The 71,897-nt window shown below is 45.8% G+C and overlaps 1 protein-coding gene across 6 annotated transcripts; it reads left to right on the forward strand.

Annotated features, from left to right (window-relative positions):
* Positions 1 to 28,500: 28,500 nt before the first annotated feature.
* LOC106146659 lies at positions 28,501 to 44,458 on the forward strand. Of its 6 annotated transcripts, none has more exons than XM_013504501.1 (3): positions 28,501 to 30,842; positions 32,173 to 32,262; positions 39,160 to 44,458. In XM_013504501.1, exons 1-3 carry the CDS (start codon positions 30,578 to 30,580, stop codon positions 39,264 to 39,266), a joined length of 462 nt encoding a protein of 153 aa, XP_013359955.1. In that variant the 5' UTR covers positions 28,501 to 30,577; the 3' UTR covers positions 39,267 to 44,458. The 6 variants fall into 6 exon arrangements, with proteins under 6 accessions (XP_013359955.1, XP_013359956.1, XP_013359951.1 ...); XM_013504502.1 differs by having other exon boundaries at positions 41,195 to 44,458; XM_013504497.1 differs by having other exon boundaries at positions 32,201 to 32,262.
* The last annotated feature ends 27,439 nt before the right edge of the window (positions 44,459 to 71,897 follow it).

Below are 71,897 nucleotides of genomic sequence, written 5' to 3' on the forward strand. Positions count from 1 at the left end.
TTTCCTGCACTATAACAAAACATGGGAGACATCAACTTCCAAGAAGAAAGGTTTACTTCCCTCCCCCTTTCACAGGTTCTGATCCACAATGGATCCATCACTTTTAGGCCAACGGGGAAGCACACATCATGGCAGGAGTGTGGCCCAGTAAAGCTGAGGGTCGTCTGGCAGCCAGGAAACAAAAGCAGCAAAGACAGAGCAGGAGGAGACTGCATAGCCTGGTGACCCAAGGACCTGCCCCCAGACCCCTTCTCTTAGAGCAAGGCCACCCCCCAGTGGCGCCACCCTGAGGACCAGATGTGATACAGCAGCCAAACTCCAGCATTGCCCGGACCTTCAAGCCTGGGGAAGCCGGGCAAAGGGTGCACTGACGACGCGAACTGTGCAACCTTCCTGAAAATGTAGAATCACCTCAGTGTAAGTAAGGTGATTCCTGAAAATGTTCTTTCAGAAAAGGGGCTCACCTTCCTGCGCTTCTTCACTGAAAGAACTCCGCATCCCAACATCTCTAAGTAAGTTGCTTTATTTCAGCAGTGCCGGAAGTTCTTGCCGTTCCCCCCTCCCCCCTTCTGGGCTCCCCGCGGTCCCTAGGACATCAGTCATGCCAGCCCTCTGTCTGCCTGTGGGCCCCCCAGCCCAGGACTCTCCGCAGAGGTCCTCGCGCCATCCACACTTTCTCCATGGGCATTGGTCGTCCCCATCACTCATTTGGATCTTTGCAGCCAGAGGTGCTCCGTGAGATCAACACCAACTTGGAAACGTCCACTGCACCCCTTCTCTGCGGCTCCCCACCAGCCCTTTGCGGGCTGTGGCTCTCCCCGCCTTCAGCTGAGACGGGGCAACAGCGCCTCCTAGTGCCTCGCCCTGGGAACTGCTGACTCAGGGTCTCTGTTCCACATTCCCTTCTCGCCCCTCAGAGCCGGGCACTCTCCTCTTCTGTCTCTGGGTCCTCCTTGGCATTAGCCGGCTTTTTGTCACCGGGACATACGCAGTTTAAAGGAGGAAAGGTTTCAGCTCATGGGTAGCTGGCGTTAAGGCAGAAACAGCATGGCGGAGGAATGGTGCGCTCGCCATACGGCGGCTGGGAAGGAAGAGAGACAGACAGGACAGAGAGAGAGCACACCTTCTAGCGACCCCTCTCATCCCACAGAGCCCACCTTCTACCAGCACATCCCACTGTGAATCCTTAGTGGGTTAATTCATCAGGATGTTTCACCCCTGCGGGCTGTAGCCTTCCAAAATCCCACGCCTTTGGGGAGACATTAGTGAACCCAGCGCTTCACCCCTGCGGTTCAGGGAGGCCCCCAGGTCATCTCACCAACACACTGCACACACTTTTCGGGCTCTACACTGGCTTTCTCCCGCTCTGTTGCCCAAGCACCTACCATTCCTTCACTCTGTTCATGTTCCGTGTGCGACACATCACCCCCTAACTGAGCCTCACAAAACAATCAGGAAGGGGAGTGACCTCAACTCCTGAGCAGAAATGAGATCAAGGACTCAGTCATATCGACTCCTAAAACCTTTGAAAATGAGCAGAAATTCCACCCAGATTTTCCATTAGTCTCTCTCTACCTGCTCATTCTTTTCTAACCATTTTTTCTCAACCTCCAATATTCAAAATGAAATTTCCACCTATTTTCATTCAATACTATCATATTTCTCGTTTAATTACTAGCTTTGCAAGAGTATTGTTTTCCACTATTTTTCATGGCAAATGCACACACTTAATCTATACTATGGGTTAAATAGGTTTTTGGCAGCCAGCCCAGGAGTCTTGCCAATGCTGATATCCTTGTTGTTGTGGGAAAAAGCTTCAGACAACTAACTCAGATGAATTTTTGGAACTCAACCTATTTATAAGTCAGGCACCGCCTGTGCTGTCTTGGGTGGTTATTTGATTGGTTCAGGGATGTAGGTCTTTCTTTTCCCAAATGAATTCATTCAATATGCAACAAATACACATTAAGGCCGATTAAGGGCAGGCCCTCTGCTAGGCCTAGAGGATGCTGCAAGCCACAGGGCCCAGGTCAATTTCCGCTCTCGAGTTCCTCTGGAGGAGATAGGCAAGGAAGCAGAGACCTCCCACACCCAGGTGCTGGGGCTGCAGCAGGGCACTGATCAGACAGGGTCCACCTGAGAAACAGAACAGACAGAGGCAGACAGGCAGGCAGACAGAGTCTAAGAAGCTGGCCCATGCAATTGCAGGCTTGGCAAGTTAATGTCTGCAGCCCAGGCTGGCAAGCAAGACATTCAGGCGTTGTTTCCATACTGCAGTTCTGAGGCAGAATTCCTTCTTCAGGAAGCTTCCGACTTTGCTCTCAGGCCCTCACCCAGGACCCATCCAGGGCCCACCCAAGGCCCACCCACACTAAGGAGGGCAACCTGCTTAGCTAATTGTCATTGTGGGGCCACGGATATAGCTCAGCGGCACAGTGCCTGCCTGCTAGTCGTCATTGTAAATCACATTGAAGATCTTTCCAGCACCATCTAGACTGGGATTTGACCAACAGCGGGGTGTTGGCCAGTGAATAAGAGCAAGGAGAACTGATGCATGTCCGTGCCAGGCTTGGTGAGGAGCAGGAGGTACACACGTGATATCCTCCTCTCCCCGGTGTGGGCATGCCTGCCCCTTCCACAGCCCCAGGACAGGCAACCCACCTTCCTGCCTGCCCTGACAGCCAGCTGCAAGTCCAGCCCTGATGCCCGGAGGATGTGCGGAAGGCCACCAGGCAGGCGTGAGCGTCTCCCCCGGCCTCCAGCTAGCAAGGCTCCGAGCTCTTCCTGCAGCCACTCTGCACTCACACTCAGGACTGTTTATCTCTGCGTCTGCCCGTGACCCTGGCCCGGCCAGACTCTGAGCCCACCGCTCTGCTGGTGGCCACTGCCCACCCTGGCCTCGGGCCCCGGGGCCTGCCTCTGGCCTATGCAAGCATCTGGCACTGTCGCCTGAGCAGTCCATCAGCCTTCACACTGCTGTCACCACAAGACGTGGTGGAACAAAAACAAAAGATGTGACAAATTTGTCCTTTTCTCTTTCATAATTAACCAAAATATCGCAGCATGTAGCAAAGCGCAGCTCCTAATTAACAGACAGGCGAGAGACGATTAAGAAAAAATGCCGCAACCCCTCTCCATACCCCTCCCTCTCATGCTTGTCCCTCCCTACCTTGCAGTCCCCCCTCGCCCCCTCCCCCAGTAATTATATTTGCAGAAAAGAATGATATTCTGGTCAGATACGACAGACAGAAAGAGCCTGGTCCCCAGTGAAGCAATTAATATTTCACACCTGCCAAAGCAAAGTGGCAATAGGGAGGGAAGCAGGGAGGAACTGGGAAGGCGACATGTATTGTCACCAGGCCAGGACTGCAGGAGCCAAGTGGGGACATCCCTTCTGTTGGGCTGCGGGACTGGGCTGGCGGGACTGGGCTGGCGGGACTGGGCTGGCGGGGCTGGCCCTGAAAGCAACTCCTCACCGCATGTGTGGAGTGGGGGGCGGGAAGTCAGCGGGCAGAACAAAGCAGCTACCATTGTACACCCTCATCACTCCCCTCCTGCTTTGTCCCCTAGCTCCCAGCTCACGAGTTCAAAGCAGCATGGGGACCCTCCACGGGGTGCACAGCAGGGGGCAGAGTCTCAGGCACCAAACGGCAGCTGTGCCTGGGCCCCACCTCCTCTCCCACAGATTCACAGGCCTCCTGGGACCCACTGACCATGCACACAGACTCTCACACACCCCAGCATTCCCTAGGCAGCACACTCGTGTGCACAAGAACACACACACATGCTCACACTCACATTTTGTATGTCCACACACAACCATTTCCGAGTCAGTCGGGTAAGAGTTTCCACCTAGTTAACATCTCACAATTCAGATTAAACTTCAACTTGAATTTCGGAGTAGGAAAACTATATTCAACCTGTAGCAAAGAGGGGTTCCTGAAGGCCGAGGAGGGTAGAGGAAAGGGGGTCGAGAGGAGGTTGGGTAACAGGTACCAAAATAAGAGGAATAAGGTGTGTTTTGCGGTACAGTGGGGTGACTCTGATTTACAATAATTTATAATGTATTTAATAAAGAACTAAAAGACAGGAGCCTAAAAGCTCCCCACACAAAGAAATGACAAATGTTTAAAGAGACAGAAATGCTAATTACCCTCATTTGATGGTCACACACTGAATATATGTATCAGATTATCGCATTGGACCCCATAAATATATGCAATTATTACACATTAAAAACACCAAAAATGCACACAGGTAAAAGTAGAGAGTGCATGTGTGACCCTGGTGAGAGAAGAGTGTATGTGACAGCACTGGGGGAGTAGAAAGTGCTTGGGCTTAGGGACATGTACACAGGCTGGGGTCTCAGCCGCCCCTTCGCAGTGAGGTCAGAGGTCCAGGGTGTTAGTGCTAGCTAACGATGCTCAGTAACATCAACTGCTGCTCAGCTGTCATGCCTTTGTCACTCAGGCAGAAGTGAGGGGGAAGATCCCAGCAGGCAGGCATCCCACAGGTCCTGAGCCCCGAGAGCCAGACGTGACTGCAGGATCCACTCTCATGCAGCTGGTACTCTAACGGGGTGGGGCTGGAGAGAGCAGAGAGAAGCTCTGCGGCAGAACAGGCAAGAGACAGAGGTGGCTTGGACCGAGGAGCTGGCCACGGAGAAGGAAAGACAGAAAATAGGTGCGAGTTACAGGCTGCAGGCTTCCTCCAGAGATTCCTGATGCCCTCCTCCAACCCTCGGCTCACGAGTCACGCCCTCCACAAATCTCTCTCCGTGACTCCAGCCCGCCTGCCCGGCTGATAGACTGGATACTGGAGCCTGTTATGGTTTAGATAAAAGATGATCTCCCCTTACATCTCTTGTCTTCAGAGCAGAGCTTTCAGAAGCGATCGGGTCCTGGGGGCGCTATACCCATCCATGACTGATCCACTGCTGAGTTCATAAGTAGAAGTGCTCCGGGCTGGGGATTTAGCTCAGCGGCACAGCGCCTGCCTGGCAAGCGCAAGGTCGTGAGTTCGATCCCTGATACCGGAAAAAAAAAAAAGAACAACAAGAAGTGCTCTTAGGAGGCAGAGCCTGGATGCAGCAGGTGCTTCATGCGGGCCTTTTCGGGGTACATCTCTCTGCCTGGCCCTTTGGTCTCTCTCTGTCTCTGTCTGCTTCTCTTCCTTCTGCCTTGTGTTAAGCAACTTCCTCCACCAGCCCTCCCGCCTTGCCCTTTCTGTCTTGCAGCACACAACCGAGGACTGAAACCGTGAGCCCAAAGTAACCTCGCCTTTAAGCTGCAGGAGTTGGTGATTTGTTCCAGTGATCGAAAAGCTGACTAGCAGAGAGCCAGAGGAGAGAGACAGGAGAAAGAGAGTGACCTCCATCGCACCAGTTACAAGCAGCACTGTGCAAGGTGCCCCAGAGAATCAAGCCCAGGCTGAGGGTTTCGATGGTAACTTGATGCATTTTGAGTCCTGGAGGAATTTGAAGGGAGTCAGGATGAGGTTTGGGGGTGGCTGGGCAGGCAGGCTGGAGTCACAGAGAGAGATTTGTGGAGGGCGTGACCCCTGAGCCAAGTTTAAAGCACACAGAGTTGGAGGAGGGCATCAGGAATCTCTGGAGGAAGCTAAGGGCTAGACCACACACAGGTTTGGGGCTAGGAACTGTGAGTCATCCGACCTAAAAACTACTGCGGTTCTGCACTGTACAGGAGGCTGCTGCTTAGTAAGCCTGGAAATGTGTGTACAGTTTTAAATTAAAATAGAATCCAGTCCAGACCCTCAAAACCAGGTGGTGCCCCTCACTTAGATCTGTGAGCCCAAAGAGGAAGAGACGTCATCCCCTGACAGAATCTGCCTTCCTATGCCCCAAGGCGAAGCTGCACTGAGGGTTCCAAAGCCTCTGAGAAGCTGTGAGTGCCTGGTGGGCAGGCAGACCCCACCCACAGGTGTCGCTCCCTGGAGGATGGGCTAAGGGACTGTCCGAAGGACAGGCGTCCTTTGTGCTTCCCTTTCCAGCAGCTGTTGCTACATATGGTTCCCTCCCTTTCCATCCCACTCTCAGCTGAGGCCGTGTCCTCCAACCGAGACAAGCTTCGAAGCGGAGGCCTGACTCCCACCTCACACAGCCACCACTTCACATGTGGGACACCCCCAGGCAGCAGAGCCCAGCTGCTGAGAAGGGAGGATGGGTGCACGGAAGGGGCTAAAGGCAGCCCCTGCACCAGGGGGCACTCTGCCTTCCCGGCCCCAGGCCATCTATTCCTTCCTCAGCTCCTGTACATCCCACACAGCTAAGGCTCCCTGGGACACTTTCAGGTGTCCATGGGTCAAATATTTTTATGGTAGTTTTAAGACATTGTTGTCATTTCCACTGTGTTGACGTTTGCACTGGGGCACAAAGGGCAAGGGTGGCCAAAACTGTCCACAGCTGGTGAGGCAAGGCGAGGCCCCAGGCTCCAGAAACAGCGCTCTGCCTCTCCCTCAGTGCACACTCGCCGTTTTGTAAGCCATTTTTATTTACAAATTCCCTTGCAAATCGATGGAATAATTAATTTTATTAAATCTCAGTCCTTGAGTACACACTTTTTCAATATGTCATGTTAGCAGTAGCTAAGCAACAGGCATTTCTGCGCAAGCTGAGACCCAGTGCTCAGCTCCGGCAGATAGCAAGCTGGGGAGCCAGCTTGGACAGCAGGAGTTCTCCAGAAACGCTACATTTCTTTAAAGAAACAACTGACAATCCATGGTCATTCAGACTTCTGTTTCTGGCAGAAATTGTCTTGAAACTAAACAAAGTGAGCCCCTTATTTTTTTTTTCTTCTGTCTTTTTGAGACAGGGTCTCACTATGCAGTTCAAGCTGGCCTTGAACTCACTTTGTAGCCGAGGCTGACCTTGAACTCACAGCGAGCCTTCTGCCTCAGCTTTCGGAGTGCTGGGATCACAGGCATGTGCACTACCACGCCCAGCCGAGTCCCTCACTTAAAGAAAACAACTGGCAGATTGTGGCCAGTGATCCAATCTGAACTTTCATGGGAACATCAGAATTTGGGAAAATTTGTGTTCACCATCATGAACTTGGTAGCTTCCCAACCTACTTAGAATCTCTCCTGATGAGGTCAGTGGAGAGAGTAGCCCGGCTGCTTTGTTTTTGTTTTGGCAGAAATCTTGTATAACGAAACATGTTAACATTTGGAAAACTTACAGACTCAGAGAAGTGATGTTTTCTAAACACCCAGTGAGTGGTTCTGCAGAAGCATGCATGAAACAAAAACTATTAGCAGGGTAGGAACCACGTATTATTTTCATGCAGTTTGTACAAAGCACGCACAAGTGTATGGAAGATTCACTGACCTGGTTTCAAATCCCACACTGTACAGAGGCAACGGGAAACTAGCTTTACAGGATTTAAGGCTAGTGTTCAAAATGAGTAACCACAATTCTTTCAAAAACAGCTTTCAAAATTTTTTTTTAAAACCTCTACTTTTTCTCCAACGACATATCTGGATGAGGCCAAATTTTCCTCACATATTTTAACCAAAACAACACATCCCAACAGATTGACTGCAAAAGCAGATGGAGAATCCAGTCAGACATTAAAGGGGTTTGCAACAATGTGAAACAATGCCACCCCTCTTGCTGATTTTTTTAGAAAAATTCTTCATAAAAATGTTATTCATATTTATGTGCACTATGCTTATTATTGTTATTTTTTAATTAATTGAAAGTAAGTCTTTATATTTCTGTTTTAATTTTAATGGGGGAATATTATATTAGAAATTCAACTCATATAAACAAAATTTGGTGGAGTCCTTGACAATTTTTAAGGGTATAAAGTTATCCTGAGCCCTCATTAAGACTAAGTGACTCCAGGTCACTGCTCCCCTCCCCGTGTCCCTTCCTCAGGCATAAACCCTGACTTCTCTCCTCTGTCCCAACCCAGGATCAATTCCTGGCCCATGATCCAGCCAAGAACCTCCTAGACCCCTCCCCAGGGGTCTCACACTCACACTCACACACACACACACATTCACAGAATCACCATTCCTATAAACAGTGAAGACTTGAATCTTTGTGGTAGCATTTTGATCCTACGCAAGTCAATCTTTCTGGCTTTATTTATTTATTTTTTTGACAGTAACATGGATAACACAGGGCTGTTCATAGTGAAAGTCATCCCCCTGGGCTGCTGTGAGATTTAACTGAGGCGGTGGGTGTGCTCCTGCTGTTCTGCACCTGGGCCCTGCCCCCTGGGAGCCTTCCAGTTGAGTTCTGCCAGTGGGAGGCGCTGGTGGGGGACCCAGAGGTCAGGATGCTACCCTCGTGTGCACACCGTGTGTGTACACTTACACACCCCTGCCTTGGCAGTGCCTCCAAGAGAACCAAACTGCGGGTGGGCAGCCTTTTCCTTCACAAAAGAGGACTTCTTCCCTCTCCCTGAGGACCTAGGGATGGCACTTGGTCACCCTAGGGTGCCTCACTGCCGCTTGCTGGTTTTCTGTAACAGCCACACCTTTGTAAATACCCTTAAATTCTCTTCCCTCCCTTGTCTAGGTGTGTCACTGAGCTCCTGTAGGGACCGTAGCTGATGTAAGGTGTGAAGTGCTATAACCCTGGGTGTATCTGTAACCAAAGAAAGGCCCTGTTTTTTCTGACCTAAAGTCATCATCTGACTACTGGGCTCCTCTGGCTCTCAGCCCACCTTCCTAGGGATGTGAGACAAAATAGTTCTGATTCCATTCCTCACAGTTTATGCTCAACACCACTTATATCCGGGGCATTATGCAAACAAAGAAACCCAAAGAACGATTTCCGCCCCCAAAGGAACAAACACCCTGTGCTTTTCAATCTTCATGCCTGTGTTTATGATGTCGCCATTTCCCGAGTGTTCTCTTCCCATCCGTCAGCACCGTCCCATGTCACCTTATTAAGAAACCTTTCCACATTCCTAAACCATAAATAATGTCTTTCTCTCCCAAACATTTCTTTTAAAGCACTTATCTCCTTTTGGCTTGTATTACTCACTGTGATTCAACACACATTTATCTGGTGCTTATTTTATGCTGAGCCCAAGGCCAGACACTGAGTAGTGCAAGAAAAAATACGACACAGAGCTCACCTCAGGGGCTTGTGCGCCTGCTCCAGCAAGGAGACAGAAGCAAACACAGGGTGAGCAGAGAGAGAGGGCATTGGAGGAGTTGGTGGTGAACTCTATAGGTTTTGGTGAATGGGAGAACATGGAGACACCTGGATGTTCGGGTCAGGAACAACAGAATGGCTCACACTCTCAGGATCTCAGGTGGGTTAGGGGAGGTTGGCAGCTCCAGTGAAAGAGAATTCCAGCACTCAGGCTCGGTCCCTGAGGCACAGAACACAGAGGCAGCCACCAGGAAGATGCTGCAGAAGTGAGCATGAGCAGCGTTCTCAGTCACTGATCCTGTCCGACCATGGCCTGCAGGGATGACAGTGACTTCTCCGTGCCCTAGGGAGGAACCCGGAGGTGCCACAGTCTGGACACAGACTCTGACAGTAGGTGCCAACATGACGCCCCAAGCAGCCCCCATGGGCCACCAGGCACCAGCCCACATGAGCTGTTCCAGCAGAAAGCAGCCCGATTTGGGAGGATATGGATAGAAGACAGCCTTCTCCCACTGCTGCACAGGCCCTGTGGGCCCAGTGGAAAGGACTGAGAGGAGGGCGAAGGCATCTCAAAGACTGAGCGTCTCCCCGGAAACAATGAGTCACTGCCATGACAAAAGATGGCAAATGAGCACAGACTGCTGGCTGCCTCCCCTGAAATTAATCTTGGGGAAACGACAGCTGAGAAAATAAGTCATGGAGCTGAGAATCTAAAAATGAAACTTTGAAAAATTCCAGGGAGAGAAAGGGATCCAATAAACTGAGAACGGTGCATTCACAGAAGGGATGGGTGTGTGTATGAATGGGAACAGAGAATGGAGAAGCCCCAGTGGTAGACCACTTGCTCTAAGTTGTGGTCTTGTAGCCCCCACATGCACACATACACACATACACACACACACACATACACATATACACATACATACACGCATACACACATGTACACATACACATGCATACACCCATATACACATTCACACACATACACGCATACACACACATATACACATACACACACACACATACACACATACACATACACATACACATAAACTCACCTCAAGAGGACCAAGCACCAGCATAACCCAGACCTCCAGGATTCCAGCAATATTATGAGAAAAGTCTTGACCTCTGCTGGATAAAAGGTAACAAAATGAGCTGTGGACTTGCAGGTGTCCTTGGGTATCCACACATGAACCCAATGCTCAGAAGGCTGCTGGACCTACCACAGGGATCCAGCTGCCAGATCTGCTTCTTTCAAAGGAGGGTCCCAGACAGAGGGGTGCACAGGAAGGGGTGCACAGGAAGGGAGGGACAGCTCTTGCATTGGGGAGGAGGCAAAAGGTGTCTGGGAAGAATCCAGAGGGTTCCAGCGCAGCTAATGATCTCTACTTTGGAGCTCATCCTCTCCCCCGTCATTTAAATTCACTAGGAAGTAAAACAAGGACTGTCGACCCTCCCACTCGACATCACACACAGAGTAAAGGCAGCTCAAAGGGCACACAAGTTTGCGGGCCAAGGTAATTTGACATTAAGAAATAAAACCACTTTAAAAGACAAGTGTAACAGTATGCATTCTAAGAAATATGATCAGGACAGATAGACCAAGGTATTAAGTGTTTTAAATAAGCATAATAAACATTCCCAACAAAAGAAGTAATATTAAAGTATGAAGCAGTAGAATAAGTCAAAACAAATAACTGATACCTATGGATAATAATTGAGATAAATAGGTGGGATGAGTCGCTGGGCAGATGCCAGTGAAAACAGAGATCTGGACAACCAGAGATCAGAAGACCAATTTGAAGAACTCTGCTGAAAGACAGCAGAAGAGATGCAGAAATAGAAAATGGTGATAAAAAAAACTAAGACTTGTTGTATATAAACAAAGGTACTAATATCCAAATGATGTGATTCCACGAAGGTAAGAAAAAATTGGAAGGACAGGAAATATTTTAAGAAATAACAGTTAAAGACAAAAGACCTCAGATTTCAGGGACTCAAAGAATGCTGAGTGCAATAAAGACAAACCCACATCTTGACATATTTTAGTGAAACTAAGAATATAAAAGACCCAGGACAAATAGTTCTAAAATTTTACAAAAAGAAACAGCCATGTAACAAGGTAAAGGAGTCATAGCTTATCAAATTTCTAAAGAATATACTGCATATAGGAAAACAAAGAAGAAGAATGTTTTCAAAACATTAAGGAAGAAAACCGGTGAACTCAGAATTTCCTACTCAGCCAAGCTGTTATTTACACACAAGAATATGACAGAGATATTGGGCATTTGAGGCCTTGGGTTTGACATGTGCAACTTCGTTTTACAAAGGCTGTGGGAAGACTGGTTAACAAAGAAAGGAATAAATTTGGAAAAGTGATTTGCAAGAAATACAGTGGAAAAATAATTAGGTTACTTAGTAAAGTTTATTATTATCCAAATATGCAAGGATCAGCTGAAAGATGAGCAAAAGAGAAAAGCATAGCTATAACATCAGAAATGAAATTGTAGACATTATCAAAGCAAATGAACATAACGATAGATCTTAAATTAATGGCAATAATTATAGTTACAAAAGTAAAAGCTAAAGATATGGGGAAGCAGTCACTCAGATTCAATGCAATCAGGTATACAAAATGATATAACCCACAGAACAATTGTATTTCAGACCATATATAACATTTGGCAATATTTAACACACCTACAAAGGTGCTTAACCTTTCTGCCAATAATCCAATATATATTCCTTTACTTTGAAAAGTTATCTCCCAAAATATGAAACATGCACAAGGTTATTCATTGTAGTACTGCTTATAATTACAAAATGCTGAGAACAATGTACATGTGTAGAAGCACAGTAGATTGGTAGAATAAATTATAGCATAACCACAGTGGCATAATTTACAGCTATCAAAGTGAGAACTAGCTCTGTAAACTGATGTGATTTCCAGTATCTTTTAAGTAAATAGAATAGAAAGCATGTTACATTTTTTAAAGAAAGATAATAAATTAAAAGTATATAACAATTTTTGCAAAAAAAAAAAAAAAAAAAAAACACCCAGGATGAATAAATCAAAAGCCAGTGCAATTTGTCGCCTACCTGGAGTGAGTTAAAATAATGAATAAATGCCTAAAGAAGAGAAAGAAACTTTTCAAATTGTCACTTTTAATTTTGATTTTGACCCATGCAAATATTTACCATACAAAAATAAAAGACAATTCTTAAAAATGAGGGAAAAAAATTAAAATTGAATATAAAACAAATGAACCTATCAATACCACACTGATAAGGTCTCTTCATGAAAAAGGAACAATCAATTCAAGGAAGCTTGAACATGGTATTTTGACTGTATTTCCTCAGTGAAGCATAACCTAAGTAAAATAACTGCAAAGAAACATTGATTTCTAAATATAGGATTGTCTTGAAAATGGTCTGGGCATAGTAACCCCCAAATTACTTTGCAGGTTGTCTTGATTACTTTTCTCTCATTGCTGAGACAAAATACCCAACACCCAAAATTAAGGAAGGAAAGGTTTATTTAGCTCACAGTTTGTAGAGGTTTCAGTCCATACTCAGCTGGCTCCAAGGCACAGTGGCACATGGCAGAGGGCAACCACTCATGGCAGCAGAAGACAGCAAAAGCAACAAGAACCAAAGGGAGGAGCAGAGGCAAGCAGTCTCTTTCCCTCCCTTACACTGTATGCAAACTATGCGCCCCAGGGCAAGTGTAGCACACCCATAATTCCAGCATTGGACCATGAATCAATCATAAACTCTAGAAGCCTACCCCATGACTGCATGAGGCTTTAGGGGGACATTCAGACACAAACCATAACACATGTGTTACCGAAATGAGCAAATGAGTCTGTATTCTGATGTTGAGAACCTTTTGGACAGAATCACTGAGAAAAAAAATGAGATACAGATAACTAAATGGAAAAGCAGAAAAAATTGGAGTATTGGATTGGAATGAGAAGTATTAGTATGCACTGCTGATCTTTCTTAAAAGGAGGAAAGGTTTATTGTAGCTCACATACTCCTAATTTTTAAGCATTCATTTTTTTTCTCCAAACATTAATATATAACTGAAGTACACTAACCTGTCATTTGTTCTGTTTTGACAAAACATACATATAGATAAAACGAGTGTTAGAATAAAGATTATAAATTTTTTCTATCACTTTGAAAAATGTATTTGTGCTCTTTGACATCCTTCCCTACCTCTACCTACATTTCTAAGTAACCACTGCTCTGCTTTCTGGCATTTTCCAGAATTCTGTACAGACAAATTTACATAGTATGTATTGGGGGCGTGGTTTCTTTCACTCACTATAATGATTTGAGACTCATTCATGTTATGTGGTAAGGTTCATTCATTTTTATTTCGGGGGGGTTGGGGTTTTTTTGTTTGTTTGTTTGTTTGTTTGTTTTGTTTTGGGGACTGGGTATCACTATATAGTTCAGCCTGTAGTTCAGGGTCTCTCTATGTAGCCCAGGCTGGCTTTGAACTCTTGGGGATCCTCCTGCCTCAGCCTCCCAAGGGATTACAGATGTGTTCCACCATGTCCAGCCTCCTTTTTATTGTTTTTATTCTCGGGATTGGAGCAGCTCTTATTAAGTTCATGTTAGTTTATAGTGGTTACGTTTGCATGATGAATTCTCCTTTTCACTTTATGTCCCTCTACTTCTTGGCTCTTGCATCTGCAAACATAGAAAAGAATAAAAATTCAGTAAGATGTAAACTGAAGCTTGAAGTGGATCTGATGAGGGTCCAGAAGAGGAGTCTCCCCTGGAAGTCCCACGAGGGTAAGGGGAGGGGACGCCAGGGACACCCGGACTACCTCGGGCAGGGGAGGCCCTGGTGGGCGGAGGAAACTAGATGGGGCCCAACCCTCAGATAACCCGCTGCTTTCTCTGGTGCTCCTCCACGTTATGTGTTTCATTGTTTGTTGTTCACAATTTGTTTGTTTTAAACTTCTTTTTTTCTTTGTTTAACCAGACGGCTTTGTTTCATGACTCTCTGGCACATTTGCTTGCCCTGCTTTGTTTGTTAAAGACCAGAAAGAACATTTCCCACTTTCCCTGTGTCTTCTGAGAGTGACAAACACCGGGGCTTTCAATTTTAAAACAAAAACAAAAACAAACAAACAAATAAATAACTCAAACAAAAACAAACAGAAACTCTGGCTCTCCCAACAGCATTTGGGAAGCTGCCTCCGGCTCGCGGTGCTGCAGAGACAAAGTGACAGGACTGAAAACTCAGCTTTGTGCACTAAACGAACACAGGCGCTGCCTCCTCGGACGGACACAAGTTAATTGGTTGAAGTGGCTTGAAACATTCAGACAAAAAAACATGGAAAATTTCACTTTATCACCCAGACTTATACCTATTAAAAATAACCCTCCAAACCTCAGATGTTCATCTAACATTAATTACTACATTTAAGGGGCTAAAATTAAGTGCTTTGTTGGTTTCTGTAGATAATTTACATATCATTACTTTACAATTCATGTTGTAATAACTTTTTATTAAAATTAGTCATTGAAAATGGAATGATATTATTTTCAAGCCTGCAGGACCCAGGGGTCAGAGCCGCTAATTTTTCCCTCCTTTAAAATTATAATTGTCAATTTAAATACCTTATATATGTAGAACTAAATCATTTATTTTAAAAAGGAAAGCTTGAAACTGAAATGAGCTAATATTTACAGTTTGACTGGGACTGTGTCAGATCCACAGTCCATGCTTCATAATATAGAGGACAAGAGGGAAACACACAAAGACAAGGAGAAAAAGCAGCCTGCGAAGGGAAGGGGTGGGAGAAAGCACAACACATCCAAGGTGATCCCCGGGGTGCTGTTGAGCTCAGAACGCAGCACCTTCAGGTATGGCAGCGGGAGCCCCAAGAAGAGCTCAGCCGGCAGGGCTCCAGTGGTGGGGCACCCCCTGAGTGTCAGGCAGGACAGCAGGTGTCCTTTGTGCAAGGAACTTGGGATGCCAAGGGGAGGACTGGAAGAATTGTTGGGAGCCTCTGTGCCACGACGCCCACAGTGGCAAGTGGCCTGGGCCCCACAGTGGTCCCTCGCCAGCCAGCACCTCTTCGGAGAAGCTGCCTGGATCCCAGGGCTGGGTGGGGACCCGTGGTTATAAAGCGCAGTGCACCAGCAAGCAGGGCTCGCTGTCAGGAATGGACCCGCTTGTAGGGAGCCCTGCACCTCGACTCTGCTGGGGGCCAACAGCATGCTAGAGACTAAGTTGAATCTCCAGGCCCAAACAGCTGCGCCCGCATCCTGGAAGCAGGAATGGTAAGCTCTTGCCTCAGACCTCTACTTCTCCTCTAAGCCATCTGTCCTCTTCCCTCTCCCTTGGGCCCGAAGCAGGCCTGTCTCTTCTGCCATTTCTTTTCTATTTCCTCTCTCTCTCCTTAGGGTCCTTTCGGCGAGCCAATGGGGACTGCCAGCACTTCCACTGTGTCTTCTCCCCACTCTGGATAAATCCACTCACCTCCCAGGTTCCCTCTGTCTCCACACTGAGCTGCCTCGGCCCCAAGACAGAGGAGCCCGCCCTAAGCCCTCCTGGTGGGCCGGGGCGGTGCAGTGTGACTGTCCCCACCAGGGCCAGCTCTGAGCCGGCAAGGGACAGTTGGGGCTGCAGCAGAGTCTACTCAGCAACCCCTCCACCCATCTCCTCTGCAGCGGGAGGGGGCCACAGGGTGCTTCCCGACAACTCCGACAGGCCTCCTGCTTTCCAGCTGTCTCTCACAGGCAAAGGGGCAGAAAAGGAGAAAGAAGAAACTGTACATTTGCAAAACGTTGGAAAGCAATAGTAGAAAGCAAGCAGGGAACTAACGCAGAATCTTACCAACACATTCTTCTGGACCCCCTCCAGGGGCAGGGAAGGGACACCTAATGCTAACCTGGAGAAACGCCTCAGAGTGCTGTTCACAGACGCGCCCCTTGGCAGAATGCCCAGAGAGAAGAAAGCGGAAAGCTGCAGGCTCTCTGCCCGTGGCCTGGAGTCCTGAGTGTGGCCCTCGGTCCTGCCAGCTCCTGGCTGAGGATAGACAGCTCTCTAAGGAGGCCGGGCCCAGGCTCTAGGACCAGGGAGAGGGAAGGCAGACACTGGGCAAATGGCCTCCTGACAACAAGACAGGCAGACAGACAGACGGACAGATGGACAGATCTCCTTCCTTCCCGGACACCCCCCTGACTGTCTGGGCAGACAGATGGGCCTTTCCTCCAGGCTTTATAGATTAATGTGTCCTTCTTATCAATTATGGAGACAAGAAAGTGTAATTTTCTCCCCATGTTTATACTGTTCAGGATTAATCTGCCTGTAAATGGATAATCTGTCAGCTTTCTGAGACACTGAAGTGGGGAGGGGGTGGGGCAGGAAACAGGGAAGAGATTTACCAGCGGGTAATGCCATCTGCTTTATTAGGTTGTTTTATAAACCTGACATTCAATTTGTTCTGGAGGACTTGGTGACGGATTATTCTGTAAATTCTCAAATAATTACGATAACCAGAGAAAGGGAAAAATGGGGAGAGGGAGGTGGACCGGGGAAGTGGGATGTGCCAGCCTGTTGGTGAGTAATGGCTCCAAGGACATCTGTCCTCAGCTACCCCGCTGCTGGCCAGGGGAGCTCTAGGCCTCTGAAGCAGGGAACAGACAGAAGGTCCTGATTGCCTTTGAACTCTGGGTCTCCTACAATGCACCCCATTTTCAAACCTTTAAATTTTCTGCTCTCTCTAACAAGCTCAAGTGAGCTGAGATTGTGTTGTCAAGTTTTTAGACTTACCTATGAATATGCACAGGGCTGAGCGAATGGCACACTGGTAGAGTGCTTGCCTAGCATGTGTAAGGCTCTGCTTTGTTTATAATTTTTTGTTTTGCAAGTACTAGAAAAACAAGCAAAAGAAATATTTGTTATGGTTTAGAGCTAAAATGTCCTCCAAAAGTCTCATGCATTTTAAAAGTAGTGACCGGATCACGGGGGTGCTATACTCACACTGATAAGCTCATAACTGAATGTGGTGTTAATGCTCTGTTAGTGGAGGTGGACCACTGAAGCATGACCTGGAAGAGTGTATTCTTGTCCCCAGCCCCTCTCTCTCGGTCCCTCCCTCTCCCCTTTCTCCCTCCCTGCATCCTAGCTGCTATGGGTTCAGCAGCTGTCCTCTCCCAGGTCCGTCTGCCACAATGTTTCTGCCTTGGTGCAAGCTGACCATGGACTGAACCTCCTGAAACTGTGAGCCAAGAATAACCTTCCCCTTTGAGATGCAGGTGTCAGGTGTGTGTTCCAGTGACAGGAAAGTGACTAGTCAATGTTATATGCTTTGCTTCTCCTTTCATCTGAGCCTTACTTCTCTTCTTTCTAGCTATGTGAACTTACCCTGTATGAAGTTCATACAAGGGAAAGTGCCTCTGCATAGACTCTGTACAGACCTCTGTAAAGTTGGGGTTATAATAGGTCTCCTCTCCTGAGGTTGGTGGAAGATCTAATTAGTTTCTATAGTAAAGTACTTCAAGTAGTGATTGGCAAGTATTGGGTGCTTGGTAAACTCTTAGCTGTATTATTATTGTTTATTTGTGTTTCCACTATGGAGTGCTGAGTCAGTGCTTACTTGATAGATTTCTGATCACTGAGTCTCAAAAGTCATAATGGTAGAATTAGAATCTTGGGTAAACCCCATGGTAAATCACAGAGTTTACCTAGAGCCTCCATCCTCAGGGTGAATGTGCTTCACTCCATCCTTGGACTCCCCCAGACTTCATACAGTGATAATCTTCATACAGTACAAACCTGCCTTTCCCTGTGGACCTCTCCTGAGGGTTAAAGCTACTGGCCTCCTGGCTTGTAGAGGGAGGCGGGCAGACCCTCCACTACAGCAGAGCCTAGGTATGAATTCTGAGAGCCCGATTCCCAGCAGAACGCTATTCCGTCACCTCCAGCATGTTTTCCATGTATATTTCCAGACGCTACCTTCCTGGCTCCCATAATCTTATTTATGCTTGTGTTGGGGCAGCGATCAATGGGGAAGAAGCTCATGCAATGCCGGTCTCACAGCTAGTTACTGGACACTGACCATGCTTTGGCCCAAGCCTGTGTTCCCGGTATTCCATGTGGGAGAGAGGACTGGGACTGAGGATCTAACTGCCTGCTCTATGTGGTAGTTTCCGTGCCTCAGTGTTTCCAAGATCAGGTTGCCTCCTAGGTTCCGGGAGTGGATCAGCTACTCTATAGCTTCCCACAAAAGGAACTGTCTCTGACACATGCTGCAGTTGCCTAGAATGCCCCCTTCCATCTCCAGGTACAATGACCAGCCCATGTTCCCACTGTGAAAATGCAACATGGATGAAAACTGTTCCTTCCGCTTCATATGGCAAAAGTGATGCATAATTAGGACAGGTCATTGGCCTTGGATAATCACATCAGAGTTGGGGTTTAGATTCTGCATAGGTGTTGCCTGTCCAGGCTCGACCCCTAATTTCTGGTGAAAGATCCCTCTTTTGTGTGGCATGGATAAGACTGGTACTGCCCTTCCTCAGGGGTGTGCATGGGTGCCTGGCCAGTCAGATTCCTCAGGCCTCTTGCCACGGTAACTGAGCCAGCCAATGAGCTCCTTCTGTAGGACTTTTCTGCTAAGGCTAATAGAAGAGGAGCTTTACCCTTCCGAGAGGTGCTACTCTAACAGGTGATGAGCCTTGGATTACTGGTGGCTCCCATGCCAAGAGTATGGACAAAGTCCTAATAACGTTGTAGTCCTGAACTCATCTATGCCTGAAGTCAGCTCTATCCTCTGGACCTTTTAGTTATGACCCAAAATAAGCCTTTCAGGCTTAGCAGGCTGAGTCCTATTTCTGTCACACAAACCTCAGTAATACAGGCTATAATCGGCACTGACTGCCCATCCTCAGACATAGTCTCACAAGCTGACGGAGTGTGCTGGGGAAGGATTGGCAGCTGGAGTGGGTCCTATTCACAGAAGTTGTGTACAATCTTGTGAGGCCCTTCTGGTTCCCTCTTGCCCTTCTTCTGTGACCGCCCACTTTCTGCTGTGGATAACAGAATACCACAGCAGGGGTAAGTTGCAAAGAAAAGAGGTTTATTTTTGCTCGGGTTCTGTCCCCGAGCCAGGGGTCCCATCTGGCCTTCTCTCTGACAGAGTTCTGAGGTGGCTCAGGGCATCATGTGGTGAGAGACAGGAGTGCCCAAAACACCCGGCCAAACCCTTGAGTGCCCGTTCAGCCTCTAATCCACTCCCCACGGGTATAGATCAGTGCATCCATGAGGACAGAGCCCTAATTAACTCATTAGACTCACCCTGGTCCCACCTCATACTATCTCACAGTGAGGACTGAGTTTAACATTCACTTCAGAGAGGGCAAATCACATTCAAACCATGTCACCAAATCTGTGATTTGGGGGTGGGGGCATGGGTGCCTGGCTGTGTAACCCACACTGGGCTCAAATAGCTGAGCTCAAGCGATCCTCCCACTTTGGCCTCCCAGGTAGCTGGGCCCACGGGTCTGGCTTCCTTCTCACTAGTTATCACAACAGGTGCTGACAGGTGTGTTAGGAAAGTTTTTCCCGCCCCCTTCTAAGGAGTTTTATCAGTGATCTTAAACTGTGAGGACAGAGTGCATCATTCCCTCTAGATCTTCTTTGTCCTCATCGATTCTTGGCCCAGGATTTGCTAGTCTCCGGCTGAGGGTACGTCAGCGCTTATGTGCGTGGGGGTTTGTGCTGGGGAAAAGAAAGAAGGCAGAGGGAGGGACGGCCAAAATGTGCAAATGCTCCAAGTTACAGGGAGAGGATGAGGGTGAGGGCCAGGAGAGGGAGCGGGAGAAAGAGAGAGAATCACAACCTGAGTCAACAGGACTCCTCAAACGTCACCATCCAGGAGGCCCTGTTCCAAAAGTTCAGCTGGCCTCGCATTATCATTTACTCAGACTCCACTTCTACGAAGAGAGGGTTGAAGGAACCCACAGTCATGGCCGCAGAGACACGAGCCAGGACGGTGTTTCCTTCCTCGCTTACACTCCTGCCCGAGGAAATGTCCAGACTCACGTTCCAGCTGCAAACCCACACTGCGGCTGCCCAGAGCAGTGCTTCCCTCAACAGCGCAGGCTTGAGCAGCTCAAAGTAGGTGAGGAGGATCAACTGGACTAGCGTTCTGTGAAGGAACAAGGCTGGGAGGGCTGCTTCTGCTTCTAAATTTTATTTAATCTATTACCAAGGTTCTAGCCTCTGCATCAAGGCAAGTAAAAGGATAGGAAAGCATGTTACCATAAAGGAAGAGAAGCTACTGCATATATTCACAGATGTCTGATTATCTACACAGAAAATCCTAAGCAGTCTACAAAATACTAATTACATGAATCTACCCAGCGTACAGGTACAAGATCAATATGCAGAAATCAATTCTACTTGTACCTGCTCACAACAAACAACTGGAAACTGAAATGCTGGTTGGAAACTGAAATAAAACAAACTATTTTAAATATTGGTAAGACAGCGTTTAGACATTGTATTTTATTTAAATAAAAACATTTATAATAGAATCAAAACATAAAATACTTAGGAATAATTTAACAAAAGATATGTAAGACTTCTAACAGAAAATTATAAAACGATACTGAGAGATTTTAAGGATGAACTAAAAGAATAACAAGATATACCATGCTTGTGCATACAAATACTCAATATGTTTAAAATTTTATACATTAAACATAATCTCAGTCAAAATCTCAAGAAGCACTTTGAAAGAAAATTAACAAGCTTACTCTAAGGTTAGTATGGAAATACAGGCAACCTAGAGTAGCCAAAGTAACAAACAAGAACAACATACTGGGTAGCACTGGGAGGTTGAAGCAAGCAAGGTACGTCAGGTCCAAGGTCCTGGTAATCATATAGATATTATTTTTATACAATATTTTACAAGCTCAGACTTTATGCAAAAAAAATCCAAGACAGGGGCTGGGGATTTAGCTCAGCGGCAAAAGCGCCTGCCTGGCAAGCGCAAGGTCATGAGTTCGGTTCCCGGTAACGGAGAAAAACAAAAACAAAAAAAAAAAAAAAAAATCCAAGACAATATCAAAATTTTAAAGACAATAAGATCAAGGCTTATACTATCTGATTTGACTCACTTAAAAACTAACTATAAGGCAGGCATGGTGGCACACGCCTGTAATCCCAGCACTCAGGAGGCTAAGGTAAGAGGATCGTTGTGAGTTTGAGCTCAGCCTGGGCTACAAAGTGAGCTCAAGGCCAACCTGAACTGCATAGTGAGACCCTGTCTCAAAAAGACAAAAAAAAGTAACTATAATCAAAACAGTGTGATATAAGCAAGGTGATAGATTTAAGAAACAGAATAGTGACTCCAGAACAGACCTCTACAGTACTTATATTATCAGGTTATTTTTGACAAGGTACAGTCACTTAATGAGAAAATATTGTCTTTTCATTTGGAAATAACACAATTGGAAACTTTTATTTTAAAAAGGGATAACTAAACCTTTATCTCAAACTCCTAAAACTTGATTCATACTGGCTCTTTGTGAAATAGAAGAAATATTAGTGACATAGCAATAGGCAGAAATATTTAGGATCCTAAAAGCATAAACTACAAAAGAAAGAAAAAAATCAACAAACAGACTTCATCCAAAGTTTAAAACTTTTTATCTTCAAAATGCATCTTTTACAAGAAGAAAGGGCAAGCTACACACTGGGACACCATGTTTACAATTTATATACCTGACACAACATTCATACTCAGAACACAGAAAGAACTCATACAGCTCAATAATAAAAAAACCTCACAGCTGAAAAATTTGCAAAATACTTAAACAATTCACAAAAAGTAAAAAAAAATCTAATAAGCACATTAAAATATATTTAACATCTTTTGTTGTCAAGGAAACACAAATTAAAGCCATAGTGAGATATCATTTCATAATCAATGGAAAGGCAAAACCATTAAAAATTAATAGTACCAAGTAAATACATCTACCATACAGTCTAGCCATCAACTGCTAGGTGTCTACTCAAGAAAAATGAAAGCCCACAAAGAGTCATTTACAAATGTCCAGAGCAACTTCATTTATAAAAATGCAAGACTGTACACAATCTAAATGTCTAACAGGTAAATGGATAGGCAAATTGTGATACATCTATACAATGCAATATTATTCAACAATTAAAAATGAACTATTGCCTATGTGACCACATGTATGAATCTCCAAAACATGCCGAGCTTTAAAATCCAGATACACACAAAATAAACATCATGCATTTGGAATTTGAGAAGTTGCAAAACGAACCAATCTTGCTAGAGACAGGGAAGGACTGCAGTCTGCACAAGGAAACGCGTGTAATGGAAATGTTCATTTTTCGGTTGGGGTAGGGACCGTATGTGTCACATTTCATCACACTGTATGTGCCAAATGTGTGCATTGCAGTGTGTAGAACGATCTTCAATGAACAAAATGCCCCTCAATCCAAGCAAGTAGCTCAGGGGAAGCACTTGGTTCTACACTGCCCACCCGCCCTGTCTTCTTCTTGTCCCCAAACAGCACGCTTTGGATGTCACAGCCAGGAACCGACAAAGCCAATGTCCATTCGGAGCACAGCCCTTAGCGGAACCCTCCTAAAACAAGCACCAGACAGCTTGTTGGAAACTGCAAGCGGACGAAAGCACGAATCCATGACCACCCCAGGGCTTTCTGCCCCTGTTCAGGGGCAGCTTAATGAACCCTGGGCCTCAGTTTCCCAACTGTAAACTGAAACAACTCCTAGGGCTGCTGAAGATGTCCAGTTGTACCAATGTGCAGGTTGAGTCACCACATAGGTCTGGGAAACCCACAAGGAACAGTGTGTGTGTGTGTGTGCGTGTGTGTGTGTGTGTGTGTGTGTGTGTGTGTAGCCACACACTGGATTTCTACCAGAAAGGGCATTTTCTTCAGTCCCCCGCCTCTGTCTCTCTCCTTGTCCTGCTCATAGCCATCGTGCTCACACACAAAAGCAAATGCTTCCAATGATTTTTCATGAGGAAGTGCGTTATTTTCTGGCACATTTCTCCAAGTCTGCATCTCCCTGCCCCACCCTGGCTCTCACAGGAGGGAAGACACAAGGCTCAGGGCTTGGGCTGACTTGGGGCTCGCACGCACGCTCAGACACACACACACAGTGCTCTCACGAGAGGCAGCCGGCTGTGTTCTCACAGCATCCTCCGATGTGAGGATCTTTCTAACTGAGCTAAGCATCTGCACATCCCACACCACCAGGGCTTCTGTTCTAGAACTGCACAGACATTAAGATCTTCAACTATTTTTTCAGATAAAAATCCCCAAACTAATCCCTTCTGAGGCCAATGCTGGTTTGTGGACCAGCAAGCAGAAGCAGGCTGGGGAGAGGATAAATACTGTCCTCCGCCTGCCTCCCCCCGAGTCCCCCGTGGAGCAGGTTCACACGGATGGTTTGCCCACAGAGCCCCAACACTGACAACAGTCCTTTTGCCTGGCCTGGCAGCAACAGGACAGGAAGTCTGAAGGCGACATAGCCCTCCTGCCTCTGTGCAGGGAGAGAGGCTCAGCACAGAGGATGGAAGTGTGAGACTATGTGCGGCGTCCTCCACTGACAGAAGGGGCACTCAGGCCCGGAACCAGTGTCTCCTTCACCCCACTGCCTTGTGGCCCCCACCTTATCTCTGTAGGCTTCAGGGACTCGTGGAGACGGAGCAGAGGGACGACTTCCCCGTCTCCAAGGAAAGGTGAACAGCAGAGAACCACAGGGAGCATCTTGGAGGGAACAGAAATCCTCTCCACAGAGGACTTCTCTGCAGGCCAGCCTTCCCTCCTAGAGGTTCCATGCCCCAGCTGACTGCCCCGCCCCCTCTGCTGATCTGTTTAACCCAGAGACTCTGCGAGTGCTCCTGCGCTTTGATCCGGCAAGCTCCGGCAGCGTCTGTTCCATTATTCACCGCAGGGAGGACACCTCGTCATTACAGACCAGGCGGGCTGCCCTTGCCTCCCCAGGGCCGCGGGTCGTGGCCATCAATAAGTCAGCAGCAGCGGCTGGATCTGAGACGCCTTTTGTGGAAGGGATTTGCACCGTTTCAGAATCGGAGTTTTCTACAAGCCTCCCTTTGGAAGAGATCAGGAGAGGAAACAATGAACACGGAGATTACAGAAGCACCTGTACAGAGACGAAGTCACACGTCCTCCCTCCCCATGCGCTCAGCTTTTGAAGTAAGAGTCTGATACGCAGTCCTGCGTCGCTGGATGACGAGGACACAACGTGAGCAACGCATCACACGCTGATTTCGTCACTGTCCAAATCACAGCGCGTCTTACACACACCCAGGTGGGACAGGGCACCACCCAGCGCAGCCTCTGGATGTGGTCAGGGGACATGGTCACCGGGGTGAGGAGGCGCGCCTCTGGGCACGCCACTTCGTGCTGAACTCTTTTTTCCCCTTTAATAAGCAGGAGGAGTTCTCCACAATAACAACAAAGAATAAGGCTCAGCAGATACATGAGCAGGTAAACTAGTCATTGATGCTCATTATGAAGCCCCCACTCCCCGTTAGGGAGCGTGTGCTGAGCTCATTTCACCAGCGTACTTTCACACCAGCGACCCTGAGCCGTTGCAGGCAGGGGCTGGTTTCGGGGAAAATAGGTTTGAGGTTGACACAGAAGAAGCTGCAGGCTAAGCGCTGGCATACACGGTCCACAGTACGGTTTGAGCTCCTAGAAAATCCAGTGCTGCCTCTGATCTGACCACGGGGCTCAGCGGGGAGCGCCGGAAACTGAGGCAGTGCTGCTTGCTGCCCGCGGCGCTCCGGCTGTGAGGCCCAGTTCCTACCTAGGCCGAGCCTGGACCAGCCTGCGGCCCCGGGCTGGGCCCTCTGCTTTCCAAGCAGCAGGGCGGCGGTGGTGGACACCAGCGCCCCCACAAACAGCCAGGACAGGGCGCTATGACGCTGCAACTTCCCAGCTCTGCTATAACCTCACAGGTGATTTCGCGGGCCTGAGTGTACGCATGTGCCCCTCACGCTCAGTTTTTCTCCCACATAGCGTTCAGGGTGCGCATGTGTGTGACACACGCTCGCTCCCACACACTCCGCAGGACACCAGCTCTGGACAAGCGCTTTGCTCAAGGCCGCACCCCAGCATTTACCCCAGGCCTTGGGAAATGCGTGCGATAGACAAAGAAACGGCTCTCACGGGAGCCTGCGTCACGCCCCAGCTGGGTCACCCTCTCTCTGGGTCTCCATATGCCTTTCGTGTGACCAGGGCGAATCTCTCCAGAGAGTGCGACCGTGCGCCACCCCACTGAGTTCACCCCAGCCTTCCAGACCCGGCCCTGGAAGACTCGGGTGCACGGGAGTGACCTGCGCAGCCCTCGGCCAGGGCAGGAGGCGAGCACGACGCTCAGGACTCGGTCTGACACCCCAAGGACAAGAAACACAGCCCAAAGGACATTGGGCATCCAGAGCGGGGCGGGGCCACGAACCAGGAGACCTCGCCGACTCAGCCTCACCCAGCGAGTGTAGACGAGTCATTCCCAGCCCCTAGGGGGCGCTCTCCTGCCTCGGCCTGCAGAGCGGGTTAGGCCGGGTTAAGAGCGGGTTAGGCTGGGTTGGGGCTGGGTCGGACCGGGTCGGGCCCGGCTGGAGCCGAGTCAGACCAGGTTAGCTCGGGTTAAGGGCGGGTGAGGCCGGGTTATGCCGGGTTGGGCCGGGTCTGGCCGGGTTAGGGTTGCTGAGGCCAGGTCGGGGGAGCTGCTGCGTGCGCCCGCTCAGAGGAGGTGCGGCGCGGCGGGAGGGGCGGGGGTCCCGGCTCCGCGTCCGCCCAACTCTCACTCCACAGCCTGGGCCCTGGCCTCGCGCGGCGGGCCGCCCACAGCCGGCGATCCGCTCGCTCAGAGCCCACGCGCGGCCGGGACGGGCGGTGGAGGCACTTGCCGCGGCGCCGAGTGTCCACCAGAGGGCAGCCGCGGGCCGCGCAGCCAGGAGCTCCCGACCTCGCAGGCTCTCAGCCGCGCCTGCGCAGACCCGAGGCCGCCTGCCCGCGCTTCCGGCTCCCAGCAGCGTTGAGCTACGGCACTCGGCGAGCCAGGGGCGGTTCGGGTCCCGGACCTCCCGGCTTGGCCGCCTTCCTCTCAGGCGACGCGATGTGGGGCCGTGAGAGCCAGGTGTGATGGCGCAAACCTGTGATCGCAGTAGTCAGGAGGCTGAGGCAGGAGCATCGCCAAAGGTGCAGGGTCAGCCGGGGCTGCATAGTGAGACCCTGTCTCAAAAAAACAAAACAGAAATCAGCCTGCATCTCACCACCTCTCCCACCCGATGGCCCAAAGTCCACCCATTGGCCAGCCTCCCTCCTCTGTCCTGCTGTGGTCTGAGCAAAGTGGTCACCACAGTTTTTCCAGTGCTGCGCATTGAACCCAGGGACTTAACACTGAGCTACACTCCCAGCCCCTATCCCCTCTTGAGAGTCAGGCTCTCCCTAAGTTGCTAAGTTGCCCAGGCTGGATTCCAATTTGAGATCCTCCCGCCTCATCCTCCTAGAGTTTAGTGATTACAGGTAAGCACCACCACACCTGGGTCTGTCTTTACTCACAGGAATCGGCCTGATTGATGTGCTGGTCTCCCACCAACTCCGTGACTTTGGGCGATGCCCTTCTCCCTGTGTAACTCATCCCTGACTTGGTGGCCGTTGTGCCAAGGCGGAGCCCCGGAGAACGGGGCTGTGCAGTTTCCAGACAGCCCCGTGGCGGGCTGCAGACGGCAGGCTCTTACAGCTCCGACTGCCAGTCAGGGCGGGAAGGGTCTCAGGGATGCGCCAGGCTGGGAGAGGAGCCGGGAGCACAGTGCCCCAGGCCAGGAGTTGTCGCGCAGACCCTGCCGCAGGGGGTGGGGGCACGCTTGGTTCACAGGAACCCTGGCCTGTGGGTCCCCGGGAGCCTCACCTGCTACAGAAGGCCCGATTCTGTCCCGGCCTCTGCACCGTCAGCCCCACAGCTACCCTGGCCGTTTCGGGGCCCTGTCCTCTTTGGCAGTCGCACACAGGTTGGTGGCCTGGCAGAGCCCTGCTTGGCGGCAGTGGCGGCGAAACCGAGTCTCAGAACCAACGCCCGCTCTTCCCGCGCTCGGCAGAACGTTCTGAGGTCCGTTGCTCCTGCAGCTCAGAGAGTAACTTCCAGTTCGATGCTCTGCCACCTTCTGCAGACCAGGGGGCGCTTTCTAGTTTATTCTTGAAACCAAGTGCTCTGGGGTGGCAGGCCTGTGGCACAATGTTGCTTTTCTCTTAAGACAGAAGGTCTTGATGTAGGAGTTGTTTTGCGCTGAACACACCTCAGCGCTCAGGCGTGGTCGCAGTGCTGCGCTTTGCAAGGAACAAGCGGGTTTGGGCTGTGCCCTGGGCGCAGTTCTCAGCGGTTCTAAACGGTTCCCGTAACCGGGGCTGTGCTGAGATTGCACAGAGGGGCCCGCCTGCCCGCCGCAGCCAGAGTAGCGGCGCTTTTATTTTGTGTCTAGGTTCTGCTTTCGGAAAAGAAGACTGCTTTTACAAACGTTTCAAGTGAGGAGGACACGGTGTGGGGGCGGGGAGTACAGAGACTCTGTACTTTCTGCCTAATTTCCCACTGAACCCAAAGCTGCTCTACAAAATACAGTTTATGATTTAAAAAAAAAAAATGTTTTGAAATCTACAGCGCCAGAAGATTGTAGATCAGGGCCGCTGAAGATCTGTGAACAATTGTTAACAGCTCATCCTTGCCAAGCACTGCAGCCGGCGCTCCCAGCGAAGCGAAGCACAGAGTTTACAGCCTCCCTGCCTGCAGAGCCCGCGCCTGCCCTGGGCTGGGGAACGCGTGTCCTTGTTACCCGGCCTTTCTTCCCCGACAGCAGGGAATCTGATTTTTTAATAAATATAGTGAAGCACTGCAAGGATTTTTTTTTCAGAATTGGTAACATGTACCGAGAAAATTACGATGTGACTTCTCATTTGAAGGAAAGGAAGGGTTGATCATTTTGTATTTCTGTCTTTAAAAATGTTTTGTTTGCAGCTGCACGTTGGTTGACTGATCTTCTGCTTTTTTGTTAATCCTCCCTGCCGTGTCCGAGTCCTGGTCCCTGGCACCTGTGAATAAGTTACTATATTAGGGAAAAGGAGACTTATAATTGTGATTACTTTAAGAATCTCGAAATGAGGAAATCGTTCTGGATCACCCACAGGGGCGGGGTACAATGGTCGGGGAGGGTCGGGGGGAGGCAGGCGGGGACAGCGCAGAGCGCAGGGACAGAGCGTGAGGAAGACTCGTGGCCCTCAGAGGCTTCAGAAATGAAGATGGGGACCAGAGCCAGGGATGGGGTGGCTTCTGAAACCTGGGAAAGGCCCAGAGCCCGCCACACACACACCCGCCTTCAGCATGAACACAGCCTGTACTGGCTGCCCAGGGACACGCATGCGGACACCAGACCTGAACAGTTATCACTTGAGTTGTTCCCTGCCGCTAGGTTTGTGGTCATTCATGACAGCAGCAGGAGGGGACAAATCCCCCCCGCCCCTCCTAGGGAAGTACCCGGAGCAGTGATCAGGTTGGGGCAACTGGTGTAGCTGTCATCGCAAGATTTATGGTGTCTTTGTGGCAGGAAGGTTTAGCAGCCTCTCTGTTAGCTGTTTTGAAATACACTGTGGATTGTTGTCAGCCATGGTTACTCTTGTGCGCTGCAGAAATAAGAGTTCGTGCTTCTGTCCAGCAGCACCGCTGCACTCTACACATGCACACGCACACACACACACTCGCTCATGCACATGCACGCACACGCACGCACACATGCACACGCACACGCACGCCGCTGGTAGCTGCTCTGCTGTTTCCGGAGATCAGCTTGTTCCGCTCCCTCTGTGGGTGAGGTCAAGTCCCACTTGTCTTTCTGTGTCTGGCTCCTACTAAAGCCAGGGGCCTCCGTTTCCATCCAACAGGATTTCATCCTTTTTGTGGCCAAATAATATTCCACTGTGCCTCTACCCGGTGTTTTGCTTTACCAAGTGGTCTTCAGGAACACTTAGGTGAGCACCCCATCTTGACTGTGGTCAGTAGTAACAGTGAACGCAGGGCCGTGGGTGACTGCTTGATGTAAGGGTCTCATTTCCTTTGGATGAATACTGAGTATCATGATCATCGTATCACGCGGTGGCTCTTTTTCTAGCTTTTTGACAGATCTCCATCCTGTTCTCCTAATCACTGTGCTCATTTACATCCCACCTGGGTGGGGAAGAGCAAGGCCCGGTTCCTGTGCAGCCTGCCTATTCTCCTATCAGCGCAAAGGGGCCCAAGGAAGGCTTCATCCTTCTGCCTAGAGAAAGTCGTCTCTGGCTCCGGGGGGCTGGGGGCAGCAGACCTCCTGGGAGCCAGGCAAGACTGATGCTTTTATCACTAACAGGTGTCAATTGGCAAAAGACCAGCACCCCAGTTTCTCCTGACAGTCAGGCTCTCCTCACCCGGATATTCCACCATTGTATCTGGACAGCAAGTGGAGGATAGGGTGAGATGGCCGCGTAGTGCAGTCCTTCCAGGGTGCCAGGACCACGCGGTGGGGCTGGAGGCCCTCTGCGCAACCGGGCTCGCTCCTCTTCCCTTGGGAACAGGAGGCCAGGAAGCGGCCGCTCCTCCTCCTCCTCAGGACCCCTGACCAGCGGAGTTGGGCTCGGGGTGGACGGTCAGCCCTCGGTTCTGGTTCTGGTGTGGGGGGCAGCAAGGCTGGCGCCGGCTCCCGAGTTTGCACCCCGCTTGCATCCAGCCCTCCTAGGCCGGCGGGGCCCTGTGGCTAACCCAGAGTGACTCCGCATGACCAGGTGGAGATGCTTCCTCACTGTTACGATCCCTCTTCCTTTCCAGGGCTTCAGGACCGGGAGGCACAGGTCTGCGTTGCCATCTCATGTGACAGTCTTGTTAGGATACCCGTGGCCCCACTCAGAAACCACCGGTATCTGGAGGCGGAGACGGGTTCAAGTCCCAGGTCCCTGCGTCCCCGTGGGTGAGCGTGGCAGGTCCCCTCCCGAGACGGGTCCCGCTTTTCCTCTTGCAGAATGAGGATAACACCCAGCCTGCGAAACCTGAGGGAAGGTAAAAGTGACGTAGGTAAAGAATACGGGCAATTATAAGCACTCGACCGGTAGCTGTATTTATTTCTGCCCAAGAAAACTGAGAGGGGGCGTAGCAGCCGGTAGACTTGGAACTGAGATGTCTCCACAGCTCCCCCTGGCCGCAGGCCTGAGACGTCTCTCGGGGACTCTCCGATCGCCCCACCCGACCGCCCAGCTGTGCACATCTGGAGACCGCGCCTGGCCGGAGCTCCCCAGCCGCGTCTCCAGCAGGTCCCGTCCTGGCCGGATCTCCCGCGCAGAGGGCCTAGAGACCGCGTCTTCGTGGAGATGCTGCGGGCGCGCGATGCTTGGCAGCTGCGCACCCCGAAAGTGCAGCCTGGCTCTGCCGGCTGGGACCGCGGCGCGGAGGCGTCGGAGAGGGGCTGGCGTGCAGCCCGCGGCGGTTCAGACCCGGCCAAGGCGCCCGGTGCGGGCCCAGGCGACTCCGTCGGGTTGCGGGGCTCCCGGGACACCGCCCAGCACCGCGAGGGCCGGGCAGCTGCGTCCGACACCACCTCCACCCGGACTCAGCTCCTTGGCCGCAGGCTTGCAGGTGGGAACCCGGGAGGCGCTGGCGCGGGGAGGGACGAGGCAGTTTCCGCCTACACCGGAGAGGCTGCAGCAGGACGGGCGGGGTCCCCCAAGTGGGCTGAGTCTATAGCGGGGCCCCGCGCCTCCTCGAGTTAGGCCGCGCCATCCCCGAGGCCGAGGTCCTCCCTTCGGGCAGGAGGCCAAGAGTCCACGCCCTCATTCCGGGACGGGGCCCGTGCCTCTCCCAGAGTCCCGACAGCCGGCCTGCTGGCCACTGCCGGTGACCAAGAAGTGCTTCCCTGCGGCAGACGCTACCTGAATGGCCGCCTTCCGCGCCCTTGCCCTCCAGGGCGCCTCTCCACGTGCAGTCCCGCGCGGGCAGCAGGGGCGTCGGAAGCCGGTGGGCAATGCACATGCCCTGCTCCACCACCAGACAGCAGGAAGGAAGGAAAGACGGGAGGGAAGAGAGAAGGGGAGGAAGGAAGGGGGAGGAAGGAAGGGGAGAAGAAAGGGAGGCAAGAATGCGATGGGGCAGCTAGCGCTGTGTAAATTGGGGCCGCCGCCCTGCTTCAGAACCCGTCTTTGGGACGCTGTCTCTGGAAGACCCGGCTGTGAGCAGCAGTGCGAGGGTCGGGTCCGCGGGGTTCCTGTCACTATCTGTGCACACGCAGACCTTTGGATCCCGTAGAATACTGGAAAATAACTGCGTTTGGGATCTGAATAAGATCACACACTCACTGGACTCTTCTCCTAAGGGTGTCTACTGAAGCCCAGGCCTCGGCTGGGAGTGACGCCCTGGGTGTTCGCTGAGTCTTTTGAGCTAAAGGGAACCAGTGCAACCATCTTGTCTGGAGATGCATGAGGTGCCAGGCCGGCCCGCTCCGCTGCGTGCCTTCTTCCTGCCCCACAGAAGGCGGTGCCAGCTGCTTTGTGCACAGGTGTAGGGCTACCCTATCTCCCGGCTGCACTCCTCCCTGCTGGCGGAGCTGGTGTTTTACCAGCGGGCACCGGTGCAACTGTGGCCAGGGAGACATGGGAGACGCTTGTGAGGACTTAGAGGAGACTTTTCCCCCTTCTTTAAAGGGCACGAGAAGGCACATTTCCTTTATTTGCTTCTGGTTCATTGTCTGGACCTGCAGCAACCTCCCAGACTCTTCCAAGAAATCAGGCTAGAAGGACAAGCAAACTACTGAGGACGACAGGGGAGAGATTACAGAAGCTTGAGATCTTCATGACATTGCCACACCTTAAATTAATCAGCCTAGAGAGGAGGGGAAACCCGTGGGATTGTCTTTTTCAGTTAGACGAATTGTTTTTCTCATTTAAACTGGTTGAGTTGTTTTTCTACTTAGGTCACTTTTCGTGGGGTTTTCTTTGCAGCCACACCGCCCTCATGCACGCCATGCTCGAGCAGCGCTCTCCCTGGAACATGAGGAGGGTAGGTGAGTTATCAACAGAACATTTGTATTGCTGGCAGCACCATGCATGGCATTACTTTGTCCCCGTATGGGTCTCAGACATGCTCAGTATTTCGGTACTAGTGACTCAGCGACCCTCTTCTCATTGCCCAGTTTTGCACCTGTCCATCTGTCTTTCTGCCACCCAGCTGGTGCTCTCTGGACCGTCCAGTTCAGATTTCCAAGAATAAGGACGCTGTTTGGTCCAGCAAACGCAAGGCTTATGACAGTGAGGCGCTTCAGTGCCAGCCGCTCCCTGCTCCTGGCATGTTCTCCTGTCTGCCTAGTAAGCTGTGGTGAGGATGCAGACACAGATACTGCCAGCCACACTCAGCCTGCGGCCCTGCGGGCAGGGCAGTTCTCACTAGAAGGAGCAGTGGTCTTGGCAGGCCCAGAGACTGACCCACCCTCATGGCCTTCGTGGGGAGCCGTGGAATGGAATACTGAGACTGCAGGATGAACGCAAAGGCATTCCTTCCCTCCACAACCCACTCTGCTGTAGATCTGCCCACCCACCCCCAGCAAGGGGTGCTCAGCCCAGCTCTACTTGGGTGCTTCGATCTGCCCCAGCCACTCAGTCCACTACTCAGGAAGCGCCTCAGCCTGGGGCACCCCATGTGCAGCCACGCTGCTGCTGTACAAGCCCTGCATGCCGCAGAGTTCTCCACATTCATCGCGTGGGAGCCGTTTCCAGGGTTATTTGGTGTTCGAGACGCTTGAAGCCTGTGTGGTGCAGCACTGGGTCGGGGCTGGGAGCAGAACGCCTGCAAGGAGCGGGGTGGGCACTTCCTACAGCAAACTGGGAAGACAACCCGCTCGGAGGCGAGGGGCTCCGAGCCCAGCGTGTGCGGCGATGCCTTCAGGGCTCGGGTTGTTCTCACAGCGTGGAGGTCATTCCTGCCCTTTCGAGCACGCGGTCCAGGCAAGGAGGAGGTAAAACTGTCACTTGTGAGTTTCTGTCACTTGCCCCTCCATCATGTAATGAGTTCTGCAGCCTGGGCAGGCTGTTGGAACCTTGTATGCCTCCTTTTCTTCACAAGTGACATGTGTTTGATGATCCTTCTCTCCTGTCCTTGGAAAGTGTTGCCAAGGGCCTTCCATGTCCTAAGGCCCCTACAAACCTTTGGGCCCACATTAGCGCATTTGAAAGCTGTAATTCTAAGCTCTCCGAGAGAAGTGGGCCTTCTGATTATTTCAAGCGGATTATGGTCAGAGGCACCAGCCCCCACATCCAGCAGGTCCTGTGGTGTCACCCAGCCAACAAATGAGCATGGAAGTCCTGGTGGTCACAGAGCAGAAATAAGAAGAGGCCAGGACTGTCGGGGTGGAGCTTCCTTCACTCACTTGGGTATGAGCAGGGCGCGTGCGGAGGCCAGAGTCGCCTTCAGTGCTGAGCCTGGCGTCCTTTATGAGTTCATGCCGTGCAGGGCACAGAACAGGACCCAGGCCGAACACTGGCTGGGAGCTAACGTCAGGCAGGTGCAGAGCCCACTGCTGCTGAAGCCAGAATTCAGAGCACAAACAATGGCTCAGGAGGGAGGACAGAACTGTCAAGACCTGGGAGCCAAAGGTCCTTTGGGGGCGCCGTGAAGGCAGAGGGTAATCCCTGGGGTCAGAGTCAGCGCGGTGGACTAGACCTCAGAGCACCAGGGAGTCCAGTGAGGCTACGTCAAAGCCACTCAGAGAGCAAATGCAGCTCCTTGAGTCGGAGAGGTCCGGGGGCTCTGCAGGCTTTACAATTGGGCACCACAGCTCTCAGTGCTACCTGAGGCGGGGGGAAGAACAGGACCACCTTGCCTCAGAGCTCAGCAGAGGTGGATTTTTTTGCCCCCAGAAAAAAGTATGCAGAGATCATCCACCTGGGCGGGGATACGGCTCAGCGGCACAGCGCCTACCTTGCAAGTGTGGGGTCCTAAGTTCAATTCCTAGTGTGTGGGGACCATCCACTTGCCCGGTGTGCACGTCTTGCACAATACCTAAGGCTGTGAGCTGGTGGGGATTTATTCCATCATTAGGTTAAGTGAGAGTTGGCCTTAAGATAGGAAGTATAGTTCTGGGCAAGCTGGGCCAAATTCTGTGAGCTGTTTTTAAACTCAGGGTCTTTACCCTGAGCTAAATCCCCAACCCATTTTTAAAAACCATTTAATTTTCAGACAGGGTCATGCTAAGTTGCTCAGCCTGGGCTTGAGTTTGCCATCCTCTTGCCTCAGCCTCCTGGATTACTGGGATTACAGCCCTGTGCTGTGATGCCTGACTTCATGTGAAGCAGTGTTCCCTCTGATAGCAGAAGTTGGGTCTGAGAAGGGGCTGAGGCACCATCAGGGGCTGGAAAGTGGAGGCACTTTCTAAGATTTCCCGGTGGCCCTAGGAGCTGAGGGCAACTTGCAGCGGAAGCCAGCAAGGAAACAGGGATCTCAGTCCTGCAGCCACAGGCACTAAGCTCTGCCAGCAAGAGGGAGTTGAATGTGGACTGACTGATTCTCCCAAGATAAAAGCCCACCCTGATCAGCATCCTCCCTTTGGCCTTGATGGCTACCCGCTGCCAGGGAACACAAGCGTACATGCCAGATTCAAAACCTGTAGCCTAAGCAATGGGTGTTCTTTTCAGCTTTTAAGTTTGGGGTGATTTTTTATGCAACAATAGAAAACAAATGCAGATCTATGAAGAAATATGCAGTTCAGACTCAGGACTAGACGTGTGTGTTTTCATCTGATTCATACAAGGTGTGATGGAAATATGGTGAATGTTTAAAGTTTTAAAAAATTATTGCAATATGACAAATTGCCATTAATTCCCCTCAAAGTACTTCCCTTTGCTCCAAGCACACTTATTCCATCGCTCATGCCACTTTGGGGAGCAGTGCTAGGTTCCTCTTTTGTGAGTGTCACATTTCGTATAGACACTTGTATAGACACTCATGAAAGAGAACTTCCAGAACTGCTTCAGAAAGTGACATGGATGATGGGATGAGTATGCTCAAAGCAAGAGGGAGGATTTTGAGGAGGATAAATTACAATGTGCCTTTTACTGTAATAAATTTTTATTTAAATATTTTCCATATCTTTCTGTCACACCTCATATATTAGATTTCCATCACTATAGTGACATGCCTGAGATAATTATCTTATAAGAGGGAGGGCTTGTAGGGGGCAGTTAATGACAATGTACCCTTTCCTGTGTAATTTTTTAACAATGTAAGTGTTCATTGTGTATTTTACTTATCCCTTGTATACACTTTGGTTTTCCCCACATTTTCTCCTTTTTTTTCTATTAATTTCTTTATAAATATTTAAAAATTTTGAAATCTGATTACTAAGAGTCAGAAAGAATGGGACGATTTCCAATTCTAATAAAATACAAGGAGAATATAAGGTCTGCACCCTGCACCTGTCAGTATATATGGCTTTGGGAAAATCACTTCCCTCCTTACTTCTAAGTTCCTCATCTATAAAATAGAGGTTATAATGCTTACACACTGTGTTTAAGTCAAATTCAAATCAGTTAATATATTTCAATGTGCTTTATAAGATATAAACCTATAAGCAAACGTGAGCTACTGCTTTATTAAGCCGGCAGGGACAGCCCCAGCTTGAACATCTGGAAACCTGTGGCGAGGAACAGCGCCCCCTGGAGAGGCCTTTGGGCACTGCAGCCAGGGCCAGTTCTCTAGAGTGTGCTTTTATCAGGCAAGGGAGAAGAGTGGCCTGAGAAGCTGGCTGTCCTCATTCTCAGCATCACCAGCAACAGCAGTGAAAACTCTAAATGGAAAAAAGGACCCTGGCCTCCCCCAGGGGCCAGCTCAATTGTTTAGAGAGGAAAGAGCAGGAAGTGAGAGCACAATGCCTCTCGCAAGGAGGGCAGGCAACACGACAGCGGTGCCGGCAGCACCTGTGGAGCCCAGAGCACGCTCAGAGCGCCGCAGTCTCCTAGGAGGCCGCCCTAGATGTTATCTGGGAGACCTGCCGACTTAAGCCGTGCGTGTGAAAGCCTCGCACAGGAAAGAGATGGGTGCGCCCAGGGCTGCAGGCCGGGGGAGGTCCCACTTGGAATTTCAGTCTGTAACAAGAAAACTGAACAGTAGAGGGATGACAAGCACCCCGAGAGGGACTGACGAGAAGACAGATGTGGAAATCAGAGGCGTTCTCCGCACTCAGCAGCCTCCACACAAGCAGAATGTTTACTAAGGATCACATTGCAGTCGCCAGAAGAGAAATACTTTGGAGAAGATTCAGAAGGGGAAAAACCAGCACAAATGCTATATTTACCCAACATGACAACAAAGCAGCTTGTTTCCTGCCTGTCCTACTATTCACTGACAATGAAGACACATTTTTTAAAGAAGAGTAAACCCAGGAAATTTGAGAAAACATGCACACACAAACGAAAGGGGAAATGCAGATAAACTAAAGAAGTCGTTGAAAGCAGAGCATTATGTTACACTCCTGAGATCCACATGCTCTGGAAGGCTGATGCAGGAGGACCTCAAGTGAGAGCCTATCCTGGGCAACTTAGCAATTCAGTGAGACCCTGTCTCAAAGATTTTTAAAAGGCTGGAGATACAGTTGAGTCCAAAGGCCCTGAGAAACATCCCTAGCACTGCAAAATAATAAAATAGTAATAAAAATATTAAAAATTGAAAGCTTCCACAAGTGCATAGCATTTTGTAACCAGTCCAGAGATGGGCAAAACTAAGAGCCAACTGCAGTAGTTAAATCCAAATGCCCCCACACCAGTGAGGAGATGCATTTTTAGAGTCTTAAGTAAACCCAAGAGTTGATGCAAGCTCACCTCTGCATTTATCATTTTCGAGAGCCCAAGAATGTTATCAAGTTCCTCTGAGCATTAGTTGCTCGGGCTATAGACTCAAGGTGAGACATGCACCACGGGCTTTGAAGAGAATTAAATGGAATATTGTGTCTACAATTGCTGGCATGGTATAGTCAGTGCTCAAAAATGGAGCTGAATGTCTAAATTCCGATTATGTTCCCAGCTATAAAGTAAGGGAATCAAATATTCTCAGGATCCTTTCCCTTTTTAAGTTTTGTGACTCTATCCTTGTACAGTTTGGTAGTTCCTTAGAAAGCTAAACAGAAACATTATACAGCAAGCCTACTCATAGGTAGATACCAAAGGAACGGAAACCAAAGAATCACGGATACTTGCACAGCAGTGTCATCACAGCATTATTTACCATACAAAAAGGCAGAAGAAAATAAGCAACTATATACTGATGAAGGGGTCAACAAAATGTGTATGTGTCATACATACAATGAAATATTACTCAGTCATGAAGAATGAAGTTCAGATACACTCTGCAGCACGGATTAACCTTGTAGACACCGTGCTGGATGAAATATGCCAGAGTGTGGTTCCACTTGTATAAAATATCTAGACTAGGCAAATTCCCAGAGACAGAAGGTAGAGATTACCCAGGGCTAAGAGAAGGGAGAAACGTGGGGTTCTTGTTAAGTGACTAGCAAGTTTCTGTTTGGGCCGATGGTGACGTTTTGGAGACAGATAGCAAGGGTGGTTGCATAGCAGTACAGATGTCATTAATACCATGAAATCACACCCTTAAAATGTTTATGTCCTATTTGTGTTACATATAGATATCTTTTCCATAAGAGAACCTCCCTCGGTCTTTCAGACTTTCCCCCAAAGATATGGAGACATCCAGTCCGAATGCTCCTTGTGTTTTCGTGTTTCTTCCTCTGTGTGGGAGGCCTTGAGGGTCAACTTGCCGGGCCTGGGTCACCCGCTCTCCTCCTGGGGGGACCCGGCGCTAACATGTCTGACCCACCTGTGCCGTGCAGGTGCAGCCCCGCCACGCGGGTGCTGAGGGTCCCCTGTGCGGAGCGCGGCAGGGGACAGGCACGGGCTGCGGCCCCAGGGCTCCCTGCGAGCGGGGAGGGCGGGGGGAAACACCAGGACCTACATCCCGCCGCCCTCTCCAGCCAGGGCAGCGCGGTCTTCAAGTCCTTCAGTCCGAAGCACAGGGCTCCGCTAGAGCCGTCCAACTCCTGGGAGGCTCTCGAGACCAGGCCTCCTGACCCAGCCCGAGGCCCCGGCCTCCCTCCAGCTCCCAGGCCCCGGGGAAGGCTCCCACCTGGCCTCTGTCCTGGTGCCATTCCCCACCCTTCCGGGGGACCTCCCCAGGACTGAGTTTGGGGCGGAGCTCCCGGGGCGGCCTTCCCATCCCGTGCAGCCTGTGCTGGGAGCCGTGTCACCCACAGCCAGCACGGGCCGCGGAGCTTCGCCCAGAAAAGCGCACTGGCTGCATAACTGAATGAGCTTGGACGGATGGGAGAAGAGCGGGGCGGCTGACCGCGGCAGGCCTCAATAGGTCGTATATGATAACGAGACGACAGTGGCAGCTCCCGGGAGTCCTTTGCCTCTTCCGGACCCTGAACACACCGGTAAAGACCCATTGTCAATATCAGTGGGATAGTAATTGCTACTGGCAGCCCAGGTTCCCAACAAGGAATGTAGGGAGACTGCTAGTTTTTGAGAAAGGTTAGCGGCCTCCAGGGGTCTTCTTTCAGGCAGAACTGCAGGCACGTCCTTTCCCTGCTACTACCAGAACCTGCTGGCTCTCTGCCTTCCTACTTCTGCTGGTGGTCGCAGCACCTGAGCTACTGCAACTTAAAATTCCTGTCATCTTTGCCTCCACCGGAGCTCCAGAGTTACCCCAGGACCTGTGCTCGGTGGAGGGATCTGTCCACATGGCTCTCCTGTTGCTGCTCTGGCCATTAGGGAGCGCGCTGATTCGGAGCTCTGTGAAGGACTGTTTTCCTCTACAGTGTGAACCTGTGGGGGCTCCGTGGGCACGCGAGCATCACTGAGGACGTAATACAGAATCAAGGCCTCTGCTTCTCTTGCAGGAACAGGAGCACAGCCCCATTCCGGGGGTTCATTTCCGGGGGAGGATGCAGTACCGGTTTCAAATGGCCTCCAACAAGGCAGTGGCCTAGCACTGCTTCCTTTTTGAACTTTATAGCCCAGAACAATTAAGACCATAGGTCTCTGCCACAGGAAACAGGAAGGCCAGGCTTTCTCCTCTGAGCCGCTGGCATTGTTGTGTTGTCTTTCACTACGTAGGAAAGGCCTTAAGGAGAACTGGATTTACAGCTTGGCTGTGGTCAGAAGGAACCTGAACTGGCATTGGTTATACACAGTCAAATCACAGAACGAAGTAAGTTCAACACAACTTCAAAGAGCTGTTTTATGCCATCTTTTTCAACTGTCCAAACAAAATCGTTCTACCATTTAAGTTGATTTTTTACATTATTACCTATGGATAGCATCCAACAGATACTTTCTTTAGAAAACAAACAACACACAGGACATAGAGGCGCTCTCTTGGAGCAGGTGTGGACAGGTGACAGCATCAAGCTCAGTGGCTGGTCAGGCTCAGGCTTTGGCCTAGAGTTTGTGAGTCTCCTCTGCTATCAGCATTGCATCGGGGGAAGAGCAGGGTTTGCCTCAGTGGTCCCTGGGAGCCTCGGTGTTCTCCTGCGGAGAATGGAAATAATAATCACATGAGCTTCACAGCGCACCATGGAGCCCGCGCAGCAGGTGGCACACGGCCTCCCTGCCTGGTCTTCCAGCCCACCTGCAGTGGGCATCCTTATCACGAGGACAAGCCCAGGTCTGGAAATCCCAACGACACATTTACTTTGTTCTCATTGTCGATCTAAAGTGAATAGTTCTCATTGGAACAAACAGTTCAAACAAATCTGTACAGCTTGGAGGGTTGGCTCATTATTTATAGGTATTTCACACATGCCCTGTGATTGTGGAGGCGTGTGGTATTTGGGAGTCAAAGCGTGGAAATTACTACCGGACTTCTCCAGGTTCCCCTTCTCTAATCCCAGGCCCCGGAGGAACTCAGCACTGTGTCCCCGCAGCCTCGCGTTCAGGATTTTGTAGGGATCAGGTTAGTATGTAAGCGCATCTGCTCTTGCTTAGCAGCAATATGACAAGCAGCTATTGGAATGACTCTTCTGAGATATTTTCCATGTTGTCCTTCGCTTGCTTTTTTAGAGGCTTATGAAATCAATTCCTGCTTGAGTTGCCTGCAGATGAGTTTTATCCTTCTGATTGTCGGGAAACAAAAACTGTGCAGTCCAACACCATCAGCTTTTGCTTTGCCTGCCAGAAGACATATAATCAGTTTATTGCCACGTGTCCCGTTCATTTCATTTCAGTGCCTAGAGGCTCCCCCTGCCTGGGGTCCCTCAACAAGGCCTGCAGGACAGTGGCTGTTAATTGCTCGTCTCACACCCTGTTTTCAGCTGGAGTCTTTGTAGAGTAAGAGTGGGAGGCAGCATGACTTTTAAACCTCAAAGGACAGAAACAAATTCACTTAATTCGATGTTATTATCACCAGCAAAAACTATGGGATCTGCACTGTAAGCGAATGTGAACAGATTATTGTAGGGATAGTTAAAATTTCTGTTCAGGAATGAAAATGTTAAAAACTCACCAATCCCATAGGTGTGTGACAGCAAAGGTGTCACACCGTGGAGTCAGCCTGCCTGGCTGTGAATCTTAGTGTCCCTTTGCACGAGGTGTAGAGCCTTGGGCAAGTTATTTACCTTCTCAAAACTCCAGGTTCATTATCTCCAAAGTACAGATAAAAAGCTTTGAAAATCCATGAGACACTTAAGTGCAGTAAACCTCCATAAATACCAGATTTCTCTCTTTCCACTCCTTTTCTCTCATGTGTGCTAACAGTATTCCTGACAGTTATCAAAAGCCCAATATTCGAATACTGAACAGTAGGTTTACGTGCTCTGAGGCACAATGGGTTATGGTCCCAAAATGCTGAAGATTGGAAAATCCTTAATTTTACTGTCTCTAGTGATTGCCTTATTCAAATTCCAGCAATCTAGGTCATGCGACATTCTTTAACAGGCACAAATGGCCGGGTGGAGCAGCTGTGGTCATGGGACCTGGGCTCAAGGCTTGGTGACTCAAGGTGTGGGAGGTGAACCACCACCTCCCTGACTTCCAAAACGGCTGCTGAAGGAATGGTTGGCCTACTCTTTCCCACACGCTCACCCTCCTACAGTGACCAGCAGTCCCACCAAGGCCTGGCAGGAAGACACCAGCTTGAGCTGATGATCCTACCCGGCGCAGCATCTCCACACCCTGGCAGCCAAGGGATGAGGTCACGGGTGGGGAGCCGGCGAGGACGGGGTCACCTGCTATCTTGGAAGTCCAGCCTCAGCCTCAGCCACACGCCACCCTTGGTTTTTGCTCATCCCAGCCCCAGCAGTAAAGCAACAACGGCAACACCTTCTCTGGGCTCAACGTGACCAGCAATCAGATGACACAGAGAAAACAAGCGTGTGACTTGTTCTGTTCCGCACATGGTGCTCAGTGATTTACATGAGACTCTTCTTATTCAATGTGCTGTGTCATGAGCAAGAATGTAGGGAGCACGAGAGCCAGATCTCTGAACATTAAGTTTGATTTATTCTTAGTCTGTATTTTACTTCACCACACCCTTATTTACAGGAGTCACAGTGATACCTGCATCAGATTTTTAAAATATCTGGTCATGTGTATTTTAAAATACTCTAAAAATATTATAAAAACCGTTATAAGAAGGGCTTTCCCACTGAGCAGGTACACTAACCAGTGTGGTACCTACATAATCTGTGACTCTTGAGCTCTGAAAAGATGGCTATAGCTACCGTGACTCCAGATTTCTTACTTTATCTAATGTAATGAATTTACTTTAAAAACTGACGTAGGAGAAGGGAAAGCAGAAAGGATCACGATGCAATTTGTGTATGTACCAGTTCCCCGCAATGATGCATTTGTTATGTATCACAATGCATACATTTCACTCAAACTGTTTCTCATGTAGGGTGTTCCTGTGTTACAGTGTGTACCTGTGTGTCGGGACATGCATTGCTTCTAGTGTTACATGTAAACATGCCACTGATCTAGTCCCTGTTCACATATTGATTCAGCATGTGTGATTCTTTTGCTGTCTAATGATGTCACATTATAATGTGTTTCTTTGAATATTTGAGGCAGACAGTATAAGTTACCCATACAAATCATAACTGGTAATGAGATAAAAATCTCATTTTAATTGCAAAATACCTAAATTATCTTTCTAGTTAAAAATAAGTATAGACCAATTTTTAAATCAGCAATGAAAACGTTTTACCGAGGCCAAATTGTATAGAAGTGCAAATGTTAGTTCTATGACAGGAACCCTCTTATAGTATTGGTGGGATTGTTGTACAACTGGTACAACCACTATAGAAATCAGTATGAAGAGTCCCCAAAAAACTAAAACTAGAAATGCCATTCGACCCAGCTATACCTCTTTTGGTTATCTTCCTGAAAGAACAAAGGCCATATTCCAGTGATATGTGCATACTCAAATTTATAGCAGCACAATTTACAGTAGCTAAATTATGGAAGGAAACTCTATGCCCATTAACAGATAAATAAAGAAAACGTGATCTACTACCTAGCCATAAAGAAAGATAAATATGAGTCATTGGCAGAAAAATAGATGGAGCTTGAGCCCATAATGGTAGAGAAACTTACTTATTTACTTTGGTACCAGTAACCTAACTCAGGACCTTGTGCTTGCCAGGCAGGCGCTGTGCCACTGAACTACATCCTCAGCCCCAACAGACCATAGTAGTAAGTGAAATAAATCAGACATAGAGCGTCAATTGAATCCTTTCTCAATAGGATATGAGAAACCCAAAATATAAGTATTCAAAGAGCAAGATAAAAGACTGATGGGAGGAAACAGTGATGTAGACTTTGTGGAAATGGGAAGGGGATCTGAGGGACTGGAAAGAGGAAGGGCAGGGCGAGGAGAGTAGAAATGATCAAGATGTGACGTGTGTATACTAACTCTCGGGGATGAACGCATTATGTATCACAGATAGGTAGACAGCAATTGGAAGAAGATATGTTGTAAGATCCACAACAAATCGCAGTTGCCCTTCACTGAGATGGAACCCAATGAGAAAGCTGACTACTGTTATGTAATTTGTTTAAAGATAATGAAGTGCGCTGTATTAAGAGATATTGGCAAATTCACAGTGAATTTGATAAATTTTCTCTCAACCTCCCAAAAAGAATGGATGAAAATACTTGAAATTAAAATTGACTATCTAAGAAGAAAAAAATTAAGATTTTTTTTTATTTTAAAAATTGAAGACTTTTACCAGAGTCCCGGTTATCTCTTTAGGGTATTAACTTACTGCGATTCTCACACACATGTATGCTTGCACACATATTCTTAGGTGGAAAGCTAGTAGAAGAAATTATTATTTTCATTACAGAAATTTTGTCATGAATTTATGAGGAAAAGTATAAAAATTATATCTCACAAAAAGTAGCAACTGCAAGTAGTTACCAACACAATAGCTTAAAAAATGCAAGACCTTAACAATAACAAAATCAACTAACTTGAATTTTGAAAAACTGCAAGTTTTCATTTTAAATTTTTAATTTCTTTTTGCTTTAGGAGAGTCAGGAAATATAAAATACACTGCCCAATTAGTAATTTGGGTATGTTTTGTCCCAGAACACTTTTTAATTTACAAAGAAATACTGTTTATTCGTGACCTAAAATGTCAAACTCATGGTATAGGTATTTTGTCAGTCCTTTACGTCTGTCAGAGAGGAATTTTGGATAGGTATTTAAACATTAGTTTCTAACACAATGAACAGTTTTCTAACTATGTTAGGCCAAAAATCCAGATTTATTGGTATTCTTTTTAAAGACTGATGGATGTTTCCTTTATTTCTTTGTTTCACTGTATGATGCAGCTTAAAAATATTTATGTTCAATTTTCTAAAGCCAATTCCATGAGACATGTCCTGGATACTGTTGCTAAGATCACTCAGTGTATACATGCAAATGCAATGCATCGCTGTAAGTTTATGGATCTGTTGAAAGAAATAGAAGACAGTGAATTTAATGGCTTCATGACTTCTTTGCCAAGGTTCTTTGCTTGAATTAGGGAAGAGTTTTACAAAGATTTACTCCACTGCCAACTCCAATTCAAGATTGTTTTGAAAATAAAGAATATTGAGCCGGGTGTGGGGGAGTGCATGTACATAACGCCAGCACTCAGGAAGCTGAGACAGGAGGATCACCTTGACTTCAAGGCCGGCCTGGGATACACAGTGAGTTTAAGTCCTGTCTGAACTGCATTGTGAGACCTTGTCTCAAAAAAAAGAAACAAAGAAAAGAAAGAATATTTGTCAAGTAGTTAAAAATAAAGACAAATCATGCCACTGTGATGAACATTTTCACATCAACATCACACCGTATCTGAACAAGCCAAATTTGAACTTTCAAGGAAAGGAAAAGTTTACCTGTGGTGTAACTACACAGATATGGGATTTTGAATTCTAACCTTCACAATTTAATAATAATGATCTATGCAACTTTCTTCCTTCCTTCCTTTCTTTCCTTCTTTCTTCTTTTTGAGACAGGGTTTCACTATGCAGTTCAGGCTGGCCTTGAGCTCACTTTGTAGCCCAGGCTGGTCTCAAACTCCCAGCCATCCTCCTGCCTCAGCCTCCCAAGTGCTGAGATTACAGGCGTGCACCACCATGCTGGGCACCTATGCAGTTTTCTTACATGAGTTCATGTGCATCCGCTCCTCCCTAGCACTGCCCTCAGCAGCTTGCAGGATGGGTGGGTGGGAGTCTGGGGGTAACAGGGACCCAAGTCAGGTGAGAATGCTTCTGACTGGAGATGAAGTGTCGGTTGGTGCTTGCTGTTGTTTTCCCGCTCTTTGCCCTTCTAATTATAAAAGAAAAAGAAAGGGGAAGGTCACTTTCACAGCCAAAGCAAGGTTTCCTCTGGAAGTCCAGCTGGCCAGTTAGAACACATCGGAGTCTATTCCAAGGAACAAAGAGTGAAATAAAGTATCCTTTCCCTAGGAAGTATATAAGTAAGTCACAGCAGGCCTTTGGCCCCGGGACAGTCAGAAGTTCTGAAGCACAAAAAGGAAGAAATGCTGACTTTCTGGGCCTTTGTGAAGCTGGGACTCTCTGACAGACAGTGGAAACTTCCCCTAAGAAAGCAAAAGGCTGATTTTACAAAATAAGAAAAATAGGATTAGGTGAGTAGAGTTAAAGGACGGACATTAGCAGGAGAAAGTTGCTTCATTTGCCTTGTGTGTCTTCACTTCATTATTTGCTCTACAAAATACAGAAGACTTGTGCGCAGTCAGTGATGGGTCTGACAGAGTCTTTTATTCTTTATTTTGATAGTCGTATTTATAGCAGCATAAATGACCCCACTGCTCCTCTGTCTGGCCGAGCGTGCTTTGGGAGGCACTGGGCTGGAGAGAAGGGGGTGTCTCGGAGAACGGACCCATGTTCCCAGCAGCAGAATGTGGATCGCAGACGCGGGAGGAGAAGCGAGGAAGCAGACTCTCGCCAGCGAGCCGTGCGCCTCAGCCTCGGCCGGGTCTGCGTCACTGCAGCTCTGTGCCTCCGGTCCCTGGCACCGAGCCTGGCACCACGTGGGTGGCCAGCATCATCGGTTGGCCGGAACTGTAAAGTGAAGTCATTTCCACAGGGGGATTTGTTGTCTATGCAGCAGGAGGAATGCAAACTATAGGAGAGCAAATAAATGTAATTATTTGTCACTTTTGCATTTTATTTCTCTTTAGTTTTTAATTTTAAAAAAAAAGTTTTCACCTTGTTTTTAGAAAAAACTGTTGCTCTACAGGACCCAAGACCGATACTTCTCACTACCTGAGTTCTCATCCAGCAAATAGTCTGTCGTGGCTCGAATCCATGCCTCCCCATCACCCTAATTGGAAACCTGCTCTAAATGATCTGCGTGCTGGGGCAGCAGAAACTTATAATTTGAGCACAAGTCTGGGCACGAGAGTGCAAGGCACCCTGAAGCCTCTCTCCACAGTCTCACCTGGGAGATGGCCTCTCTTTGGCTTGTGCTATTTCTGTTTATTGTGTGTTCTCGCCGTCATCATCTTTGTGCTATTGAGCTTTTTTTTCTAAGTCAAAAAGCCTGTGAAAAACAGTATGTGAGCCAGAGAGGCTCGCCAAGGCCCACTTACTAAAAGAAAGCAGAGACTGGAAAAAGTAATGGACAGAGGAGAAAGAAGCAAAAGCGTAAGCGCCTAGGAGGACAGCCCAACTTGTACCTGATACTGGGCAAGGCAGTTACACTCAGCGTTGTCTGCTCTTACCAATGAGCCTGTTAAATGTAACGGGTGTTTCCATTTTTTTATACATTTCAGAAACCTCCATGCATTTATTATATAATGAGAGTGTTTCAGTGATACCTAGGGAAATTGGCTGGGGTTTGAAGAAATGCTTTTTAACTTTCTGGATGAAAATAATGAAATATAGACTCAATCTATCTGAAATTTTGAATTCCAAAATGCTTTCATGAAGAGTTGGCTGTGAGAGGTGCAGGACCCCCGAGGCCACAGGCTCAAAGCTGAATTAGACAGTGTTGAACAAAGGAGTGTTTTTATATTGAAAAATCCCTTTCAGTCACAAAGAACTGAATATTTTTGTCATGGCTTAGGGATCTTTGGCAAGCAAATGATTCTAGATAATGCTCTGTGAGAATTTCAAAATGACCTTCTGCTATTTGAGTTGGAACCCCAAATCAAAATCTTTTAAATGCACATACACACATTTGAAATTGTTTCAGACCTTTTATGCTCTTTGCCCCCCAAAAGAAAGAAAAAACATTGAGTGTGGAAACTGCCTCACCACCGGCCCCTGGGCTGGGTGTTGTACTTAGTGGGTTCATCTCCAGTTGTCTTTGCCTCTCGCTGTCCCAGCAGTAGAGACAGATCTCTCAGGACTCTCTGCTTAAACACTGCATCCTTAATCATAGCAGCATTGAGTTCAGAACACATCAAGTTCATATTTATTTTCACGTCAGACTGAAATGTCTCCCACCACTGATCAAGGCCTGGCCATGGTGCAGGTGTCTTTGGACTGCTTGGTCACTCGTTGTCAACTTGCCCTTCTCTAGAAGTGGCTCTCTGTGGTTTTGTCCAGCTTCCCAGTTTGGCAGATCCTCTATGCTCAGTGAAGGATCCTGCTCAAAGCTACTTTGTGCCCTTCAGTCCTCTTGGAGACACTTGCCATAGGGACATAACCCTGTGGAGCTTCCAGCACAAGATACACATTCAGCAATTTTTGAAAAATGAGTCGACGACACAACAGTGCCGAAAGACTAAGAACTGAAGGAAGTTCAGTCATAGGGTGGACTAAATATCTGAATTTTCCTGCTATAAAACACAACAAAATACAACCCAGGTCCCTTTCAATGCAAAGGTGAGCTCATAAGAAAGTAAGAGAAATACCTAAAGGAACAAAAAATCAGATTCATAGATCTGTGTTCATTGCTATGTAAGCCCAGCCTGCCTAGCTGCCCAGAAGGACTTTTTCAATTGACCAGATAGTTTTGATTTTAGAGATCATAAAGAGCAGAAGTATATCCCCTCAATATAGACCTAGGACCCAGACCTCCAGAAATCTCCATAGATACGTGGACGCACATGGGTTACTTACTTGGTGAAGGAGGATCAGAAGGAACATTCTTGACTTCTAGAGACGTAGAGAGGATGAGTATATTCTTCACTTGTATGCCTTTCTGAATCCTCACCAAAATCAGAGCAAAGACAGTTTCTAATCCACAATCCACAAGAACAAAGAGCGCAACAGAGAATCAACAATGGTAAAATACCGGAAGTTGGAAACATATAGGACGGATAACTGACTTAGAAGATCCTCAGAGGGCTGAGAAAACCCCAACCCTAATCCTGCAGTGGGGCAAGCTGAAAAAACAACCCAATTTTTATAACAAAAATCCTCATGAAGTTGAGAACTGGCAGGAAGAAACTTGAAGGAGTGGGGGTAGAGTTGAAGTTAAATTGAAATGAGTAGTTGAATGTTGATTTGAGAAGCAGTCAGCCCCACATTTCCACCCACAACCTATGTCCTGCCCTGCCCTGCCTGGCCGGGCTGCGCAAGGTAGCCGGAGATCTCCCTGCAGAAGGATGTAAAGCAGGGTCTCTGGAGTGCCACGCTCAACTCCTGTTTGGGGGGCATCATCTCTGAAAGGAGGAGTGCAGGTGGAATGCAGGCCCCCCAGCCCACTTCTCAGCTAGTTCCCAGGATAGCTGCAGTGAGGACAAAGCACCCAAGACAAGAGAAAGAAATCTTTCTGGGGCCTCTGACAAGCACAGAAGAGAAGATCTACAGCTCCTGATGCCAGGATGTCCCCAAAGTCACACCCCAGCCATACTCCAAGGCCTGACTCAGTTCACAGGAGCACCAATAGTTATTAAATATAAGCAGCCCTCAAGAGTCATAGGTATCAAAGCAGGCATCTGTCAAGAAAGATAAAGACCAAAACAAATAAACAAAGGGACAAACAGGGAAATAGAAACCACTCAGAGGAAACGGAGACTGCAGGAAGACCATTTTTTTTAAAGAACTACCATCAGGATCCTTAGAGAGATAAGCAAAGACGTGCCCATAAAACAAAAATAAAATGCCAAAAATAAAGACAAAAAAGAAAAACAAACTTAATGTTCAGAAAACAAGAATCATTCTGAAAACAAAAAACATTCTAGAAGTTAAAAGCACAATAAAAGAGCTCAGAATCACCCCAAAAAAGAGTAAAAACACAAAATAAAACATATTATTGAAAAGAGATAAGAGGGCCAAAGGACTAGTTCAGAAAGCCAGCATAGGGACAACACAATAAGGCAAGACATTTTCTCCCAAGAAAGCAGATAGGGGCTTAGAGACAGACACGGGTTTATCAAGAAGCCAGTGATACGGATAAGGGTATCAGCAATCCCAAGGCTCTCCTGGTTTCTCAAAACACTGAGGAGCACAGAAAAGGTTTCTGAGAGAAGAAAGGGTGTCCGATTCAGAGACCAAGAATTAAGACAGCTTTATACTTCTTCTTTACTGGGTTAATAATATCCCTTAGCTATTGCAGGCTGATCAGGTCTGCAATCTCCTGAACGAGTGTACGGTGAAGGCTCCATAAAAAGAAGAGGCTGGAATGATTTCAGGGCCTCAGGAGGATCAAAGCTCTCTCACAGAATTCGAGATTCTCTCAGAGCTAAGACCAAGACCTTCTCTGGGAGGCCCATATTTATTTGGTTATCAGAAGAAAACTTTATCTAGTTGAGGTCAGATCCAGGCATCCGTGGCTGTGATCTTGTCTTATCCTTTGAGGCTTTCTGGCTTCATCCACCATTACAGGCCTTCACAGGGACTAGTGACCCACAGAGGTTCACTTACTATGAGTCCACCAACCATCCCCAGAGAAGAAGCCTAGGCCTTGGACAGACTCACAAACGAACATGGAAAGCCCATTGGTTAATTTAAGTCCTGCTTAAGGCTGCTTTGTAGTGGTCTCCATCACTTCCTGACAGCAGCACTCAGACCCAAAAGACCATGGAATAACATCTTATAAATTTTAGAACTTTGAGTCAATTTATAATCAAGAATTCTATTCTTAGACTGTGAGAGCAGGCTAAAGACAATTTCAAAGATGTAAATTATAAAAAAGCTTATGGTACATTGTTTCTCAGGAAGCTGGCAGAGGACACACTTGTGGCAAATGAAAGAGTAAACTAATAAAGAGAAGGTGAGGGACAGGAAACAGAAAATACAACATGAGAGAGAAGCAGAGAATTCCTGGGAAGGATAAAGAGACAGCCTGAGACCAGAGCTGCTCATCCCACCCACACAGAGCACAAGGTGGGACAGAGTGGCACTCTCTAGGAGACCATTGTCAAAGATGATGAAGTTGGTAGAATTTTTGGTGGTCCAAATGTCTGAGGAGGAGGGCCCAATGATGCTGGAGACCTCAGGGCTGATCCAAGGATGAGTTCACAAAATCAAAGCAAGTCAAAATTCAAGAGTATGGTTATTCCACAGAAGACAGTAAATAGTTCAAAAGTTGCTTGCTTTACCTATTGTGATGGATTGACAACTGGTGGTCAACTTGTAACACCCAGCTGAACTGAACCAGTGTGATGCTGGGTATGGGAGGTCCATCTGAGGATTGTTGCTGGCAGCATAAGAGGCAGAACTGGAGAAGAAGAAAGGCTGTTGGGAGCTGAGAGAGGATGTTGGGAGCTGGTAAAAGTTGTAAAGAGCTGTTGATTCTCTTGGAGGAGCTCGTCATGCAGGCTTTCCTGACGAACTCCACTGTTCTCATCGTCTGAAGAGCTTGGGACCTTGTTGTCACTGAGAATGGCTTCAATTCACTTTGGGGGAGATCTGGTCCTCACTTTGAGCATTGCTTCCTGGCTCTGGAAGTGCAGATGGTGCACTTCCAGTCTCCTGGAGAAGCTTGTCGCGTTGGGTTTTCTAATATAACTCAGTTTTCCTCACAATCAGAGGAGCTCAGGACCTCACTGTTGCTGACGATGACTGTAGTACTTTTCTAGGCAGCACTGGTTCTTATTTTGAGCGTCACTTCCTGGCTCCAGTGCAGGTCCCTCAGCCTGCTAGCACAGATCCTTCATCCCTCTGGCACAGACTTTCTAGATTCCACCATTGACCTTTGGGCCTTCCCAGTGCAGATCCATGAAACAGGCCTGCATGATACATTGTCATGGGTTCTAGGCCTCCAGGTGGACTTGTGGAAAGCATTGTTATGGGCTCTAGGTCTTCAGCTGGACTCGTACAGGACATTGGCATGGGATCCAGGCCCTCAGCTAGATTCTTTAGTCTTTAGTGTGTGGACAGATTTCCTGCACTCTCTTTTTGTATATGATACTTTGGGTGACTCTTATAAATAATCTTATATGTGTCCTGTATTATATTTTTCCCCTTGTAAAAACCCCAAACTATGACACCTGTAAATAGAATTTGTGTAGCTATAAAATAGTAAATCCAGAATATATGAATAGGTAGCTACCAATCAAAAGAATAAAAAAATTGTAAAGCAGGACAAATAAAAAATGTGAAATAAGATAGTAAAAATAAATCTAAATGGCAAGTAAGCACAATAAATGTAAGTGGGTTAAAAACTTACCAATTAAAGAGCAAAGATAGTAAAGTGGACTTGGAAAATTGAGCTGTATATTTCCTACAAAAGACACGTGTTAGATATAAGGACATAAGATGCAGAAATGTCAAAAGTAAAAGGATAAAAAAAGAGATTTCAGACACATACTAATAGAAAGAGGGTTCATGTTGTTATATTAAGCAAAATAGATTTAAACAGATTTTAGTGAAAAAAGCATTCCTAAAGATTAAGAAATCTGGGTGTGATGCTACACACCTGTAATCCCAGCACATGGGAGTTGGAAGCAGGAGGATCTCCGAGTTCAAATTTTTTCTCAAAAAATTTTTTCTTAAAGATTAAGAAAATCTTTAAATAGTAATAAAATTTTAGTCATCATTAAAATAAAACAATTATATCCTATTCCATATCTAATAATGTGCTTTCAAATAGACCAAGCAAAACTTGATAGAACTTCAAAAAGAAAAGAGCAAAAAATTCACTGAGTGGAAGATTTTCATTCAATGCTCTTCAAAACAGATAAGTCAAACAGAAAAAAAATTAGCTAAAAATAAGAACTTTGGATAATGAAATTGACACAATTATTTCAATGGGTGTATATAGAATTCTGAGTCTAATACCTTCCAAAATATGTTTTGTTTAAGCATAAATAAAACACTTCTAAAAATTAAATTTAAACATCTAAACACTTCTAAAATTAATGATGTCATCAAATTTCCGTAAGTAGAAAAGTTATACCTTAGATACTATCTTTTCTTCCCAAAATGGAATTGCATGGTTACTAGAAATAATACAACAAACACAAGATATTTGAAAGTTTCAAATATACTTTTACAAAGTTCATGGATCAAAAAACAAATCAAGATGGAAATTGGAAAACACATAAATTCAAATGATAATACAGCAGCACCTATCAAAATGTGTGTAACATTGCAAAGATGATGTTAGAGGAAACTTTACAACTTAAATGTTTATATTAAAAAGTAAGAAAGAAGGGCAATTAAGCCTCATAAGAAGTTATAGAAAGAACAACAAAATGTACACAATAGGAAAGCCAAGAGTTGATGTTTTAAGATGTTTGAAACTGACCTTTTGACTAAATTGATAGAAGAAAGGAACAAAAATATGAAATTCGGATTTTTAAATTACTCATAACATGCCAGGTGTGGTGGCTGGCACATGCCTGTAATCTCAGCACTCAGGAGGCTGAGGCAGGAGGATCGTTGTGAGTTTGAGACAAGCCTGGGCTACAAAGTGAGCTCAAGTCCAGCCTGAACTGCATAGCAAGACCCTATCTCAAAAAGCCAAAAAAACCAAAACAAAACAAAACAAAAAATCCCTTATAACTGCACATAGAGAAGGTAATTTGAACCATTGAAACTGATATAAGTAATTATATACCTTTAAGAATGAAAGGAAAAATATTATATATCAGAATCAAGTCAAGAAGAAATCAAAAATCTTCATATATTAAAACTATTAAGCAAACTGAATGAATAGTTAAATAGTCACACATATACATATTCTCATAGTGATAAGCTTCACTCAAATCTCAAGGAACTAAGAGTTCCAATGTTACACAAATGCTTCCAGATAATAGACTAGAAATCCTAACCAATTTATTTTCCTAGGCTGGTATAACTTTAATGCAAAAGTTTATATTAGGATAGAAAGACGAAGCATTGTGTTAACACATTAATAAAAACAAATGCAAACTTCAAGACAAAATACTAAAAAAGCCAAAAATGTACTAAGAACCTGGTGGGGGCAATCTACTAGTAATAGAATTTTCAGTATGTTAACAAATTAAAGCAAAACAAGATGATCACTTTACTCAATGCTGGAAAGAATTTAAGAAAGGTGAAGCCTGCTTCACATTAAAAAGAGATGTGAATTTCCTTAACTTCATAAAGAGTATTATATTAGTTAGGAATAGGTCATCTGCACGTAACTGAAGCCCCTGCTCCAGATATGGAGAGGGACACTCATTCCTCCCTCCTACAGAAGACGGATGGGGAGCAGTGATGCCATGGTGGCTCTGAGGTGTCATCTGGGACCCAGGCTTCTCCCTGCTTGGTCTTGGCATCCACTTCACAGCTCAATATGTGCATCACAGTTGGGTCGTCCTATCTGTTTCCTACTTCCTGTGGCAGTTTGCATGTTTTAAAGGTGGCCACGGTGGTGTCTCCTGTTCCAGATGCTCTTGTGCAACATGACCTTTCTCCCTGTCCTCCAGAGAGTCAGTCATTGCTCCACTCCCTTGAGTACCGAGGGATCCTATCTGCTTTGACAGGACTAACACCAGACCAATTCCAGGTAGCCACTCTTCCTACCTGTCTTTGGCCTGGCCCAACACCAGCACGGCGCAGTGAGCAGCCCCAGCCATGTGGAAAGTCCAGGGAGAGGAGGGCCGGTGAGAAGAGAAGTAAAGGAGCTGCGGGTAGTCACCCCAGAAGGGGATACGCCAGTTGCAGTCATGCCAACTGCTGCTACTTGGGACCCAGTCAAGGCCTTCCGGAATTCCTAACCTGTGAAACTATGAGCAGGTAAAACATTCATGTTGAGCTACCAATTTTATGTTTTCTCTTCCGCAGCAGTGTAAAATTTGAACACCTTGTTTTTACCTATTTGTTTTTCTACACTTTGCTTTTAGGAAGTCTCCGCAGACATCACACACATCGCTCAGCTTTAATTTTTCTGCCCAAATTTAGTCACATGGCCTAACTTTGAGGAAGTGTGGGGACTGTAGTCTTTTCGCTGGGCTGAGTTGTTCTCAACTAAAACTTGGGGTCTTCCTCCCAAGGAGGAAGAGGAGAAGGGAGGTAAAGATTAAACATAATGATCTCTGCCAAAAATTATGTCTCAACCAATGATTCTCAAAATGTGGATCCTGAACCAGGAGCTTCATGATCATCCTGGAATTTGCTAGAAATGGAAGTGCTTAAACTCCATCCTGTACCTACCGGTTCTGAAATGCGGGGGGAGGGCTCAGCCACCTGTGACTGTGCCCGCAGGCTCTGAACCATGGGTGTGAACTCACAGAAAATGATTCTTACTGGGGAGTGTCAGAAGTATTTACTTTAAAATCAGGAACAGGGGGAAATGGCTTAGACTCACTGCTCTTACAGAATATTATAATACTTGTGTTCTGGCCAGTGCAGCAAAGAAAGAAAAAGAAGAAAGTAAGAAATGTGAAAGAAGATAAAAAAATAAAACGAAGAAGTCAGGTATGATAGTGCACATTTTCTGTAATCCCAGCTACTCAGGAGGCTGAGACAAGACAATCACTAGTTCAGGGCAATCTTGTTCAATTTAGACAGGTCCTGTCTGAAAATAAAAGACAAAAAAGCTAGGGTTGTAAAGCACTTGCCTAACATGCACAAAATCTTGTGTTCAAACCACAATATTAATAATAATAATAATAATAATAATAATAATAATAATAGTAATAGTGTCTAGGCTGAGAATTGCTGAAAATAAGAACAGTGTACAAAAATGAATTTATTTCTATACAGTACAATAAATTATTTGGATGCCATTGGGGATGGCAAGAATTAGTTACCTAGGGCTTAGTCTAAAAGAGAAAATGGTATGAACTTTGGTGCACAAAATTTAAAAATGGCCAGGCATGGTGGCATTTACCTATAATCTCAGCATTCAGGAAGCTGAGGCAGGAGGATCATTGAAAGTTCAAGGCCATCCTGAACTATATAAGAGTCTGTCTAAAAAAAAATATGTAAATATATTGAAGCATTAAAAATACTTAACAATGAACTTATGATGTTCATGGGTTGAATTAATATTATAAAATTCCCAAATCTTCCCAATTTAATCTTTGCATTTGCCATAATTATAATAAAAATATTCAGTGGGTAGGTTTTTTGTTGTTGTTTTTAGGTTTTTTGGGGTTTTTTTTTTTGCAGTACCAGGGATTGAACTCACAACCTTGTGCTTGCAGGCAGGTGCTTATGCCATTGCGCTATATCCCCAGCCCTTTTCTGGGTAAGTTGATCCTAAAATTTATACGGAAGTATGAAAGTTCAATAATAGTCCAAATACTTTTCTTAAAAAGGATGAGATAGAGAGGATTGCCCCTACCATCTATATATTAAGATTTATTTTGAAGCTATAGTAACTAAAGTAGGTATTGGCATATGATAGAAATATAAATGAATTGGGTAGGCTAGAGCACTCATAAATATATAAATATATACACCAGGGGAAAGTTATCTAAGGGTGAAATGACTGTAGAACAGATAAGGAAAAAAAACACTGTTAATTAATTGGTGCCAGCTCAGTTAGCCTAACACAAAACAATAACACTGAATTCTATCACTCTAATACCAGGATAAATTACAATTGAAGTAAAGACTAAATGTAAACAAGCAAATTTGAAGGTTTTTGGATAAAATTATGTATGGTAATATTTCTTTAAGGTTATAATATAGGGAAGAACCTTTTATATAAGATACAAGAAGCCACAAATCATAAAGGGAAAGACTGATAAACTTAAGTACATTGTAATTTAATTCTATGCAACAAAAGAAATATTTTTCAAAAGGACATGTGACAGGGGTTGGGGATTTAGCTCAACGGCAAAGCGCCTGCCTGGCAAGCGCAAGGTCATGAGTTCGGTTCCCGGTACCGGAGAAAAACCAAAAAAAAAAAAAAAAAAGGACATGTGACATACTGGGAAAAGATGACAACATGTAACTGGTAAATAATATCCTGAAAATATAAAGATCTCAAAAAGTCCAGTTATTCTACTTGTAAGGTATAACATAAACATAAATAAAATTAAAATTAAAATATATAACATTAAAATATAAGATATAATTATAGAATTGGTAAGGTAGAAATGAAGAAATTTCTAAAATGCAGCTCAGATATTAAAAGAGGTAGAAAATGTAAAGAGAGGTAAAGAGATATGAACATAAATCAATTTAGAGTAAATACTGAGACACTCTGATAAGCACTTAATCAGAGCACCAGAAAGGGTGGGAAGAATATACAAAAGAGGAAATATTTGAAGAGATAATAGCTCAACTTCTTACAGACCTGGAAAATAGAAACAACCACACTGGAAAGTTTATTCATACAAAGGTTGGCAACCCAGCAATCTTATGCTGGATCAGCACCCACCATAAATAATCTCTCGCACATGCATACAAGGTGGCACGCTCAGGGATGTTCACAGTGTTGGTGTGTGTGATGTGAAAACACTGACAGTCTCAACAGGACAGAAGATAAATGTCAACACATCGTATAATAGAATACCATACCCCACTCAGAATTAATGAGCTGTAGCTGTACATAGCAACATAAATTCATTTCATGAAAATATTAAGGAATGAAACAACTTTGCAGAGTGTTAGGATGCCAGGCATGGTGGTGCATGCCTGGGATCCCATCACCCGGGAGAGGGGAGTAGTCTGTGGCCAGAAGATCACCACGTGTTCAGGGCCAGCCTGGGCTACATAGTGAGTTCAAGGCCAGGCTGAACTACGTAGCAAGATCCTGTCTCTAAAAACAAAACAAAACAAAATAAAAGAATACATGCAGTATGATGCCATCTATTTAAAATACACAAACAGGCAAACCAATGTGTGTCACTTACAGACAGGTACAAGTGTACTATAAAGACATGCTCAGGAACAATAAACACAAACCCCACAGAGGTGACACCTTTGGAGGTAGTGGGGAGTAGCAAGCCATGATTGAAATGAGGGACGAAGAGCTTTCCATGGTGTTGGTCATGCTGCATTTCTTAACCTGAGTGGAAGGTTTGTAAATTCTTCACATTACTCTTTTTATAGCCTTTCTTAAATGCCTGGAATATTTCAAAATATATTTTTAGGCAGCTAAAAGATCTTGGAGGTATAAATGAGAATGTCCAAGAATTGAAGCTGTTTTAACTGAAATGTTATCATCATAGCTTCTGGGGACATCATGCAACACAGTGTGTTCACCTGTTACTCTTGACCCAATCCTCCTAGCTCCCCCGAAGGTGAGAACCTCCTCAGCACTCACTCTGCAGTGGTTCTCCAGAAGCATGCATTTGCTTTTTTCTTTTGACTTCCATCTTCTCCTCAGCTTGTACACGATTAGGTCTCTGCTATTGTTAATAAATAAACAAGGACCCCTGTCCCTTCTACACCACTGTGCAGTGCCACACCGCCCTTCTCTCTCAGTCTGTATTTCCTCTCTCCACCCAGCACCCCCACTCTGGAGAAACACAACAAATGCCTTCTGTCCTCTTCCCCACGACTCCTCCCAAGGTATCAATAAGCCAGTGAAGTCCAGTTCCAGGTGCTCTTCAGCTTCAGGGACACCTGCTATATCTGACACTGTTGATATTCCCCTCCTTGAACCTCTTCCATTCCTCAGTTTTCATAACTCTTCTTATTCCCCTCACACCTCTGTATTTCTCTTCCATATTTTTCATGGTCTCTGAATTGTTAGTTTTGTAATAAATCAGGTGCAGTAAGCACATACAGGTGTGTTTCTGGACTCTACTGTCCCTCAATCACCAGTTCTTCCCCATCCCAAGACCCACTGTCTGTACTCTGATTTCTCTTCAGATCGTATAAATCTTTCACCTTTTACCAACACCCACTGTCTGAAGACCTGTACCTCTATATAAACCTTTATATATAGCAACCTAAGGTTTCCAGCTTTGTTTTGGCCCTCAAATTTAAATTCAGATTTGGAAAGGTGTTTTCTTTAAGGGTCTTTTTTCTGTAAATGTGAAAGGTTTTGGAAACTTTTGGAATTCTAAAGCATGACAATACCTAATCTAGCTATTCTTACCCATTTTAAGATTTAACTTATGAGATAGGACTTTGGAAATCCTCCCTGTCTGCCTACTACCTCTTGCTTCAGTTCTCTTCCTACATGGTCTTCTAACTCCAATGTGCATGTTTCTCAAGAGAACATTCTGCAGATAATAATAACTGCCCCTTATGCCCTGTGATTATGTATCTCTAGCAGCCCATGAGCAGTAATATTACCAAACCATTCAATAGATTAGGAAATGGAGATACAGAAAAATAAATCCACTTGTCTGTATTCACACAGCTTGTAAGTGTTAAAGTTGTAATTCATATTCAGGTCTGTCTGATTCCAAAGCTTGATTTTTGTTCAGTATTTATTTCTCTTCTTCTAGTGATATCATACTTAATCACAGAACTTAAATTTAATTTCAAGATCTGATTTTTACTTTTTAAAAACCTAATGGATAATTGAGTCCAACATAATATACACTGGTGTATACTGTATTTCCCCCGAAATAAGACCTAGCTGGAAAAAGCCCTAGTACGATTTTTCAGGATCTTTATAATATAAACCCTATCCCCAAAATAAGCTTCAGTTAAGATGATCAGTCAGACAAACACATTTAGTAAGTCTGTTGCAACGCATGCTAGATACACTGAATTATAAAGTAAGTATAAAAAGGAACTGTTAATGTGCAACTGTTTGATCAGTCTTGCATGCCTATATCTGGTTATATGTGCAACCATTTTGAAGATGACGTTATGTAATATAACAATCATTGCTAACATCCTATCACCACGTTTTGAAATTCTGTATCATTTTTATTGTTCTCTGTGCTGTTTTGTTTATGTATTTGTTTTTGTTATTTTGGGTTTTTTTAAATGAAAAACAAAATTTATATGTATGTATATGGATGGCTGGAATAGGTATATTGCTGATGTCTGTGGTTTATTGATAGGAATAGTCAATGCTTAAAATTTTTTTTTTTCTTGACCAATTTTGCTCCCTTGAATTTGGTAATCAGAATGACTAATCTGAAAACAGCAATATGCCGTATAAGAACCATTGTTGAACTCCTACTATCTTGTACGGTGAAGCATCATTTCCAATGTTTTTCATTACTTGTTACTGTCTTTGATTGTTTGATCAATCTCACTCTTACGTCTGGTGGACCGAGCAACTTTGTTGAAGTTAACAGTATGTGATGTAGCAACCATTGTTAATTCGTATCATTTTTGCTTTGAGGTTATGTATCATTTTTGTTGTTTTTCTGTGTCGTTTTGATTTTGTCTCATTGTTGTTTTGCTAGTTTTTTTAATGTTTAAAATAAAATAAAAAATAAATTAAGTATATGAATATATAAATATTGTTGACTTCAATATTTAAATGATAATATAAATTATAATGAAGTATTTGTAAATACCGCCCCTTTTGTTATTTTGAGATAGGTTCTCACTCTAGTTCAGGCTGGCCTTGAACTCACTATTTTTTTGTGGGGGGGGGAGGGGCGGTTTCCGGTACCAGGAATCGAACTCACAACCTCGCTCTTGCCAGGCAGGCGCTGTGCCACTGAGCTAAATCCCCAGCCCCCTAAACTCACTATTTAGACCAGGCAGGACTTCAAGTTGCAGTGATCCTTCTGCCTTAGTCTCCCGAGTGCTGGGACTATAGGTGTGGGCTACCACGCCCCACCAAAATAATATTTAACACTAGTAAACAAGGTTTCTTTTTTTGTTTGTTTCTTTGTTTGTTTGTTTTTTCAGGTACCGGGAATCGAACTCACGATCTCATGCTTACCAGGCAGGCACTGTGCCACTGAGCTAAATCCCCAGCCCCATAAATAAGGTTTCAAGGTAAACAAACTTTAATTTTGAAGTGCCATAGCTATATTTCTCACACCAAAAATTTTTATGATGTTTGAATTTACTGCTAAGTAACAAATCCTCCAGACCTCCTCGGAATAAGACAAGAAGCACTTTGCTCTACTCATGAACAGTGAGTGTCAGGGCACAGCAGCAAGTGCTTGTCCCTGGAGCCTCACCTGGGAAGACTGGTGTGTCGGTCAGCTTTGCTTAACTGTGACACAATACCTGACATAAATGACTTAAAGGGAGAAAGATTTATTTTGCCTTGTGATTTCAGAAGTGAGGGGGAGGATTTTGAGACAGACTAATGGCCAGGTGTCTTTTACTGTAATAAATTCTTTTAAAGTAGTATTCATTGTGTTTTTTATCGTAGCTTGTAGATGCTATTATGATCTACCTTTTGTGGATTAAGAGATCTGAAGGGTTAAGAAACTTGATGAAGGGCACACTATTTGTGAGTTAGAAGAGCTAGAATTCGAATGCAGGTCAAACTGATTCCAGCACTATGATCTGCATGGATATTCCACATGGCCTCTCAGGAAATTCCAGCATATTAGCAAATGTATCTCCATATAGACAGCTGACAAGTGTTCAAAAGGAGGCAATGAGAGTCCTCAGCACACTGGATAAAGAGGGTCTGCAGCAGGTTCCTCCACCAGTGGGTCGTTGCTGCATCTCTTCACAAATTACTGAGGTTTCTGTCGCTCCTGCTAACTGCAGTTTCCTGGAGGGGTGAAGCCATGGCCCTGTTTGTTTTCACAGCTCCAGGAACTGATATGGAAACAGGCACCTAACACAGTGTCTGCTCCCTCCTTACTTCTCATTCTACATGCACTGGGTAGGCCTGCTCAAGAAAGTGAGTTGTCAAGACCATCGGTGATGGCAGAGGTGCAGAATTTGCCATGAAAGAGGATACAAGGTTCTCTCTGGGTTCACTACAGGCCCAGGATTTCCACACAGAAAACAAGAGACAGAGGCTGCCACTATGGTCCTGCAAGTTTAGCTTATCTCTCCATCCAGGCGCCCCCAGCCCCAGCCCAGCAATGGCACTTCCTGATAAGTCTCCTGTTCTTCCAGCCCTGCCAGAGCTCAGAGCACAACTTCTTCAGTTCTGAAATTAACTTTCATAATTTCCAGATTTCTGTGGTAACTCAATTTCTAATGCTGTCTTTAACCTATGACACCTCATATCTTATTGAGAAATCTGTGGTGAAGGGGACCTGGGTCCCAGCAACAGGAAGTGGTGAGAGGAACCAGAAGTTCTGGTTTTCCCAGGACAGTCTCCATTTGTGCACAGTTGTCAACAAGGTCCCCTTTTACTGTTGAAAGTGCTCCTGTCTTGGTGATAAATTACAGGGTCCCCCTCAGCACGGGGTACATGGGATTGCTCTGGTGTTTTCTCAGAAGCCAGAACAGGGCAGCTCCTTGTGCAGGGATCTCCACCCTGGACATGCCAACCATGTGTCGTTGGTTGCTTCGGAAGGTGTTCTCTTCAGGCCACAGTTTCTGAGCCGGCTGTGCACCTGGGTATCCCTGCAGGGGCTCAGGCCTGGCCTTGGCCTGACTCAGAACGAGAAGTTTCTTTTCCCACAGCCCTCAGTCTGATGCTTTAACCTTAGATCACCTTGAGGCCCCCTGCTAACTTGCTCTGTTCTAAAGCACACATTCTCCCAACCCTTGGCACTGAGATCATTAGTTCTTAGGTTCAAGGACTCCAGCTTCCCACTCTTCAGAAGGTGGCCTGAATACCACTCTTCCCTGCATACCACTGCACTATTATTAGGTGGTAGCCTCAGAAACTAGAACTGAAATCCCTGGCAGCCCTTTGATCCCCAGAGCGGGGGAGAGAATGGCCGGAAGGGACAGCCCAGCCTGAGGTTAGACAGTCCAGTTCACCTTCCTCCAGGCTCTGGAGGACGGCAGGCCAGCAGGAAAGAGCAGAGCTATTCTTAGCCAAGGTGTGGGAGCCTGGCAGGAGCTACAGGCACAGTCCCAAGGGTCAGAGGCAGGAAATGGCCACCCACTCTGGCTGCTTCCCCTCTCTCCCTTGGCTGCCCCTCCGACCAGGAAACGGCCACCCTACTCCCTCTGCCAAGCGGCAGCTTGTGGCTCTGACATAGGGTCACCCCTCAGTCCCCCAGGTAGAAAATAGGCCTTAGCAACCATCTTCTGATTTCTCAGGAGAGCTCTATTGTCATCATAGAGAGGCCAGTACTGAGCAGAGGGGAAAAGGTTCACCGGGTCCCTATGGATGGTCAGAGTCCCACGCACAACTCCACCAGTGAGTGGAAGGAGAGCAGATTTTAAGAGCTTTGAGGTGGGGCTAAGGTTTCTGAATGGCAGGCAGAGCACACAGGCCCTCTGTGACGTTTTCATAGGTCCTTAGCAAAGTGAAGAAAATTAACGTAATAATAATTCATGCTTCCCTGGAAAGGGTTTTCTTCTGAATTTACATCCTTCTTTGAGGTATAAGAAAGACCTTGCTTTTATAAAATGACTACAATAGTATATGACAATTCTATATTAGTTCTTAACATTAAAGCAAGTTTTTTTTACTCCGTGTGCCAAATAGAAAATATAATTGGCCAACCACAGAGTGGAGAATACTCCAAAGAAAATGAAGACACTTTTTGTTCATTCTTTCAATGACTATTTGGGGTGTCCATTTTTGGTCCCTACTACACTAGGGCACAAAACACATCTGGTTTCTACCACCACATTGCTTACAATCAAAGGGAGAAGATAAGCAGTAAGAAGCCGCTGCATAACCCTAAAGTTGATAAGGCCTCCAGAGTCTTAGAGGCACTATGACCAGACTACAGGGACCGGTGGAAGCTGATTATACATGAGGCGGCCAGGGAAGGAGACAATAAGGAGCCAGTTTGCAGAAAGCAAGCAGGGAAACAGGTAAAGGGAAAGCGTGGCTAACGGCTCCATGTTGGAGAAGAACTTGGTGAGTTTCAGGGACTGGAAGAGAGCAGTATGGTGAAGAGCAGGATGAACAAGGAGGAGAAACTCTGAGATGAGACTGGAGGAGCAGGACGAAGTGCAGCCCCTGGAGATCTTAGAGGCCACCACGAAGAGTTTGGATTTTATTTTAGAGCAAAAAGAGTTATGAAAAGCTTTTCAGCAGGAAAATTTTCATTCATTTCTCTGCCTGTTATGTGAAGAAAGAGTAGGAGAAATGTAAGGATGCTTCTGGAGACCAGGTTAGAGGCCAGTGATACTCCAGGTGGGAAGTTCAGGAGCAAGGGATAGAGAAGTAGTAGGTTCAAGGGCTTCTCAGAGAAAATCTGTTCTACTTGTCCAATACACACACACACACACACACACACACACACTGCTCTGAAACTATGAGTCAGGACATTTGGCAAATGTAGTAGTCATACGTTTGGATACAGAGTTTTGGAGAGGAGAGCTGAGATTATTCCAAGACACTCCCATTGCTTCTCTAGCACTAATCTTTCAAATTTTCCAGGGGGTCTTGGGGAGGTCACTGTGCTTGCTCCCCTAGGTCTGCATATCCTCAAGGAAACCTCTCAGATTCTGTTCCTATCACCCCCAATGCCCTTGCCAATGCCCTTCAGTTTGGATATGGCCATTTCTGGAGAAAACACACATCTGGGAAACAGCTGCCTGGCCGTGCTCACAAAATCATCTACTGCTGATCCAGTTGAAGCTGGAATTGGAGAGGAGGCTTGGGGGACTAAGGAAAAACATGAATTCTGCCCAAGATAGGATCTGGGTAGAGTGTCAGGGGCACCACCCCAAATTTTTGGAGACAAGGCCTCCAGGGTAGCCAGTAAGATTTCAACTGGTCTCTGTGTCTTCCTCTGATCCCTGCACAGCCAGATGTGGCTCACAGCTGGGCACCATCTGCTACCCTCCACCCCAGAGAAAGCTACAGTTTAGAACTTAAAGACTTGAGGGGGAAGAGAGCGAACTCTTCCTTCGCTGGCTGCAGTGGGTTGATTGTGAGAACAGGAGTCCAGATTACCCACAAAGTGGGAACATAGCCTGGCATTCATCTGCTCAGTGGCTCCCCCAAAACTGTCCCGGCATGGGAAAAGTTTTTCAAAGAGAAATTAATATGCTGGTGTTTCCACACTCTTTCTCTGTTAACTGTCCCACAGACCCCAGTTTACAAACTTCATCATTCCTGGTCACCCTGCTCCCTGCCCTTTTTCCATCTTCCCCACCCAAATACTTGCACCTGGGGTCCCAACCTGAGCCATCATGAGTCCAGCATCTCACCAAGATGACATCTGACTCTCCCAGAGGAGGAGCACACACTCCCGTCCAGGAGATGATGTTATGGGCCCCTCCCTGCACTTGGAGGCTTGGTGCGGCCCAGACATATGGATCGTTTTAGGGACTTATGCAGTTTGGCAGCCCTGCTTCACGCCCTCTGAGCCCCGCTGCTCAGCCCTGCTCTGCTGGGAGTACACCCAACGCAGGAGTGAGTGGGTCAGTGCAGGCTCTTTAATTCCCGTTCTTTCCTTGTCATTCCTCCTGGCAACTCTCTACTCAATCTTGAAAACAAAAAGTATTCCCCTCCTGGCCTAGTCTTTGGCCAAAAACAGGAAAGAGGAAAAAAATCAAATAAGAAGAAAAAATAAGAAAAAGAAAAAACACAAAGCTGCACTGACTATACTGGTCAGTTTTCCAAGAGAAGGACGGGGAATCCTCTAGCCAACAATGCTCACTCCTCCTCCTCATCTCCACCTCCATCTATGGGAATAGACATGGACTTCGGGCTCTGTGAGTCTCCCAGGTTGTAGCGTGCGATCTAAGAACTCGTACTGCAACCTTGCCTCTCCCATCACTAACCCCATCTGGAGCCTCTGCAGGGTGAAGCTGACTTTGCTCTGTGTACCCAGAAATGCTGGCTAATCCTTTTGATGAGGTGAGGACACCTCTGACACTTTGCAGGCACACACGTGTCCTTCTCCTCACCATCTCGACGTGCAGAAGGTTGGCATGTCTGGGGAAAAAACAAACTTTCTTGCTACCCTAGGAGAAAGAACAACTACTCTGCTCAGAGAGCAGCAGCTAGATTGCCAAGGAAAGCTGTCTGGCATTCACAAGCCTTGCTCTCCCAGTGCGAGCCCTCTGCTGACCCCCAGCTGAGGAGTCTGCAAAGCGTGAACCCTAAAGGGTGGGGCTGTTTTGGATGAAGATGCTAAATTAGGAGGGGCCCAAGATGTCATAGGAATTTGGCTGTCCTTGAGCAGTTTCCCCAAGTCCTGCCTCTGAGGTGGTCTCTTCCAGGCCACAGCCCAACTCAGACAATGAGAAGCGAGGAATGCCCTGCCTGTTCCTCCAAAGCCAAGACCGAACCAAACACCTTATTTTATTTCTGATGGTTTCACGATAGAGGAGACCTCTGTATGAAGCTCAAGAGAATAGTTTGGGACAGATGTTTCCTTTCTAGCCACCTTTTCCTGCCCTGAGTTAAAAATAACCATCCTCTTTGCTTTGGCTTCCATAAAATATATATCATTAAAACACTCCATTGAGGTTGACACAGACAAAGCTGCTGCATCCCTGGATTTCACAGCCTATCAGCCATGACTGGATCCAGTATTGGGTACAAGTAGATCCAGCTCTTCATGAGGACTCCAGGATCCTCTGGTAAGGGAAATTCCTTCCCTACACACACCAGCAACCAGCTCCAGAAAAAGGCTTTCCCAGGGAGGATAGATACTCTGCCAAGCATTCGTGTGTCTGTTTTCTTGCACAAGTCTCTCATATTGGAATTTTCTTGAACTGATTGCATCCCTACCCTGGGGTATCCTGAATCCCCTTCTAGCTTTACGGACATGGAAATGCTGTCTGATAACATTGTGAGCAATGCAGTTAGGCCTGCAACATCAGAAAGGGTCCCTGAAAACCTCAAGAGAGCCACAGGGACGTAAGCAGAGCCAATTGCAGAAGTGCAGACACACTGGCAAGTCACATACAGTGAGTTCTGACCTTTCCCAGAGAGCTCCTCTGGGGCTTCTACGCACGTGACGCTCCACAGACAAGACAACCCAGAGCTTGCAGGATCCAAAGGGAAGAGCTGCAATTATTAGGAACTGCCTAAACGAAGGAGCATATTTATCATTTTTGTTTGTAAAAGGAACACGTGCTGATTGCGGAAAAAAATGTACTTGCTGCATGTAGGAGCAGGGAAGACAGTGAAATTACAGAGCCCGCAATCCATAGCTGGGAGAAGGCTCTAGTGCAAAGAGGAAAGTTCACAACACAGGGACAACCGTAGGCTTTCATGTAGTCACCTGTGTGTGTGTGTGTGTGTGTGTGTGTGTGTGTGTGTACTCACCCACAGGCAAATAGTTTGAAAACTTTTGTGATTTAAACATTTTTTAAAAATGAAGACACAAATTATTCTCAAACAAGGAATAAGATGAATGAAAAAGACACATACCCAAGATGAAGTACACATTAACACGAGAATAGAAAATTTTATCAACCAAAATTTGAAGAATTTGATAAGTACGTAGGTTCCTAGGAAAATAAAATTTACTCAAGTTTTTTTAAGAGTAGGAAAATTTATTGGAGAAAAGGAATGGGAAATAGGAGTAGCTCCTGAGACAGGAGGGGTGCCAAAGGGGTGGCCAAGATTTTTTTAAATCTGAAAAATTTCATGATAATTTCAGAAATGGAAGCGCCATTAAAAAATAGTTCCACATTTAATATCAGGCCCAAGGGGCTGGGAATTTAGCTCAGTGGCAGAGAGCCTGCCGGGCAAGCGCAAGGTCATGAATTCAATTCCTGGTACAGGAAAAAAAACAAAAATAAATAAATAAATATCAGGCCCAAATAATTTTATAGGCAAGTTCTAACACATTTTAAAAAAAGAAGACATCCACCTCATAAAAACTCTTCCTGAGAATAAAGTGGAAAATACTCTAAATTTATTTTTATGAGGATTTCATAACTCCAATACCAAAACCAATTGACAAAGCGATAAAGGAAGAATTAGAAGCCCATTTCATTTATGAGTATAGGAGCAAAAATCATAAATAGAGGATCATATCCATAAATTAAGTTCTAAGTATATAAAAAAAGATAATAAAACATGACAAAGTTGGGTTTAACCCAAATATGCAAACTGATTGAATGTTAGGGATCTATTAATCTATGGCTGAGCATGGTGCTACATCCCAGCGCGTTGGGAGACTGAAACAGGAAGATCACAGGTTCAAGCCCCATCTGAGGAACTTAATGAGAACTTGTTTATATATATATATATATAATTTTTTCTTTCTTTTCCCTGCCTTCTTTTCTCCTATCCTCCAACCCAGTTGTTCTTTCCTTTTGATATTTTCTTTCCCTTTCACAATATCTATTGTACCTTTTGGATCTTGCTTACTCTTTCAGTTTCTTACACTAGGAGGACAATGTGATGTTTATACTTCTGAGTCTGATTTATTTCTCTTATAAGTATGGTCTTGAATCTCACCCATTTGCCTATGAAAACCTCGAGTTTGTCCTTATAGCTGAGTAGTACTCCACTGTATTAACTACCACATCATTTTATTCATTCTTCACTTGATGGGCATATGGATTATTTCCAAGATTTAGCTATGCTAATTGTGCTACTGTAAACATCGGCGTGCATATATCTCTCAGGAATGATGTTTTCAATTCCTCTGGGAAAATGCCCAGAAGGAGGATAGCAGGGTGAAATGGGACCTCTAAATCCTAGTTTTTTGAGGAATTTCCACACTATTTTTCACAGTCGTTATAGCAGTCTACACTCTCACAAACAGTGGAGAAGGGCTTCTTTTTCCTCGTAGCCCTTCTAGCATTTGTTATTGGTTGATTTCTTGATGATAACCATTCTTTCTGAGGTCAGCTGGAATCTCAATGTTGTTTTAATTTGCATTTCTTGAATAACCAATGACGTTGGACATTTTTTCATATATTTATATTCCATTTGTAATTCTTCATCTGAGAAATGTGTATTGATCTCACATGCCCATTTTTAGATTAGGTCTTTGAATTTGAGGGGTGTGATTCTTTTTTCAATTCTTTACATGTTCTAGATAGAAGTCCTTCATCTGAGGGACAATTAGCTAAAATTTTTTCCTAATCGGTGGGTTTTCTTTTCACTCTCCTGATGATTTCTTTAGATGAGCAAGAACTTTTTAATAAGATGAGTTACCAGAGGCTGGGCATTTAGCTCAGTGGCACAGTGCCTGCCTAGCAAGCACAAGGTCGTGAGTTCGATTCTCAGATCCAGAAAGAAGAAAAAAGATGAGATACCAGTTTTTGATTCTCTGAAGTACTCCTGTGCAGTTTGGTTTTTGTTCATGAACTCTCTGCTTATCCATATGTCTTCAAGATTTCTGTCTACTTTCTCTTCCAGTTGATTTAGTGTTTCTGTTTTAATATTAGATCTTTGATCCATTTTGACTTTAGTTCATGGTGATAGACATGGCTCTAGCTTTAGTCTTTAGCCTTTGGAAAGTCAATTTTTCCAGCACCACTTATGAAAGAAGCTATCTATCTTCCCGTGAACATGTTTGGCCCCTTTGTCAAAAATAAGGTGGCTGAGCATGTTTGTAGTTGCATCTGCATCCTCTAATTTGTTCCACTGATTCTCAGGTGTGTTTTTTTTTTTTTTTTGCCAGTACCATGCTGATTTTATCACAGTAGCTTTGTAGTATAATTTCAAGTGAGAGAATGTGATGCCCCCTGCCTTGCCTTTGTTGCCCAGGATTGCCTTTGCTATTCTACATCTCTTCTGTTTAGTTCTGTGAAGTACAGTAATGGTATTTTGACTGACATTATAAAAAATCTGTATAACAATTTTGGAAATATGACCATTTCACTATGTTGGATTTTCATACCCATGAGCAAGGGATATCTTTCCATTTTCAGATATCTTCTTTGATCTCATTTTTTAGAATAGTGTAATTACCAATACATAGATCTCTTACTTCCTCTGTTAGATTGATTCCTAAGTGCTTTATTTTTTTGGATGCTATTACAAAGGGTGCTGTTTCCCTAACTTATTTATCAGTGAGTTTGTCGTTTGTAGAATGCTACTGATCTTTGAGTCTTGATGTTTTGTCCAGCTATGCTACTGAATTTGCTTATTAATTCCAGAAGTCTTATGATGGAGTTTTGGGAGTCTTCAATGTAAAGTATAATGTCACCTGCAAATAATGGTAATTTAACTTCTTCCTTTCCTATTATTATTTCATTTATTTCTCTTTCTTGTCTTAATGCTCTGACTAATGTATCCAGAACTAAATTGAATAGGAGTGGTGATAGTGGACATCCTTGTCTTCCTCTGTATAGTAGAATTAAAGTTTTCAGTTTTTCTGCATTTAGTGTGATGTTGGCTGTTGGATTGTCATAGATGACTTTTATCAGATTGAGGTAAAGTCTATCTATTATCATTTTCTGTAGGATTTTTATCATGAATGAGTGTTAGACTTTATCAAAAGCTTCTACTGCATCTACTGAGATGATCATGTGTTGTGTGTCTTTGCTCTATTGATACGGTATATTAAATTTATTAATTTGTGTTTGTTGAACCATCCCTGTATTCCTGTTATGAATCCCACTTGGTCTTGGTGTATAAACTTCTCAATGACTTGCTGCATTCTATTTGTTCATATTTTATTAAGGATTTTTGCATCTATGTTCATTAGTAAGATTGGCCTGTAGTTCCCTTTATTGGTTGGGTCTTTCTCTGGTTTTGGTATCAGGGTAATACTTGCCTCCAGGAATAATTTAGGGAAAAGTGCTTCCCTTTCAATTTCATTAAAGAGTTTGAAGAATATTCATATTAAATGTTCTCTAAATTTCTTGTAGAATTCAGCCATGAATACATCAGACCCTGGGCTTTTCTTTGTTGTTAGTATTTAATTACATTTTCAATTTCACTAACTGATATTGGATTATTCAAAATTTTTCTATATACTTGTTTCAGCTTTGGTAATTCATACTTTTCTAGGAATCTGTTCATTTCTTCTTTCCATCCAATGCAAGTAAGGATTTTTGAAGTAGGTATTGATGATTTTCAGAATTTGCACAGGATCTGTAGTGATTTCTCTCTTTCCATTCCTCACTGAATAAATTTGAATTTCTTCTTTTCTTTTTTTGATGAGGTTGGCTAGGGGCTTATCAATTTTATCTATTCCTTCATAATTTCCTCTTCTCTATCGGTTTAGGGATTGACTTGCTCTTCTTTTTCTAGAAGCTTGTGGTGCAGCATTAGGTTATTTATTTGTGTTCATTATGTGTACCTAAAGTAAGAACTAATTACTATAAATTTCCCACTTAGGACTGCTTTCATTGCTCTGGGTTCTGGTAAGTTTTATTTGCATTTTTGTTTGATTATAGATATTGTTTAATTTCTTCTTTAATTTCCTCTGTGAACCATTGGTTGTTCAGGAGGGTGATATTTAATTTCAGTGTGTTTATGGTACTTTTGCAGTTTCTTTTATCATTAGTATCCAATTTCATTGCACTATGGTCAGATAAGATTCATGGCATAATTTTAGTTCCTTTCCATTTACTTTAGCATGTTCTATGGACTAATATATGGTCTATTTTAGAGAATGTCCCATGTGCAGCTGAGAAGAATGTGTTCTGATGTTGCTGGGTGGAACACTCTGTAAAGGTTTACTAAATCCATTTGTTGACAGGACTCATTCAGTTCTATTATTTCTTTGCTGATTTTTTTTTTTTGTCTAGTGGATCTATTTCTTTGTGAAAATGAGGTATCAATATCCCTCATTACAATTGTGTTTTTGTAAATTGATTTTTCATTTCAATAAATAATTCTCTCCTATAGTTAGGTGCTAACTTAGTTGGTGTATACATATTTATGACTATTATCACTTCCTCTTGAAGTTTCCCCTTAACAGGTATGTACTGACCATCTTTTGCTCTTTTGATCATTCTTGGTTTGAAGTTCGAATTTTCTACAAACAGAATAGTTACCCATGCTTTTTTCTGGCTTCCACTTGCATGGAGTACTGTTTTCCATCCTTTGACTTTCAGTCTATGTATTTCATTTTCAGTTAAATGTGTTTCTTATATACAGGATATTGCCAGATTTTGTGCCTTCATCTATTCTTCCAGTCTGCTTCTTTTGATTGGTGAATTGAAGCCATTTACATTGATGGTTATAACTGACATGTATTGACTTATCTTTGTCATGTTATTTTTCCACTGTTGTTTCCCTGCATTTCCCTTTGTTGAACTGCATGCCCTGCCTGGTGATTTCTTTCTGTTTTTGTTCCCTGAAGTTGTGGTCCTTTTTATCACTGTCTAGAATATCTTTTAGTTTTCTTTGTAGGGTTGGATTGGTGGCCTTGAATTTCCTTAGTTGTTCTTTGTCATGGAAGTATCTTATTTCACCATTAATTTTGAAAGACAGTTTTGCAGTGTACATCAATCTTGGTCAAAAGTTGTTTTCTTTCACAATTTTAAATGCTATTGTACAAGCTCTTTTTGACTTGATTATTTATCTTGAGAAGTCTGCCATGATTCTAATGGCTTTTCTTTATGGGTGATATGTTTCTTTTCTTTAAAAACTTTTAATATTCTGCTCTTCTCCTGAATTTCTGGGATCTTGATTATTATTTGTCTGGGGGTAGATTTATTTGCTCAAGGCTAATTTGAGTTTTATATGCTTCACTTAACTGTGTGTCTGATTCTGTTCTCATATTTGGGGAATTTTCTGCTATTATTTTTATGAATAATATTTTTATGTCATTTGTGTTGACTTCTGCTTTTTCATTTACCTATCAGTCATATATTGTTTTTCTTTGCATTGTCTTGCAGCTGTTAAATTGTTATTTCTTGATCCTTTGTTAGTTTTAAGAGATCTTTCCTTTCAGGATAGCTAATCACTATCTTGTCTTCAACACATGAAAGTCTCTCTTCAGTTTTATTC

Source organism: Chinchilla lanigera, unplaced genomic scaffold (assembly GCF_000276665.1).
Source record: "Chinchilla lanigera isolate Chin_1 unplaced genomic scaffold, ChiLan1.0 scaffold00088, whole genome shotgun sequence".
NCBI lineage: Eukaryota > Metazoa > Chordata > Mammalia > Rodentia > Chinchillidae > Chinchilla > Chinchilla lanigera.

What these genes read in the sequence shown, in the direction of transcription:
- LOC106146659 (XM_013504497.1), top strand. Translation starts at nt 30,387, where the DNA reads ATGTCTCCACAGCTCCCCCTGGCCGCAGGCCTGAGACGTCTCTCGGGG. An exon ending in CCTTGGCCGCAGGCTTGCAG is followed by an intron (nt 30,843 to 32,200) that starts GTGGGAACCCGG and finishes TTTTCTTTGCAG; the next exon opens with CCACACCGCCCTCATGCACG. An exon ending in CTGGAACATGAGGAGGGTAG is followed by an intron (nt 32,263 to 39,159) that starts GTGAGTTATCAA and finishes CTTCTCTTGCAG; the next exon opens with GAACAGGAGCACAGCCCCAT.